Raw genomic sequence first — 72,089 nt, forward strand, 5'->3', positions numbered from 1 at the left:
TTAGTAGTCTGGAGAGTCACACCATGTGAGATATGGCTCACCGGGCAAACCAAAGGTCACAGAACATCAGAAAGAGAATTAGACAGAGCAGAAAATGAACAAGAAAAAAATCCAAACCCCCATGAGAAATTTGGCCCTATGTGACTCCATCTGAGGTAGTAGGCTCAGCGAAAGCTTCATTTGGTCCATGGACAAGAGAATTCCACGGTACAAGTCAAAGGAGACGCCGCTCGTAATAGAACCCAAGAGGGAGGAATTTTCATTAACATTCCAGCTGGGGCAAAGCAAGGTAACAGGATTCGCAGATTCAGTAGGAGACTCCCTGGTAACCAACCAAGTCTCTCTCATTTCTCTGAGCATACCTTCCATCATTTCTTGTTGCCTCCTTATAAGCATGTACTTCTATCGGGATAGAAACAAAGCTATCTTCCAACTCAGCAATAATTGGGGGTTCCAGATGAGGAGCAATCTTGGTTTTTCCCTTAGCAAAATCAACTTTAGAAGTCCCGTTAATTTTCTTAGCAGGGGCAGCGGTACTTGGTTCAAATATTGAAATACCTTTGTGTATCTACGGAGCTAAGGGGAAGGTCATCGCCATCATCATCCGCCTCATCAGAGTCATCAGCACCTATCAACTTTCTCTACGCCTCGTACAGACGCCAACAGTGGAAGAACTTCCTCTCCCACCTCTAGGAATGGACTCGGTATGGGCTACGACAATAGTTGAAAGCATTGGGGGCATAGAAAAGGAGTCAGACAAAACAACAATATCATCAGAACCATTCAAACCACGAGGGGCACCCTCGAAAAAAAGGGCACCCCTGTAGAAACAGGGACTGCAGCAATAGGGCATGAAGGAGTAGGAAACTGAGAAGAGGAAGATGCTTGCAAGTGACGGCGAGCACTATTCCAAAGGGCATGAGAAGCCATTACAATGTTTTCTGAGATAAGCAAGTTGAAGGTCAGTAAAGAAAATAAAAAACGAGACAACTTAATGGAAATAGAGGAAGAGGTATACCAAGATATGAGGCATCCAAGCCAAAGGAGGCTAAAGCAGGCCAACTATGGAAAAAAAAACTTGCTCGGTCATAATAACTTTATAATCATATTCGTACTTAAGAATCTCCTCCCTTAGGAAGGTATCATCCCATGAGATAGGACCCACGGGTTCTAAAGGAGTTTTAGTTAAACGCTACTTGTTAGAGTTAACCCAAAGTTTATCAAGTGGGGGACGGACATAGAACAAACAACTCTTCAAGTTTGTATACGATCTCTTATTCACTAGCTTCAGCCCACTTTTGTTGTTCAAGTAGAAAAAACCCTTCTCACCTATACTGAGATTCACATAGTGAAGAGCACAGAAGTTATCAATCGAGTGATCAATACCTAAATGAGCCATCAAAATTACGAAGGCAGAGATGGTTCCAAAAGAACTTAGGATAAGTTGGGTTTTGAATAGATGCGACCTCAAGTATCCCCTTAATCAAAGGATGTAAGGGTAAACGAAGTCTAGTTTCAAAGTTGGGAACAAAAAAGGTTCGACACTCAAAAGGAGGAAGATGTAGACAATCATCAGGTGAGGGCCTAACAATAATATAATCATTAGGCACATGGAACTTGGAATGTAGAAGATCAACGTTTGTGTGGGTTAAAGAAGATGATGAAGAGAGGAAAGGCCAATCAGAAGCCTCGAATTCCACAAGAAATAAGTCCCCATTCTCATGGTTTATAACAAGAATGAAGTACATGGCATCCCTAATTGGATTAGGACCAAACAAAACCACAGGAATAGTACTGACCATCCTATCACTCGAAGAACCAGACTGCGAAATAGCTAAAGGATTATCTAAAAACTCAGAAAGAAAGGGTGAAAGGATACTAACCTGATTAGAAAAAAGGGAAAGATGTGGCTTCATTAAATTACCAAATCTCAAAATTTCTCACAAGCAAAGTAGTTCAGAAACGAAGGGTTTCTTAACAAAGAAGAGTCAGCATTTAAAGAGAATGAAGCGGCACGAACACCCTCAATGATTCCGATTGGACACAACCCTACAAAAAAGCAACTCATTACAGTAGCACATGTTGATGAATAACTGGCTGGCAGACACAGGCACATAATAGATGATGAAGCTGCCAGGAAATATTTTCAGCCAAAAAGCTTGATATGACAAGTGACACGAAGAGACGCGACTACGAAAGTAATGGAGTTCGATGGTCTTTTGTTCCACTTATCCAACTGTAGTATAGACAAACTTTGTAAGTAGGGGAACTTCTAATGTGGGGATATTTCCTACATCCCTTTTGAGACCTTCACCATCCAAGAAGAGACCTATAAAGGTCAAGGTAATCACCAGCATGGAAAGTCTACGTAATAAAAGGCAGGACCTTAGAGGACCTATATAATGGAAGTATGTGAAGGTCATTGGAGCCCTTTGAAGACAAAGGACAAAATGTTAGAAAAGCACAGCCAGAATTGCCTGCACTACATTACCCGCACAGTGTTGGTCCCCTGGACCACCTCCTATCTTTATCAGCGGTCTTGGTACGATCCATGGTGATCCATTATATTAAAACACGATCCAATGGATCATATTACATCGTAAAAATATACCCTTACATATGAATATGGCTCTCCACCCCCTTAACCAGGTTCGAACACTTTATCCAACTCATATACTTTCTATACATTCTTAGGGATTCTTATTGACTTTCCCGTCGGAGAGCCATAGTCGGAATTCTTCCCGCCTGGCTCTAACGTGTGTTTGTCTTGCAAATTCTCAATGACAACCCCATATCTTGCAAATAGTTAACCCGGAGACCTTGAGAGTCCTTTCACTTACCTGTAGATACATTCGTATTTCCAAAATATAATAATACTGAAAATTAAGAACATTTCTTCAATAGTTGCAAATTTTTGAGCCCCTAAATAATAGTATTTTCACCAATTTAGAAAACACCAACCTTACGTTATCATTTCATGTATATACGATAACTCATTCAAATTATTACGTATACTACACAAACTCTGGGCATTCTGAAACGAACGTAACAATAAGACATACACGAATAGTAAATCAAATTTTCATAACTCTCTTTAAATCATTAAGGCCATCTTTATTTTGGATAACTAGTCATGCTATCATAGCTAATCATCTCTTATTTCATGTTTACTTGGGTGTGGGTCAAACCATGATTTTGCTTTCAAGACCGGAACAAATGTCTAGATCACAATACAATCAACAATGTTATTATCACAATTTTAATCACAACTTAATACATCCCACTCTAATCATATCACCCAAAGTAAAGGTGGCATAATAGTCTTAATCGTCTCTTCCGAAAAGAAGTTAAACATAAACCTGAAAGACCAATCAATATTAAATGGTGTCCACCACCCAAAACTTAAGTTAAACATTGACGGAGCTTCCAGAGAAAATCAGGTTTAGGGAAAAAATTTCTTGTTCGGACAAGATTTGGCCGAATTAAACAAATCACATAGCAAATGCATCATATTTACTATGTGATTGGTCACTTTTGCTAAATAGTACATCAATCACACTTACTATGTGATTGGTTCAGATGCAGCCGAGCAGGTCCAAACTAGAATTTTTCCAAGCTCAGAAGGATCAAGCAGAGTAATTCGGGATTCAGAAGGACACTTCATTTCAAGATTTGCTTATTTCATTGGAACAACCACAAACAACATTGCATAAATGTGGGCATTGTGGTTTGGACTCCAATTTGTAGAAGACATGGAAATAAGAGATTTGAGTATTGAGTCTGATTTTATGTTTGTTGTTAACATTATGATCAGTCACCACCAGCCACACAACCCGAAAGTGTGGGGAATTGTCTTCGGGCATGCTGGAGAAGCTTCGGGCAAATTGTTGGTTACTATGCTGGCTAATGAATTATTTTTATTTTTCAGGAATGCTCCCCCAAAGGGGAAGAGGAAGGAATTCCTCCTCTAATAAGAGAGGAGGTAGGTTTCGATAAAAGAGGAGATAGATTTCGAGCAGGGGATATTGTTAGACATGGCAATAGGGCATTAGTTAGGGAAAATATTTCCAGAATTGGAAAATATAATAATATCTCTGAAGAAGAAAATGAACTCTTCAAATAGTTTCTTGAATTCAAAAAGGAATACAAAAAATTAACAACTGATGAATCATCATCCTCAGCATCTTATGCAAAAATATTGCAAGAGGATGAAGATAAATTAATTAATTATAATTCAGTGAACATAATGAGATAATTATACTTCTTGAAAATGATGATTTAACATGGGAAAATGATCCATGGTATTTAATAAAGAGATACCTTAATGTTGTATCTTTTACCGCAGGTCATATAAACCAAGGGAACATTATGAATGTATCCTTAAGGCCTCCCAAAGTGTGAAATTAATCACACATTCTCCAGTAATTGGAAAGAAATTTAATTTTTTGATAATAAAAAAATTCATCACTGTTGTAGAATGGGGAATTAATCTATTAGGAGAAAAAGAATGTCTTCACCCAGAATAAAAAAAATACTATAAAATTCAATTATTGAGACTATGTTGAAGCATTTAATAAAGTTTTTCTTTATGAAAATTATAAGAGAAAACATACATAATTTTTTAAAATTTGCCCACTGGTCTTCCAGCAAGAAATACCGAATTGGGTGTTTCAATGGTGGATGAGTTTTGGTTCATTGATCTCTATCCTTCCTGAAATTTTTCAGGAATACTATACGGAATGGCTAAATTATTCGCCAAAACATCAAGAAGATGGATTGAAGGAATGACTTCCATTTATTTTTTTATGGAATTCTCTATTCCATGGATCTGGAAATGGCTACCAAAAGTAGGAATTGCCTTACAAAAAATTCCATGCATTGAAAGGAGATATTGCTCAAAAATTTGGTGCAAGTTGGTGCAAATTAATCCTGTACCAAAAAATATTATGGTCAAGGAATCATCAATGAGATGGAGGAAAAATTACAAGAATATAAAGTTCTTGCTGATAAAGAAGAGAATCAGGCACAATCCTTTTGAACATATTTCCCAAAGGATCCTAAATAAGAAAGGAGTGATCACGAAAGATTAAATGATTGAGAAATATCTCAAGCAAATTCAAAATGATCTTAAAAAGAATCTTTTGGGAATTGCATCTCCTATGGAGACTTCATCCAAAAATAGAGAAAATAAATTTTCTTTTCTCACTAGAGAGTCTCAGAATCCCTTGGAGGAATTTACTCAAGAAGAATTTCTAGATAATTTATTCAAAGGAATCAGATAAACATTAAAAGAAAAATCAAGAATGGAAATTTCAGAATCCTCTGAAGACAAAGAAGACCACAAGTAATCAGGATCAAAATCAAAAGAGAACAGCTTCTCCAAGATGATGAAAAAATGAGGTGACCAATGACAACAGAGGAAGTAAAAAACTTTGACTAAATGACACGTGTCAACAATGAAGAGACACTTGGCAAATAAAGGCCATGTGGACGTAAAAAAATTGTTTCAAGTCCGAACCTTTGGTTATAAATATAATCTCTACCCCCTTTTGTTCATAAGCCCTCAGCAGTCTTCATGTATTAAACCGGAGGCATTTGTAATTTGTTTTTTTCCTTCAGTTATATAAAAGTTTTATTCGGCATAAGAAGGAGTACAAACTACTTGTAAGTTTTCTTATTTATTTTTCTGCACTTGTTACCTTTATTCTTGCTTCTATCATCTTTAGCCTAATGCAAGGCTAAATTACTTCTGCTGAATTATTTATAACAACGGAGATAGCAAAGCTCAAAAAAGAAAAAAAGAGTATTTTTTATTACTGATGAATATAAGGAGAAATTGAATAAACATAAGGAAAAGACACTCTGGGTCGTTGATTTAAATTATGGGTATGAACAAGGTCGGATTTGCCATCATTGCCCGATTTTGCTGCTCTTTGGCGTTGTTTTTGGGCTTTAGTATGGTATGTTTTGACCAAAATTCATACCTATTAGTTTAACTCAATGTAAAAGGCTCCTGATTTAGTCTTCTCTTATGTTATTTAATTCTCTTTATAGATATCATAATAAAAAATATTCTTTTGTTGCATTCCGCCTGCATGATGGATTTTCCCTACCGCCTACATGGATGGATTTATTTTTATTTATTCTTATGCATTCTGCCTACATGGTCGGTTCTTCATACCACCTTATGGTCAGATTTAATTTTTTTTTGAGTTTTTCAATCCTCCATGACCAGGTAAATTAATTTAATTCATATATATAAGTTATTGTGTAATAATTTGGTCCTTAATGTTTATAGAGGCACAAGAAAACATAATTTACACATCCTTTTAAGTTGAGAGAAGAAAAAGATTTTTTCCAATTAAAATATATAGTAAGAATAATTTATAATTGTTATTTTATTCCATTTAATAATATAAGAATTCAATTTCAAAGGCAATTATTTGCATTTAGTTGAGATAAAGTGAGAATATAATTTTTTTGAGGCCACAATGTCTTGGATTAATTATCAAGTAATTATTTACCTTAACTAAAGTTAGTCAAAAATAACCAGCAAACAAGAAGGTAAGTTATATTTTTGGTTTCTATATAGCTATTTATTCACTTTTGGTCCCTAATGTTCATGTAACACGATTTTGGCTCTTAATGTTTACAAATTTGGTTCCTAATTTGACATAAGACCAAATTTGTAAATATTATAGACCAAAATCGTGGCTACATGGATGCTAATATATATAGGGGGGAAAATGTGTGTGATGCTTTTATAATATACGAAAAATTATATTTAAATCATTAATTATAAGTTGCACTTATTAGTATTATTTCACCATTCATTCTTGAAAGTATTAAAACAAAATAAATTAGTTAGAAGTATAATTTTTAATTTTTCTTCAATGACACATGTACAAAATTAACTGATAATAGGAGTCCTAGAAAAATATTATTTATGATTTGTCATATATCATAAATATTTTCATATTGTTATTATGTATGTTATACGGTTAATAATATTATAACTACTTATTCATTTTTGGTCCTTGTGTAATAATTTTAATCACTAATGTTTATGAATTTTTGTAGGTTTGATACAAAATTTGACTGTCAAAAATTTTATTATGAATCATAATCATAGCACATGAACAATAAAATACGAATAAGTGTCTATAGATAGACAACAAAATTTACCCCTTCTTCAGAAGAAAAGAAGTATCGCAAGAATAGATTTTACAATTTTTATTCATTTTTAAAAATAATTGTGACGCCCCAAAGATTATAATATATAATTGTGGGATTAATTGGTAAATTTTTATGAAATTTAGTTAATTGGTAAATAAATTATAGATCATAATTGGAATAGAATAAAACTTGAATGGATTAAATTGGATTTCGTTATAATATTTGGGGCAACATATATTAATTAAGGAAATTTAGGAGGGACGTAATGAGTATTTGAGAAAAGTCTAATTAAATAAATAAAGTAATAATAATATTATATATATAATATATATTACTAAATAATATATATATATATATATGTAAATGATATATACATATTAGTAAATAATATATCTACACACATATATATGAAAGAAAGAGAAAAGAAAAAAAACAAAAGAAAAAGAAAGGGTAAAGGATTTGGGGGTGGGCCATCACCCACCGCCCCACCTATACATATATATATATGTGTGCTTACTCACAATCACAAATATACAAACTTACCAAAATTAGAATTTTCATTTTCATTTTCTGTTTCAGCAGTTCGCAGCGGAGGGGTAAGATTTCTAGTTTAATTTTTATTAATTTATATAATTATATTATTTAATTAGTCCATTTATTAAATATTATTTATATTGAGCGATTTACTATTTAATCAGAATATTTTGTGAGTTTGGCTATTTAAAATAATATCGAATTAAATATCAAATCGGATATAAATATGATATCGTTGGTCAATTAGATTATTAAATTTATTAGATTTGAATATTACTATAGCTAATTTATACAATTTCATCGGAATTGTTAACTAAATATACAATCCTATGTATTATTGTTCAATTAAATTGTATAATAGCGAGAAATTGATAGAAAATTTATAGAAATATTCCAAAAATTATATTTAATAAATGGTATGTTAATAAAGAGGAAAAATGAAGATTTGTATTTCAAAAGAAATGGAATATTAAAGAATTATTAGAAATTGTACGAATAATATTTAATATTATATTTAAAGAAATTACAATATTCTCGATATATTAACTGTATGTGGTATAACTCATTATAGGATACAGGGGTAGAGTGAAAAGACCGAACCACTACCTATTGGATAGATAAAAGCGTTGTAAGGTCGAGGTAAGTAAATAATTAGTATTATCTATATATGTCCCCTTTATTTGTGGTATTATTGTTATATGAATTTGTGGTTAATGCTGACATTGATTTATCTGAAAATATATGAGTGGTGAATAATTTAATTTGATTGACGATATTGAGTACGTGGAGTGAGAAAATACGTTGAAATATTATGTTTGTTGTTTGATGTGTTGTGGATGTTTGAAAATGAGAATATGTTGATATATTGTTTTATGTTACTAGTTGCTTATAAGAATGGTGATATGTGGAAATGAGGGAGTGGTGGAAATTGAATGTAATTGTGGTGTGAATACCCCTTGATGTGTTGAAAAGCCTATAAGGCAAAATGATATGAAAAGAGCGATGTTGCGATATGAAAGAAATATGATATGAAAATAGCGATGCTGCGATATGAAAAAAAATATATGATATGAAAAGAGCGATGCTGCGATATGAAAAAAAATGTGATATGAAAAGAGCGATGCTGTGAAACGAGATTGATAAGCCGACTGTCAAGGGGATTCACTTAAATATATATAACGGTGAGATTGAATTGACGGGAAAAACACGATATCACTTTCTGGTAAGCAAACTAGGAAAAGGAAGTTTAATTGATTATTTTACTGTGAGATGGCTATGTGATGTACTACAACTGATTATGTTTGAATCAAATTGACTGTATTCCATGCATATTCCCTACTTATCCTGTTTGGGTTGTGTTTGATATACATATATAGATAGGGTTGGTGATTTACTTATTGAGTGGCAGGTTCATTCCTCTGCTGACATTTTCTTTCAGGAGTAGACTTTGAGGTGTCTGACTGTTGAAAAATAGTTTTACGTGCTATACTCAGACAGGTCGAGCCATTAGGCTGTTTTCTCCTCTTTGTCAGTTAGAGTACAAATCACATTTTGTTGTATAGAGAGAATGTAAGCATAGAGATTACTTATGATGGACTACTTGTGGTGTTTGATGTGCATATATGATGTTGTAAGTTGATTACGCTTGTTATGACGTTGGGGTTACGTATACATATGGATTAAATTATTATGTGCATTTATATTTATAAACACAGGGATTACTATAAGTATGACGTTTAGGATAAATATAGCCCTTGTAGCGAAGGGGATGCTACAGTAATTGCTTGAATTTAATTGACATAACTTGAAATTTCATAAATCATATTTTTAATTACTATGTATAGCCTTTTATAGCTTTTGGTTTCTAATGTTATCCTGTAACGAATAAATATATTTTTATAAGGAATAATTTCAATTTGATTCCTTAAGTTAGATATTAAATCATTTTAGTTCTCATATTTGGACCTCATCTAGTTTGGTCCCCAAACATTATTGAAATCAGTTATCTCCAATGGTTGTCCATCTAACTAACAATGGGTAACTAGCAATGAGGAGTATTGAAATATGGCCCATGACCTATGGTAGGCCCAAGCTCTTTTAAGCCCTTCTCTCATTCTCACCTGGATGGCTCAGGCCCACTCTTGATATCGGCCTACCTTGGCTAGCCCAACCAACTCTTGCCAACCTATTGCCCCGACGTGTTTTGGCCAAGCTGAGAGTATACTTAATCCCTAAAACCCTAACCTTATTTTCATTCTTCTACCTCCTCATTTTACTTTCGCTTTCTCTCTGGTTTTTCTCTCTTTCTTCTCTGTGTCTCTGATTCTTATGGCCTTGAAAATAATCTTCCACCACCTCTTTTCACCATCCTCCTCAATGCAAAACTACTATAAATCACCTTGTTGTTTCTGGTTGTATAACATACGAACAACTGTGATCTCTCCTCTTCTCCTTTTTCTATCCCGATTCAAAGTTCTTTGTGAAACCCTAAGTTTGTGGATAACCTTTGTTGTTTTACAAAAGTGTCTGTGTGGCCGATTTCACGTTTGAGTTTTGAGTAACCGTGAGTTTGATTGCTGATCTTAGTGACTATGGGTTGTCCCTCAACGGATCTGGCTCTCTGGGCATTATCTGTTCTTTCTTACTGTTTTTTTAACACTGTCGTTATTAGATGTGTAATTTATTCTTAATATTGTTTTAGATCTATCTGTTTATTTCTCTGTAATTTTTAGGGTTTTGATAACGGACAAGGAGGGAGAAAACATAATTATCAAATAAAAGTCTAAAATTTGTTGCTCTATTTGTAAGGGAGTAGTACTCCTTGTTTATAGCTTTACTAGAAATTCTAGGGAGGTAGCCCTCCCCGTTGTAACTATTTTGGGCGTTTTAATATAGAAGGACTGGGGACTCCGAAAAGCTCCCCCACCTCTAGGTGGTTTTGGTTAAAAAAAAAAAAAAAAAGTCTAAAATTGACAATTTCAATAGGTACAACTTTGCTACCAGTTTTTCACTCCAAAAGCAATCTTTCCATTGGATGATTTTAAGTAAATTTTTTAGATCAAAATTCACATGAGTACCATAATTATTTAGCATCTAATTTATTAAACCGAAACTTTTATGTGCATAAGGGATTCACTGAATAATTATACCAACTTAATAAAAAATAGTTCTTGTATGTTCAATATCTATTTTTGTTCTTAATATTTACAAACTTATTCTTTGTTATAAATCTATTTTTAAGAAAATGTATTTCTAATTTGTTTATTTATTTATCTATTTTTCTAATTCTGTCTTGAACATAATTAACTAATTTCAAAATATGGACATCTTGTAGAAAAATGAATATGATTAAAGATATTTTTTTCACTTAACAAAAAATTGGCTAACAAACCATAACAAAATCAAGTCCGTACTTTATTATATTTATTTAATCCCTAAATCCACTTAAGGTCAGTTCACTAATCAAACTTCCTATACCACTGGACATATTATTGATGCCCGCTGCTGCAGAGCAACAAAGGTTATTCCCTTCTCTTAATTTCTGGAGATGTGTAAGCCGTTGGATGTGCATATGATGATATCATAGATGAATTGTGAAGGGATTTTTTTTCTTTTCATTATGTTATGCTATAAATTCTTTGTTGGTTTTTGGGTTAATTCATTATTATGTTGTAAAGAATTTTGTGTTGGTTTATGGGTTATATCCAATGCTGAGCTTAAGAGGCCAAACCCCTTTATATAGGAACTAGTATGTATGATTTGGATTGATATGCGATATTCATCCAAATTTGATGTTGGAACTTTGCATTTCTTTCAACTTCTGCATGGGATGATCATATGTGTGCATGTTATCATTTGCTATCGATTGTTGACTGCTGACAACTTGAATTGCCTCGAGTCTTAGTATTTAGGGCTAGTTTATTCATATGTTGTCTCAATTATAAATTATTTTTGTTACCTTATATTATTCCCACTTTTTAAATGCCTTTTTAATGAATTCTAAAAAACTCGCCTATGACTGTTTTCATTATATGTAAGTTGCTCATTTCTATTTGTTGCTCTACAAAAGCCCCTACGTACTTTGAAATTTGGCGCCATTTTAGTTTTTAAAGTGTAGAGTCCAAACTTATTAGTTATCATTCTTTTAATGCTTTTTTTGGGGTAAAAATTTATAATCAATGGAGTGAACATGATACGATACGGACATAGTGACACGTAAAACTTTAAAAAATTAGGACACGACATACTACTGACACGGTATATATGAATATATTTTATATTATATATATTTTTAATTTATCGTAAAATTAAAATATGTAATATGAAAAATATGAAGATAAAACATAACATAAGTATGTTTTACATCTAAGTTCTTAACTAAATGTGATTTAAAAAATATACATAGTTGTTTTGCATTAAAAAGTATGTAATGAAAAACTTTTAATAATCCGAATTAATTAAATCATTATGATCACTACTTGAATTTTTAGAAATTTATTAAAAAAGATTTAATTTTGAGATGCGTTGAATTATTTTTTTCCTTTTTTTATGAAGCTTATAACTCATTTTTTTTTAAAGTAGGATTAAAAACCAAAAAACATGTAGCTTTTATTAAAATGTAATTTTTTTTATAGAAATCAATTTTGAAAGTGTTATTGTAGAAACAATCACATTTCCACCAAAAAAGAGATTTCATCTATTTAACCACATAATCAAAACAAACGAGCATTTAAAATCAATGTATTTAAAATCGCACTGAAGATTGGACTAAATAATTTAATGGGTTAATTGTGTAATTGGTTAGATCCGATTAGAAAAATTAATTGACCCGAACTATACTCTATATATATAACAAGTTAATACATTTTATATATAATTAATTAACTTTTAATACATTTTATATTTAATTTAATTAACTTTGTTAAAAGAAATAATAATTAAAAATTAAAGACCAATTACTAAATTAATAACAAAGATGTGTTGATTCATTTCACATTTCATATTTATATTGAGAGAGAGAGAGCTATATACAAAAAAAATAATAATTAAAAAAAATACAAAAATATTTCGACAAATTTGTCGGTCAAAACCCCCCAATCCACCGGTAAATCGAACAAAAGAAGAAATCCACCCCTCCTGAAAAACAAATCCACCGGTAAAAACCCTGAAAAAATCACCTCCTAATCCCACCATTTTATCGTCTCCTCGCCCCTCCATCCACCCATTCTCAGCCTTTCACTCTCATTTTCGCTTCTCACCCAAAAATACAGAGGAGTGAAAAACCCTCAAACCACCGCTAGAGAGAGGAAAGAGCAGCAGAGAAGGTCTTGGAATTTGGGATTTTTTCTCCGAGTGATTAACGCTTTGGAAGGCGTTTTGCAATTTGGGGTTTTTTCTCTGAGCGATTAACGTTTTGGAGGGGGTTTGGAATTTGGGGTTTTTTCTCTGAGTGATTAACGCTTTGAAGGGGGTTTTGCAACTTTCTGTGAGATGCAGCGGCAGAGGTAGCAGGTGGCGGACACAACACAGAGAAATCCAACAAAGAAAAATCCCACTGGTAAACCAAATTCTTGTCTAAATAGTGCTGATTTCATGATTCTGTGTTAAAGATGCATATATGGGTTTCTAGTACACAACAATTCAAGCACCTTTTGTATGGTGATTTAGTTCTTGACTTCTTATAGTTAAAGACGTATTTATCTTGATTACACAAAGGAAGAAATGGTACAACTCTTAGAGGTGTAAAGGTTATTTCTGTTCTTGTCTAAGATTCTTGAAACATTCTCTCTAATTTTCTGTAAATTGAGAGAGGTAAGAGTTTAGTAAACTTTATTTTCAATGAGTTCTTTTCCTTTCTCAGGTTGATGGTGTTACTCATATGTTTGGCCATTTTGTCAATGTTATGCACATATCTTTATGTGGTTACTTTATGACACATGTGATTAGTTGCTGCACTAATTAAGTTTTGTTAATGGCAAATGTCTGGTCCATCTTAGTCGAATGCCTAAGTATTGTACATGCAGTTGTTAAAATAAATAAATCACATATCAGCTTGGCCAAACATCCTCTATTTAGTGCCTCATCTTCTCAGTAGGACATGAAGAGTACATTTAGTGCATTGATTATTAGTGCCTCATCTTCTCAGTAGGACATGAAGAGTACATTTAGTGCATTGATTATAATAAGATTAATTAGCCGTTTAACTTTTCTCATGCAATGCTCCCATTATGGTTCTAAGCCTCTATATACTTGTGATCATAAAAGAAATATGGTTAAACTGAAATAGACCATCTTCTGGAATTTGTTGACTTGCAGTCTTTTTCCTGTAATAAATCTGTACCTGAAATTTTCTATGCGGTGCATCAGATTATCCATGCTTGTTTTTAGAAATCAAGTATTGGGATGGATAGAGTAAAAATAATTGCATGCAAATAGTCATAGTTTTTTAATGAGCACCCTTTGTATGCTTTCCATAGCTTACTGTTTCTCTAAGTTACTCTTTTTTTCTTGATTGCTGCCATCATAACTTACGTTCTCATGAAGTGATCTTAACTATGCTTTCTTGACTTACTTTTAACTTTTACAGCTTGTATCTAAAGACGATTGCTTATAACAAATTTTCATTTGCAAAGATTTGGCCGATGGCTGTCCAGTTTAAATACGGCAGTTAAATATTGACCGGCAAGGCGAATTTTGGAGTCGGCAATTTGCATGGCTCCCAAAGATAAGGTGTGACATAAGATGATGTATAGCAACTTTATTCCTCATTTGATATTTGTTTGGTGGTTTTTTCTTGAACTGTGTTCTACATTTATTATATTACAAACAAATATTTAAGAAGTACGTCGAGATAGAGCTGCAACTTGGTAATATATAACGATGCAGGAAGCTGTATGAAAAATACTTGGAGTGCTCACCAGAGAACTGCTATGCATGGAGCAAGTTTGCTGAGTTGGAGAGATCCTTCGCGGAAATTGAACGAGCCAAAGCTCTTTTTGAGCTTGCAATTGATCAACCTGCGCTAAACATGCCTAAGCTGTTGTGTAAGGTATTTGATCATTGCGTCGCCCAAACTTGAAGGGTGTTTTCTGCTCTCTCACTCACACTATGTTTACACTTCGGTTCGATGCTAGCTTCCATCAAAATGGATCAGTGGGTGGCAATAATTTATTTTACCAGTTCATTATATACGGGTTTATTTTATGTAACTCAAGCACTTACTTCAAACTTTGTCCCGATATATATTAGAAAAAAACATGGTTCTATTTTCTCTCTGCATCTACTGTGCTCATATAGCCAAGTCTCCTGCATATAATGCCATGTCACTAAGTACCAACATCGAACTGGTCCTTCGAATCTTTTTGTGTGTTTGCATCTTCTAGTTTTTTCTTTGTCAATTACGATTTTGTTATTTTGTAAGTACCGAATCTTGCCTCTTTTTAAATATAGCTATATAGCTCTACAACCTCTACTGTAGATTTAATGAATCAAATCAATGTGTATTGATTTTCTATTTATTCGGTGACAGGCATATATTGACTTTGAAACATCTGATGTTGAATATGAAAGACGAGAGGCTTTTGAACCGCACAAAACATTTGAAGGTGTGGATTAGTTATGCCAAGTTCAAAGCATCTGCTATGGATGAGGGCTTGCAGGAGTCAGACTTGCGTGGAAGTGATTATGAACAAAAGAGAAAATGCCTTCAGCGCCAGATGTAAGAATGAAATCCTGCAGATTTGTTATTTTCGTTATTGTAATCCTTGTGCCAGTTGTTCTCATTCTTAGTTTACTTCATGGTAGTGAACTAGGCGGTATATACCTGCTTTTCCTTGAAAGCCAATTGTTGATGTGCTATTGTTCTTCTGAGTGGAAAGTCCCAACTACAGTGAGCACGTTTGGCTGCTCTATTAATTGAATTGGGTGCCTGTAAAAAGGAAAAAAACACAAAATTCCTATTTAGAGATTTGATCTATATGAAGCGCATACCAGAGGGGTCATATTAATAGAGTTCAAAAAAGATGTCAAGATATTGATTCACTGTTCCACATTATTAAATACACAACAGTTCATGTACTTTGATACTAGGAATTGGACAATGTTTCTTTGTTACTGGACAAATCGAATTCTTATCTGGAACTCATTGTTTTGTAGATGGAGCCAAGCAAAACTTATTTGCTGCCCTTCTTTAGTCAGAATTAGAATGCTTATTCATGTTCATTTTCTTTTGAATCACATTGATATTCTTCTAGCAGCTGTTATATTGCTGTTTGTATGGGTTTTGCCAGTACCTTGTAGGCTCTCGTACTTCATTTCAATCTTGGAGATATGGTCTTTATTTGGTCCTTCAGCATGTTGCCTGCATCTTGTGATGACTGCTTGCCAAAGAATATTTTGTATTTGATATCCAGAAAACCTAGCCATTATGTTGTTGTATAGCTTTTATCTTTAAGAATGGGAGGAATAGTAACTTAAGTATGTACAATCCATGTGAATTATATGGGATGAATGTTGCCAGTTATCAGATCCGCAGTAGAGAAATGCAGTTCCTGCAATGCAGAAATGCTGCTGATGGTTTTTCCATCCTAGAATTTTAGCAGGCAGAGATATGCGCAGCAGCATGAATTGAGAGATTTGATGCACTGACTAGGATTCCGGAAATGCAGAAATAAATACTTTTGCATTAGTATGGGAGAAGTTTATACTGTAAATTTCACAGCATGTCTATACAACAATCATTTATTATACCTTCCGTAGGTTGTCTTACTACAACACAACTTTTGAAATGACTAATCAGCTTGTGAAATGGGTAGGCGTACATTTCTGTATGATAATTCCACATTATATAAATTTTCAATTTTGTTCGACTCCAACAAAGTAACCCATCCCATTATTGCAGAGTGTTGTTCTAGGAGCAAAGGATTTGCTTAAGTGATCACATGGCATCGATTATTTGCACAGCTGAAGCAAGAAAGGCAGGATAGAGCAAGGTTTCAAGGCAAAAGTTATGCTGAGGTGATCCCGTCACTTATATGCAGTATGTGTTATGGTTTTAGTTTGTGATCTTCTTGAAGGTAAGTTTCGCAGTTCTCATATGTAGAAAAATTTTCTATGCTTAAATACATCTATTCTTTTAGTTTCTTTAGCTCATCATTTCTAATTAATACATGCTGACAATAGAATAAGATTAGAAAGAGGTGCAAAGCTCTACAAAAAATAGTTACTTGTTTCAGAAAAATAAATGAAGATTTGAGTGACTTGTGCTCTATACAGGTTATGAGATATTATTCCTATTGCATTAGATTGACTTGAATGACAATCTTTCTTGTAATAAAGTAACAAGAAATTAGAGCCTATTATTCATTGTGACAATAGAATTAGATCAGCCAGGGAATTGCTCTGTTGGAATGTGGATATGTGGGGATTCAAAACTTTTATTTGGGGGTTGACATTTTTTATTAAACACCGATCTTGTGAAGGAAGTTGGTGTGTCTTGAGAAAAAATATGCGAATTATCTTGTGGTAGCACTTGAATTTTCTGAATGTTATCTTGTTATATCCCTTAGATTAATAGGATATTTTGGTATAAGTCGTGATAAGTAGGAGAAACAAGCACTAGTGGCATATAAAAAAAATAAGTTGTGTGAACTGTGTTCCATTGACTGCATCAAATAAACAATGTTCAAGTATCAACACAAAAGCCCTTTGTGTGAGCTTTTGTACCTAAGCACTTCCATTTAAATAGTGCTGCTAAGTCTCTTTTGATTGAGGGCATCAAACATCGTGTGTCCATTCTAGAACTTGCTTGTGTAATGCATTTTGAGTCCACATTCTTGTAAGATTGGTGTATTAAAGTGATAAGGGCACTTAGGAAAACCCAATTAACCTGAAAATAGCCTACCTTGCAATCACGCTTAGAAAACTCATTTGAGCCTTGGCTTATCTTTTCTTGGTTAAACCACATAATAAGCCAAATTATCCCCTACTTTGTTATTTCCTCAAGTAACTTTTGAACCCATTCAAGGGATGTTGTCGGCTTGGTTGCTTGTGAAATGATTCAAGTAGTATACAAAGGTCGCGTTCCTAGCCCCAAGGAAAAGAAAGAAAGATATGGAAAGGAAATGATGAAGCAAAAAAGAAAAGAAAAGAAAGAAGAAGAAAAAAGAAAAGAAAAAAAAAGAAGAAAAAAGAAAGAAAAGAAAGAAGAAGAAAAAAGAAAAGAAAGAGGAAAAGATTCAGAAAAAGAAAGAAATGGAAAGGAAGAAATGAAAAAAAATGATCAAACACAAAGAGAGAAAGAAGGAAGGAAAAAAAGGGGGAAAAAAAAGAAAGAGGAAAAGGTTCTGAAAAAGGAAGAGAAACAGAAACAGATAATGAAAATGAAAAGTTTCAGTAGTTTGATTGTTCATATCACTTGACTCGATTTGAAGGGAAATGAGCTTGGAAGGATGAGCAACTAGGTCGGCTTCACTCCTTTGAATCAATAAGCCACATTCGACCTTTGTTTTTCCACACCTTGTCCTAAACCCCATTACAACCATGGAAAGACCCTCTGATTCATGCATTGATTTGAATTTCATTGGTGGAGGAGATTTGATTCACAAGCAAGCCTATGGTAATGACATGCTATGTATTGATTTGAGTGGAACCCAAATTCTCAAACACTTTTGAGTGATGAGAGTGATATCCTTGTGAGAGTGTTGAGACTTGTTTCATTGATTTTGATAAAGTCAATGGGATACTTGTGTGTTGAATGTTGTGCTACAAGTGCTTGTTCTCAATATTGCTATCTCTTCTTAAACTATTAAGTCATGTTAGTCTAGGGGATATACTTGACTGACAGAAAGGAAATTTGAGACTTGCTACTACGATAATTCGTGAATTTTTATTGAGACATGCTTGAGGGTAAGCATGGTTTCAGTGTGGGGAATCTGATAAAATATATTTCAACACTCCTACGGGTGCTTATTTCGAGTAATTGGAGGGGATTTTATTGTGTATGTCAGTGTTGTTGAGTTACCCAATTTCCTAGAAGATGGTAGTGTAACGTAGGTGATAATGTTTTACATATCACAATTTGAAGGTGTAAAAGCCAGATTAAATTCTTGTGTTATTGGACTAGGTGGATTTTTGTCTAAAGTTTAAAGCTAGCATGTCTCATAATTAATATGCTGTTGTCGTTTTCAGCCCCTGTATTTGTGTTCCTTATAATTAGTTCACTAATGGGATCAAGAGAAGCATTTAGGTAAATACTACTTTCCTATTCCTTTTGTCAATCTAGGAGTCCATTTTTTTTTCCACCCAAAATACTGAGGTGGAGTTAATCTTAATTGGTTAAATCGCTGCACAAAGAGAATTGCATGAAATTAGAACAAAATGTAGAAACCGTTATGGTCCTCTTGGATGATATGTTAAAATTGATTGTACTATTTCTGATAGTGCATATGCTAAAATCTTTCAATATACAACCTCGAGAGTTCATGGCCTCTGCCATTTTGGGCGGTCTGTGTTGGCTTCTTCAAAAACAGGCTTCTGGAATTCATAATTGGAATGGCATGTGGTGACGTCTTTGAGAACTTTGCAGTCTCTTTTTTCAAGCATAAAGACAAAAGGTAAATTATCTTTTTTCCTTCATTTTTATAAAAATAATTTCTCTTTTCTGTCTTTTTACATTATGATTTTCCATTATTTCGTTTTATTAGATGCATTATTAATTAAAATTATATGTAAACTTAGCAATCTTATTTTATTGAATGAATCTGCTCATGTGGTAAACACTGTACTCTTCCGTGCTTGGACTCGAGTCGAAGTTTGTCGCTTTTACCATCCTCTGACAACAACATTGCATCCACTCGGTAGGACTTGGCAGGGAATGAAAACACTTGCTGAACTAAGGATGAAGAAAACCTTCCAAACAAGGATTCACTTTACACGGTGAGAACATAACTCCTTTCTTTCCTACTCCAACCTTAAGAAAGAAATAGAAATGGATCAATATACAAATTGAGGGGTACTTCTACTACAGGTAGATTGTATTTTAAATTGGTGATTTTAAAAAATTTATTCTGTAATATGTTTTGTTATTAATTAAAGTTTTAGCTTTAGTATTTTACATTTATGCTCCATGCACAACTTTATAATTAAATGTTATCATATGTAGACTAATAAGATAATTTTTTTTATTAAATGCTATTTACTATTATTCACCTCGTTAATAAGTTTTAATTGACTTAAAAAATTAGAACTACTAATAGACGTCTTTTCAGTTAAAAGCTACTAAAATTATATTTAGGTGGTAGTAGTACTATCGTTGTATAACTAATTCTCATTTATTAATAAATATAGTCCTTAAGGTTATAAATGTCTTCTCACACTTTTATCCATGTAGTGTAAAGGAATCTATGGTTATTAGATAGCTTATTTTTCTATTAAAACTTTGTCTCTTGACAAATTTTTATTTCTTATTAAAAAGAGGATTAATTTATCATTCATAGTTTTTATGTACAATTGAGACATAGATTACTTGATTTTATTTGATCACAATATTGTTCATTACTGTGTGTGTTTGATCACAATATATTATAAAAAAATGGAGGTAATCCTTTTATCTTTTGATGGCTCCTTGATGCATTTGTTATTAAGGTCAGTATGTTTCTTCATTGTTCTAAAAACAACCTCTTGTTTGCAGTTCTGATTTATTGTCTTTGCTTTGCGGGTGTTAGCTGATACATAATTAAACATGTGTACAAGTTTCTGAATAATTGTGCCTTCAACATGTTTATGAAACGTGACATTTCCTTTGATGATTTTGCTTGTTTGCAGCTTCTGATTTATTACCTTTGCTTTCCTGGTGTTAACTGATACATAATTGAACATGTGTACATGATTCTGCGTTATGGAGTAGGTGGATAATATATTTTTCACAAATGTAATCAATAACTAAACATACTTATATTTCCTTTTGAATATGTCAGATGATACAAAACCATAACAAAGTAACTGTTACTGATGTTAAGAGACCCTAATTTGAAGGTATGTGGTAGTTTTTGATACATTACAGTTGGAAGTTATAGGAGTCAGATTCAACTATTTTGTGTTTGGCTGGTTTTTTGCCTAGATTGTTATGGTACTCATTTTCACCAGAACTGGGATTGATGTGTTTGAATCCTTATATAGATGTTAAAAAGATTGTGCTACTTCTGGAGAGTTCATGGCCTCTACCACTCTGGGGCATGTGAGTCGGCTCCTTCATAAACAGGCTTTTGTCACTCATAATTGGAATGACATGTGAGAGGTTTTGGATAATTTTGCAGTCTGTTTTACCAGCATAAAGACAAAAGGTAACGTGCCTTGTGGCATTGATGGTCTATTTCTGCATTTTGGTATGTGAAACTGTTTGTGTTCAACACCTTGCTGCCAGACTTTCTGAATTTGTTCAGGTGTTGAAACTCTATTGTTGCTCTCCATTCTTCAGCTTTTTGGTGCTTAGGTTACACATTAAACTAAAATACAACCTTGTAAGAGTCCTAGGTTGTTCCAAAAAGAGTCCTAGAATGTAAGATGATGATTGCTAGGTTGCTAAAAAAAAAACTCACGTTTTCCTCCTTTTCCCCCATACATTGTAAAGCTATTAAATTTATTACTCTATTCTATCTTTTTAGATTATGATTTTTCAATATTTTCATTCTGTTAGATGCATTATTAATTAAATTACATGTTACTTGGCAATCTTATTTTATAGAACGAATCTGCTCGTGTGGTAGACCCTGTGCTCTTGCGTGCTTGGACTCAGGTCGAGTTTGTTGTTTTTTACCATCCTGTGGCAACAACATTGCAACCACTAGATAGGACTTGGCAGCAATGAAAACACTTGCTGATATAAGGATGGAAAAAACCTTCCAATGCCAGTCAATAAGGATTCAGTTTACTTATAACTCCTTTTCTTTCCTACTCCAACCTTAAGAAAGAAATGGAAATGGATTAATAAACAAATTGAGGGGTACTTCTAAATTCTAATAAAGGAAGATTGATAACTTTTTATGGGTGATTTTATAATATTTTTTGTTATTTATTGAAGTTTTAACTTTACTATTTTATGTTTGTGATAAATGTGATAAATGTAGACTAATAGGATAAAAAGATATTTAGTATTAATCACCTCTTTAATAAGTTTTAATCTGTCTTTTCGTTAAAAACTACTAGAATTATATTTAGGTACTACTATCCTTTATAATTAATTCTCATTTATTAATAAAAATAGTCCTTAATGGTATATATCTTCTCACACTTTTATCTATATAGTTTAAATCAGGTAGTTTCTTTTCCTTTTTTTTTAAATCAGGTCTTATTTATTATTAAAAAAGTTATTAAGTTATCATTAACAGCTTTTGTGTATAATATAGACATAGATAACATGATTTTTTTCATCAAAATATTGTTCATTACTCTGCTTTGGATCCAATATCAGAATGGAGGTAATCCTTTTATCTTTTGGTGACTTTTTTATTCATTTTGTTATTAAGGTGAGTATGTTTCTTCTTCGCTCTACGCAAAACTCTTGTTTGCACTTTCTTATTTGTTGTCTTTGCTTTTTGGGTGATAGCTAACATAATTGATTATGTGTACAAGTTTCTGAATGTTTGTGCCTTTAGCGTGTTTATGAAGCACGGCATTTCCTTTGATGTTAAGTTAAGGTATGTGATACTTCTTGACACATTACAGTTGGAAGTTATAGGAGTCGGATTCAACTCATATGTTATTGTGTCTGGTGGATTTTTGTGTAAGCTTTATGGTAACTCTTTTTCGCCAGAACTGGGATTTTTGTATCCTTGTATAGATGTTAAAAAAGATTGTGCTACTTTTGAGAGTGCATACGCTAAAATCTTTCAATTGGTAGCCTAGAGAGTTCATGGCCTCTACCGTTCTGAGCAGTTTGAGTTGGCTCCTTCATGAATAGGTTTCTGTAATTCGTAATTGGATTGGCATATGGAGAGGTTTTGGATAACTTTGTAGTCTCTTTTACCAGCATTGCCTTGTGGCATTGATGGTCTATTTCTGCGTTGTGGCATGTGAATTGTTTGTGTTCAACACCTTGCTGCCCAACTTTTTGAATTTGTTCAAGTGTTGAAACTCTATTGTTGCTCTCCATTCTTCAGCTTTTTGGTGCATGAGTTACACATTTAACCAAATATAACCTTGTAAGAATCCTAGGTTGTTCCAAAAAGAGTCCTAGGATGCAAGATGATGAATGCTAGGTTGTTCCAGAAAGTGTTATGTTTTTACAATATGATCTTCCAATATTTTCATTCTGATAGATACATTATTAATTAAAATTACATATATATTTTTACCAATCTGATTTTATAGAATAAATCTACTCGTGTGGTAGACATTGTGCTCTTGTGTGCTTATTAATGGTCAAAGTTCCTCATTTTACCACCTTGAGACAACAGCATTGCAAACCCCTCGATAGTGCAGGGACTGAAAACAATTGTTCAAAGAAGGAGGGGAACAAAACCTTCCAGTCAACAAAGATCACGTTACACGGTGAGAACATCCTGTTGTCACTCTTTTTATTCCTTCTCCAACCTTAAGAAAGAGACATAATTTGGTTAATATACAAATGGATTTTTTTTTTTATTAGAAATAGTCCTTAAGTTTGTAAATGAATTTTTAACACTTGTATTTATATCTTTAACAAAAAAACTCTATTTAGTGTTATCTGTATAATTTAAATCTTTATTATTAATCAAATGCAAGAGACGAATGGGTCATTTTTCCATTTGTATTTTGCCCCCGATTTTTTTATAAACGAATTAGTCAAAACTCATTTCTATTTAGTGTTATCTATATAATTTAAAATTTTTATTATTAATTAAATGCAAGAGACAAATGGGATCATTTGTATTTTGCTCCCAATCTTTATAAAAAGGAATAATTTCAAGTTGGCTCACCATATCCCATATTTGAACCTCATCAATGTATTATATATTTATTTTACAAAGAGATAATTTATATTTTTGTTTAATAAGTCAGGGACTTTTGGTCCTCATGTTTATAATTAAAAATCTCTTTATTTTTTATGTGCAATATCTAATAATAAAAGATTTTTAATGCTTATTTATTTTTGTTAATCTTAATTGAAATTTTGTCTTAGGAAATATGTTTCTTATGCCAATTTATTTATCACTTTTATATTTATATCTTTAACAAAAACACATTTCTATTTAATGATATCTGTATAATAAAACATTTTTATGCCAATTTTTATGTGCAAAAACACTTTTATAGTTATAACTCCATTCCTTTCCTAAAGAAATAAAAATGGATTAGTAAACAAATTGAGGGGTACGTGATAAATTTTTACGTGATTTTATAATATTTATTCTTTAATATGTTTTGTTATTTATTAAAGTTTTAGCTTCAATATTTTATGTTTGTGCTCCATGGATAACTTTATAGTAAAATAAAACTATTTTAGTATATTTAGGTAGTACTATCCTTTTATAAAAACTAATTCTCATTTATTACTAAAAATAGTCCTCAAGGATATAAATGTCTTCTCACACTTTTTATCTATATAGTTTAAAGGAATTTAGGGTTATTTTAATTGAAACTTTGTCTCTTAACAAATTATTATTTATTAATAAAAAGTGTATCATAATTTATACTTATTTATTTTTGTTGACCTTAATTTATTCTTTTATATCATAAAAAAATATATTTTTGTGTATTTATTTATCAATGTTTTATTTATATTTAATATTATTTTCATAATATAAATTTTAATTTATCATCAATTAATGCAAGAGATGTATGGACCATTTGCTTTTTATAATGGAATATTTTCAATTTGGCCCAGTAGAACTTTTATTGTCATGTTTGGACCTCATTAATGTATTACATATTTATTTTATGTTATTATAAAGAGATTATTTATGTTTTGGTTTCGTAAGGTTAATCAAATTATCAAATAATATTTCGAGAAGAAAATTGATGAGGCTAAGTTTATTAAATCGAAATTAAAATTATCTTTTTATTTTTTATATGTATAAAATATTTACTGAAATATTAAATATTTATAATATTAATTTATTTCTTTATAAATTTAGTATTGAGAAAAATACATTCGCATCTGATGCAAATAGTGCTTAACTTATTAAAAAGGTTGGGGACAAAATGCAAACGATCCAATGCATCTGATGCATTTAATTAGTAATAAAATAGATTAAATTATGAAAAAAATGCTAAGTAGAAATGACTTTTTTTTTTGTTAAAAATATAAATAAAAAATTGATAAAAGGTCATGAGAACCAAAAGTCCTTAAATCAAAATATAAATTTATATCTGAAGTAAATAATGATTTAGCGGCCAAATTAAAATTATCTTCTTATAAAAAAATTAATGGCAAGGTGCAAATAATTCCGTAATTCTTTTCATTTAATTAATAATAAATTAAATTATGCAAATAACATTAAATAGAAATGAGATTTTTTGTTAAAATTATAAATAGAAAATTAATACAGAAATATGCAAAAAATATATATAAAAAGGTAATTTTAGTTAAGATAATTTTAGTTAAAAACACAAAATAAATGTATAATATATTGGTGAGGTCCAAACATGGGAACAAATGACACAGTGGCCAAATTGAAATAATTCCTTTATAAAAAGGTAGGGGACCAAGCCCAATTTCTCTTGCATTAGAGTTTAAATTATGATTAAATAGAAACGAATTTTTGATTGTAAAAAATAAATAAATATGCCAAGAAATATATATTTTTCTTAAAATTAAATGTATAATACAAAAGTAAATATAAGTATATTATTTAGTTTTGGTTTTGGTTTAATAATTTAAGCACTTTGGGTCTCATGTTCGACCCTCATCAATTTAATCTCCAATTTTTTTGTAATAGATATAAATAGAAAAGTGATAAATAAATACACAAAAAAAAAATCGATCGAAATTGTAAATTTTAGACTTTTATTTGATTAATTATGTTTTTGTCCCTCCCTGACCAATGGAGATGATTGATTTCAAGAATGTTTTGGGACCAAAAGAGGTCCAGATATGAGAATTAAGTGTCTTAACTTAAATAATTAAATAAAAATTATTCCTTATATAATATATTTATTCAGGAAAACTATAAAACGCAATGAAAAAATATGATTGGTGATATTTTAAGTTATGTGAAAAAAATGAATAACAGTTGTAAAATCATAATGTTTTTTATGATTTTTGGCTTAAATGCATAAAATTTCTCGATGTTTTAAAAAATCCGTTACAAACTCTTCTTTGCTTTAAAAATAGGCGAAAAATTTTCCTATATTTTATTAATGTATTACTTGGTCCTTTCTGTTAAATTGACTCAACGACGTTAATGTTTTCTTTTTATATGACTCCGATGTTTTTTTATTATGTATTATTTCTTATCTTAATGACCGTTGAATTTATTAAATAATAATAGCCATATCTGATCAATTGATTTCAATTGTTAGATTTTAAACATAAAAGATCTAAATTAAACAAAAAAATTTAAAATATAATTATATATAAAAAAAGGTAAAAGAAAAAAACCCCCCCCCCACCCCCACCCCTCCACAACCACCACCACCCCAATCCCGTCGCTTGGCCCCTCCCTCCACCCCCTACCCTGATGCCACCTCCTAGATGGGGGTGATGGAGCGGGGGCACATTACCCCATCATCGGCCCTAAATTTGATGACATCACTGCCGTAAAAGAAAGTATAGTGACGACAACTGAACTCGCCGACTTCAATTAATTAAATATATATTTTAGTTGATTAAGATAATTTTAAATAATTATAAGAATTATTGTATTTAAATTAATTTAAATATATATTTTATACAATTATGAATAATAATTATACAATTATTATATAAAATAATTTGTAACTTACAATTATTATAATTGCTGAATATTTATCTAAATTTCAAAACAAAATTAAGTATATTAGACTTTGTAATGTAATTTTTTTATACTTAATATAAATATATTTAAGAATAAAAGAATTTATATTTTTAGAAGAGAGAAAATACAAAAAATATAAAAATAAAAAAAGTCAAATATAGTAATTTTAGATATAGTATAAGGGTGTTTTAGTCAATTACAAACGACAAAAATTAAAACACACAAATAATCAAATTCAGACGCACTTCAGGTGCGTGCACCTTCCTTTAGTTTCTGTCCAAAAGTTTTCTTTTTTGTTTTTCTTTTTTAAATTGGGGTGTTTTTAGCTATTTCTCTCGTCGAGACGATTTCAACAAAATCAATCTTGCCCATTTTCATGACCATCGGCAACTCGTCGGCGTCGGAGAAGAATAAAAATTAATTAAAATTGTTTCATTTACAAAATTTAAAACTAATAAAAAATATTAAATGTTTAATTTAAAAATAATATTTTATGTAAGTTTAAAAATAGATATAATTTTTAAGTATTTTTATATTTATTTAGTATATTTTTATAAATAAATATTAAAATATATTTAAATTTAGTAAAGCATTTAATTTAACAAAATTTAAAAATAATAAAAAATATTAAATATTTAATTTAAATATAATTTAATAGTTTTAATATAACATTTTATATAAGTTAAAAACATTGATACAAATTTTAGGTATTTTTGTATTTATTTAGTATATTTTATAAATAAATATTAAAATAAATTTAAATTAAATAATAATTTAATTTAGTTAATAATATATAAATTGCATATGTAGTGGAGGAGAAGGGTATTTTGGGCCATTGCACTACTAAAAAAATTGAAATAGGGTAAAACAAGACCCCTACTCTCATTTTCGCCACGTGTACAGCACCTTCTGTCAGTTTTGGAGGAAGGAGGTCTGTTTTGCAGGGTTTCAAAATCTATAGGGTCTTTTATGACTATTTATTTAACACATATCAATTTTGTATAGTCTTAACATAACACAGGGGTATTACGTAATTTTCCCTAAATATACACATTAAAGACCAAATCGTTGCGCAATAATAATATGATTATGTATATGATATGCAATTAAAAATAATTGTTCGATAATATTAATTGAAACATATAGATCTATTCTTTCTATATTTTTAATTGAAACAAATAAAATTAATTTTTTTTTATTTAATTGAAAAGAATGGGTGAATTGTCACCAATTTTTAATCCTAATATTTACAAATTTTTATAGAATTGGTCCTACAATCAAATCTTGGACCAAATTAATAAATAAAGCTACTTGTTTTGCCTCTATATTCATTTTTTTGTCTCCTAATTTTCACGTTCATGCTTTTAATACCTAATACTTATAATTCATACCAACTTACCAAATTTGTTTTAAACAAATATGCGTCAAAATCGTTACACGATAAAATTTGACTATTTGCAAAATGCTTTAGAAAGCTTTTCAGCTTCTGACTCTTCAAAGTACTTTTTGAGTGCCAACTTTTGCTTTTGAAATAACTAAAAAAAATATTTATTAAACGTATTTTTTATTTTTTAAAAACATAAATATGAAATATTAATCGAAATAAAATTTATAATGACAAACAACAAGTGAAATAATAGTAAAAGAAATAATATTTTTTAACGCTGGAACACAATAATCTTTCACCAATTAAGTATATTTGCTCCAAACACCCAATTTAGTTTTTATCTACTTTTAACTTATAAAATCTATTCACTTTTGATTCTGCTAAGTAGAAATTTTATATACAAAGTATATAAAAAATTAGTTAATTTATTTTTCTTAATTAAATAAACTTGAATAAATATAACTTAAAATTAATCTTTTGTTAACTAGTTATTTATTAACTTAGAAAAATATCTTTAAACAAATTTACTTTTTTAAAACATGTGAAATGAGTTAATATTCAAGATAGATGGGCCAAATTTAAATTACTTCTCTATGAAAAGATTGAGGGCAAAGTGCAAATGATTCTGGACGTCCTTGCATTTAACTAATAATAAAAAACTAAATTATGTACCCTCTCAGTTAATCAATCAAAATTGATGAGGTCCAAACATGAGAATCAAAGTAACCAAAATATAAATCATCTCTTTTTAAAAATAATACAGCGGGCTAAATTGAAATTATTCCTTGAGGCCCAAGTGCAAATGAACCCATACTTTGCATTAAAATTTAAATTATGCAGATAAAATTAAATATAAATGGAGTATAAATAAAATAATAATAAATAAATATGAAAAAAATATATTTTTCTTAAAACCAAATTTTTTGCAATTCATCTAGTTATAGATATAAATAGAAAAGTGATAAATAAATACACAAAAAAATACATTTTCTTAAGATTAAATTTAAATTAAAAATCTTTTATTTTTTGATATTTCCGATCAATCATTGTAAGATAACAAGATAATTTAAGCATTTTCCCATGTCCGGTCCTCACCGCCCAAACTTTTTGTAACGAGTCCTCTTAGTTAATTGAAGACCAAAACTCCCAAGTTATTCAATCAAAACATAAATTAGATCTAAACATGGGAATCCCAAATTGAAATTATTCCATTAGAGACAAAATGCAAATAATTCCTTACGTCTCTAGCGTTTAATTAATCATAAAAATTTAAATTATACAGATAACATTAAATAGAAATGTGTTCTTGTTAAAGATATAAATAGAAAAGTGATAAATAAATTGGCATAAGATATATATTTCCTAAGACAATTTCAATTAAGATTAACAAAAATAAATAAGCATTAAAAATCTTTTATTATTAGATATTGCACATAAAAAATAAAGAGATTTTTAATTATAAACATGAGGACCAAAAGTCCCTGACTTATTAAACCAAAATATAAATTATCTCTTTGTAAAATAAATATATAATACATTGATGAGGTTCAAATATGGGATATGGTGAGCCAACTTGAAATTATTCCTTTTTATAAAGATTGGGAGCAAAATACAAATGATTCCATTTGTCTCTTGCATTTAATTAATAATAAAAATTTTAAATTATATAGATAACACTAAATAGAAATGAGTTTTGACTAATTCGTTTATAAAAAAATCGGGGGCAAAATACAAATGGAAAAATGACCCATTCGTCTCTTGCATTTGATTAATAATAAAGATTTAAATTATACAGATAACACTAAATCGAGTCTTTAAGGACTATTTCTAATAAATGAAAAAATCCAATTGTATATTAACCAAATTATGTCTCTTTCTTAAGGTTGGAGAAGGAATAAAAAGAGTGACAACAGGATGTTATCACCGTGTAACGTGATCTTTGTTGACTGGAAGGTTTTGTTCCCCTCCTCCTTTGAATAATTGTTTTCAGTCCCTGCACTATCGAGGGGTTTGCAATGCTGTTGTCTCAAGGTGGTAAAATGAGGAACTTTGACCATGAATAAGCACGCAAGAGCACAATGTCTACCACACGACTAGATTTATTCTATAAAATCAGATTGGTAAAAATATATATGTAATTTTAATTAATAATGCATCTATCAGAATGAAAATATTGGAAGATCATATTGTAAAAACATAACACTTTCTGGAACAACCTAGCATTCATCATCTTGCATCCTAGGACTCTTTTTGGAACAACCTAGGATTCTTACAAGGTTATATTTGGTTAAATGTGTAATTCATGCACCAAAAAGCTGAAGAATGGAGAGCAACAATAGAGTTTCAACACTTGAACAAATTCAAAAAGTTGGGCAGCAAGGTGTTGAACACAAACAATTCACATGCCACAACGCAGAAATAGACCATCAATGCCACAAGGCAATGCTGGTAAAAGAGACTACAAAGTTATCCAAAACCTCTCCACATGCCAATCCAATTACGAATTACAGAAACCTATTCATGAAGGAGCCAACTCAGACTGCTCAGAACGGTAGAGGCCATGAACTCTCTAGGCTACCAATTGAAAGATTTTAGCATATGCACTCTCAAAAGTAGCACAATCTTTTTTAACATCTATACAAGGATACAAAAATTCCAATTCTGGCAAAAAAGAGTTACCATAAAGCTTACACAAAAATCCACCAAACACAATAACAGGAGTTGAATCCGACTCCTATAACTTCCAACTGTAATGTGTCAAAAAGTATCACATACCTTAACATCAAAGGAAATGCCGTACTTCATAAACACGCTAAAGGCACAAACATTCAGAAACTTGTACACATAATCAATTGTGTTAGCTATCACCCGAAAAGCAAAGACAACAAATAAGAAAGTGCAAACAAGAGTTTTGTGTAGAGCGAAGAAGAAACATACTCACCTTAATAACAAAATCAATAAAAAAGTCACCAAAAGATAAAAGGATTACCTCCATTCTGATATTGGATCCAAAGCAGAGTAATGAACAATATTATGATGAAAAAAATCATGTTATCTATGTCTATATTATACACAAAACCTGTTAATGATAACTTAATAATTTTTTTAATAATAAATAAGACCTGATTTAAAAAAAAAAAGGAAAAGAAACTACCTGATTTAAACTATATAGATAAAAGTGTGAGAAGATATATACCATTAAGGACTATTTTTATTAATAAATGAGAATTAATTATAAAAGGATAGTAGTACCTAAATATAATTCTAGTAGTTTTTAACGAAAAGACGGATTAGAAACTTATTAAAGAGGTGATTAATACTAAATATCTTTTTATCCTATTAGTCTACATTTATCACATTTATCACAAACATAAAATAGTAAAGTTAAAACTTCAATAAATAACAAAAAATATTATAAAATCACCCATAAAAAGTTATCAATCTTCCTTTATTAGAATTTAGAAGTACCCCTCAATTTGTTTATTAATCCATTTCCATTTCTTTCTTAAGGTTGGAGTAGGAAAGAAAAGGAGTTATAAGTAAACTGAATCCTTATTGACTGGCACTGGAAGGTTTTTTCAATCCTTATATCAGCAAGTGTTTTCATTGCTGCCAAGTCCTATCTAGTGGTTGCAATGTCGTTGCCACAGGATGGTAAAAAGCAACAAACTCGACCTGAGTCCAAGCACGCAAGAGCACAGTGTCTACCACACGAGCAGATTCGTTCTATAAAATAAGATTGCCAAGTAACATGTAATTTAATTAATAATGCATCTAACAGAATGAAAATATTGAAAAATCATAATCTAAAAAGATAGAATAGAGTAATAAATTTAATAGCTTAACAATGTATGGGGGAAAAGGAGGAAAACGTGAGTCATTTTTTTTTGAGCAACCTAGCAATCATCATCTTACATTCTAGGACTCTTTTTGGAACAACCTAGGACTCTTACAGGGTTGTATTTTAGTTGAATGTGTAACCTAAGCACCAAAAAGCTGAAGAATGGAGAGCAACAATAGAGTTTCAACACCTGAACAAATTCAGAAAGTCTGGCAGCAAGGTGTTGTACACAAATAGTTTCACATACCACAATGCAGAAATAGACCATCAATGCCACAAGGCACGTTACCTTTTGTCTTTATGCTGGTAAAACAGACTGCAAAATTATCCAAAACCTCTCTACATGTCATTCCAATTATGAGTTACAAAAGCAGCCGACTCACATGCCCCAGAGTGGTAGAGGCCATGAACTCTCCAGAAGTGGCACAATCTTTTTAACATCTATACAAGGATTCAAACATATCAATCCCAGTTCTGGTGAAAATGAGTACCATAACAATCTAGGCAAAAAACCGACCAAACACAAAATAGTTAAATCTGACTCCTATAACTTCCAACTGTAATATATCAAAAACTACTACATACCTTCAAATTAGGGTCTCTTAACATCAGTAACAGTTACTTTGTTATGGTTTTGTATCATCTGATATATTCAAAAGGAAATATAAGTATGTTTAGTTATTGATTACATTTGTGAAAAATATATTATCCACCTACTCCATAATGTAGAATCATGTACACATGTTCAATTATGTATCAGTTAACACCAGGAAAGCAAAGGTAATAAATCAGAAGCTGCAAACAAGCAAAATCATCAAGGAAATGTCATGTTTCATAAACATGCTGAAGGCACAAATATTCAGAAACTTGTACACATGTTCAATTATGTATCAGCTAGCACCCGCAAAGCAAAGACAATAAATCAGAACTGCAAACAAGAGTTTGTTTTTAGAACAATGAAGAAACATACTGACCTTAATAACTAATGCATAAAGGAGCCATCAAAAGATAAAAGGATTACCTCCATTTTTTTATAATATATTGTGATCAAACACACACAGTAATGAACAATATTATGATAAAATAAAATCAAGTAATCTATGTCTCAATTGTACATAAAAACTATGAATGATAACTTAATCTTCTTTTTAATAACAAATAAAAATTTGTCAAGAGACAAAGTTTTAATAGAAAAATAAACTATCTAATAACCATAGATTCCTTTACACTACATAGATAAAAGTGTGAGAAGACATTTATAACCTTAAGGACTATATTTATTAATAAATGAGAATTAGTTATACAACGATAGTACTACTACCACCTAAATATAATTTTAGTAGCTTTTAACTGAAAAGACGTCTATTAGAAGTTCTAATTTTTTAAGTCAATTAAAACTTATTAACGAGGTGAATAATACTAAATAGCATTTAATAAAAACAATTATCTTATTAGTCTACATACGATAACATTTAATTATAAAGTTGTGCATGGAGCATAAATGTAAAATACTAAAGCTAAAACTTTAATAAATAACAAAACATATTAAAGAATAATTTTTTTAAAATCACCAATTTAAAATACAATCTACCTGTAGTAGAAGTACCCCTCAATTTGTGTATTGATCCATTTCTATTTCTTTCTTAAGGTTGGAGTAGGAAAGAAAGGAGTTATGTTCTCACCGTGTAAAGTGAATCCTTGTTTGGAAGGTTTTCTTCATCCTTAGTTCAGCAAGTGTTTTCATTCCTTGCCAAGTCCTATCGAGTGGATGCAATGTTGTTGTCAGAGGATGGTAAAAGCGACAAACTTCGACCTGAGTCCAAGCACGGAAGAGCACAGTGTCTACCACACGAGCAGATTCATTCTATAAAATAAGATTGCTAAGTTTACATGTAATTTTAATTAATAATGCATCTAATAGAACGAAATAATGGAAAATCATAATGTAAAAAGATAGAAAAGAGAAATTATTTTTATAAAAATTAAGAAAAAAAGACAATTTACCTTTTGTCTTTATGCTTGAAAAAAGAGACTGCAAAGTTCTCAAAGACGTCACCACATGCCATTCCAATTATGAATTCCAGAAGCCTGTTTTTGAAGAAGTCAACACAGACCGCCCAAAATGGCAAAGGCCATGAACTCTCTCTACCACACGAGCAGATTCATTCTATAAAATAAGATTGCTAAGTTTACATGTAATTTTAATTAATAATGCATCTAATAGAACGAAATAATGGAAAATCATAATGTAAAAAGATAGAAAAGAGAAATTATTTTTATAAAAATTAAGAAAAAAAGACAATTTACCTTTTGTCTTTATGCTTGAAAAAAGAGACTGCAAAGTTCTCAAAGACGTCACCACATGCCATTCCAATTATGAATTCCAGAAGCCTATTTTTGAAGAAGCCAACACAGACCGCCCAAAATGGCAGAGGCCATGAACTCTCGAGGTTGTATATTGAAAGATTTTAGCATATGCACTATCAGAAATAGTACAATCAATTTTAACATATCATCCAAAAGGACCATAATGGTTTCTACATTTTATTGTAATCTCATGCAATTCTCTTAGTGCAGCGGTTTAACCAATTAAGATTAACTCTCAGTGTTTTGGGTGAAAAAAAAAAAAATGGACTCCTAGATTGACAAAAGGAATAGGAAAGTAGTATTTACGTAAATGCTTCTCTTGATCCCATTAGTGAACTAATTATAAGGAACACAAATACAGGGGCTGAAAACGACAACACAATATTAATTATGAGACATGCTAGCTTTGAACTTTAGACAAAAATCCACCTAGCCCAATAACACAAGAATTTAATCTGGCTCTTATAACTTCAAATTGTTATGTGTAAAACATTATCACCTACCTTACACTCTCATCTTCTAGGAAATTGGGGTAACTCAACAACACTGACATACACAATAAAATCCCCTCCAATTACTCGAAATAAGCACCCATAGGAGCGTTGAAATATATTTTATCAGATTCCCCACACTGAAACCATGCTTACCCTCAAGCATGTCTCAATCAAAATTCACGAATTATCCAAGTAGCTAGTCTCAAATTTCCTTTCCTGTCAGTCAAGTATATCCCCTAGACTAACATGACTTAATAGTTTAAGAAGAGATAGCAATATTGAGAACAAGCACTTGTAGCACAACATTCAACACACACAAGTATCCCATTGACTTTATCAAAATGAAATGAAACAAGTCTCAACACTCTCACAAAGGATATCACTCTAATCACTCAAAGTGTTTGAGAATTTGGGTTCCACTCAAATCAATACATAGCATGTCATTACCATAGGCTTGCTTGTGAATCAAATCTCCTCCACCAATGAAATTCAAATCAATGCATGAATCAAAGGGTCTTTCCATGGTTGTAACCGGGTTTAGGACAAGGTGTGGAAAAATAAAGGTCGAATGTGGCTTATTAATTCAAAGGAGTGAAGCCGACCTAGTTGCTCATCCTTCCAAGCTCATTTCCCTTCAAATCAATTCAAGTGATATGAACAATCAAACTACTCAAACTTTTCATTTTCTGTTTCTGTCTCTCTTCCTTTTTCAGAACCTTTTCCTCTTTCTTTTTTTTTTCCCTTCTTTTCCTTCCTTCTTTCTCTCTTTGTGTTTGATCATTTTTTTTCCATTTCCTCCTTTCCATTTCTTTCTTTCATCTTTCTCTTTCTTTCTTTTTCTGAATCTTTTCCTCTTTCTTTCTTTTTTCTGAATCTTTCTTTTCTTTCTTTTTTCTTCTTTTTTTTATTTTCTTTTTTCTTCTTCTTTCTTTTCTTTTCTTTTTTGTTTCATCATTTCTTTCTTTCTTCTCCTTGGGGCTAGGAACGCGACCCTTGTATACTACTTGAATCATTTCACAAGCAACCAAGCCGACAACATCCCTTGAATGGGTTCAAAAGTCACTTGAGGAAAATAACAAAGAAGGGGATAATTTGGCTTATTATGTGGTTTAACCAAGAAAAGAAAAGCCAAGGCTCAAATGAGTTTTCTAAGCGTGAAGTCAAGGTAGGCTATTTTCAGGTTAATGGGGTTTTCCTAAGTGCCCTTATCACTTTCATGCACCAATCTTACAAGAATGTGGACTCAAAATGTATTACACAAGCAAGTTCTAGAATGTACACACTATGTTTGATGCCCTCAATCAAAGGAGATGTAGCAGCACTATTTAAATGAAAGTGCTTAGGTACAAAAGCTCACACAAAGGGTTTTTGTGTTGATACTTTAACATTGTTTATTTGATGCAGTCAATGGAACACACTTCACACAACTTATTTTTTTTATATGGCACTAGTGCTCGTTTCTCCTACTTATCACGACTTATACCAAAATATCCTGTTAATCTAAGAGATATAACAAGACAACATTCAGAAAATTCAAGTGCTACCACAAGATAATTCGCATATTTTTGCTCAAGACACACCAACTTCCTTCACAAGATCGGTGTTTAATAAAAAATGTCAACCCCCAAATAAAAATTTTGAATCCCCAGATATCTACAATCCAACAGAGCAATTCCCTAGCTGATCTAATTCTATTATCACAATGAATAATAGGCTCTAATTTCTTGTTAATTTATTACAAGAAAGATTGTCATTCAAGTCAATCTAATGCAATAGGAATAATATCTCATAACCTGTACAGAGCACAAGTCACTCATATCTTCATTTATATTTCTGAAACAAGTAACTATTTTTTGTAGAGCTTTCCACCTCTTTCTAATCTTATTCTATTGTTAGCATGTATTAATTAAAAATGATGAGCTAAAGAAACTAAAAGAATAGATGAATTTAAGCATAGAAAATTTTTCTACATATAGAACTGCGAAACTTACCTTCAAGAAGATCACAAACAAAAACTACAACACATACTGCATATAAGTTACGGGATCACCTCAGCATAACTCTTGACTTGAAACCTTGCTCTATCCTGCCTTTCGTGCTTCAGCTGTGTAAATAATCAATGCTATTTGATCGCTTAAGCAAATCCTTTGCTCCTAGAACAACACTCTGCAGTAATGGGACGGGTTACTTTGTTGGAGTCAAACAAAATTGAAAATTTATATAATGTGGAAATATCATACAGAAATGTACACCTACCCATTTCACAAGCGGATTAGTCATTTCAAATGTTGTGTTGTAGTATGACTACCTACGAAAGGTATAATAAATGATTGTTGTATAGACATGCTATGAAATTTACAGTATAAACTTCTTCCATACTATTGCAAAAGTATTTATTTCAGCATTTCGGAATCCTAGTCAGTGCATCAAATCTCTCAATTCATGCTGATGAGCATATCTCTGCCTGCTAAAATTCTAGGATGGAAAAACCATCAGCAGCATTTCTGCATTGCAGGAACTGCATTTCTCAACTGCGGATCTGATAACTGGCAACATTAATTCACATGGATTATACATACTTAAGTTACTATTCCTCCCATTCATAAAGATAAAAGTTATACAACAACATAATGGCTAGGTTTTCTGGATATCAAATACAAAATATTCTTTAGCAAGCAGTCATCACAAGATGAAGGCAACATGCTGAAGGACCAAATAAAGACCATATCTCCAAGATTGAAATGAAGTACGAGAGCCTACAGGGTACTGGCAAGACCCATATTTTACGACAAAGTACATTATAACAGCTGCCAGAAGAATATCAATGTGATTCAAAAGAAAATGAACATGAATAAGCATTCTAATACTGGCTAAAGAAGGGCAGCAAATAAGTTTTGGATTGGCTCCATCTACAAAACAATGAGTTCCAGATAGAATTCCATTTGTCCTGTAACAAAGAAACATTGTCCGATTCCTAGTATCAAAGTACATGAACTGTTATATATTTAATAATGTGGAAAGTGAATCAATATCTTGACATCTTTTTTGAACTCTATTAATATGACCCCTCTGGTATGCGCTTCATATAGATCAAGAAAAAACCACAAAAAAACATCAAATGAGGAATAAAGTTGTTATATATCATCTTATGCCACACCTTATCTTTGGAAGCCATGCCAATTGCCGACTCCAAAATTCGCCTTGTCAATCAATATTTAACTGCCGTATTTAAACTGGACAGCCATCGGCCAAATCTTTGCAAATGAAAATTTGTTATAAGCAATCGTCTTTAGATACAAGTTGTAAAAGTTCAAAGTAAGTCAAGAAAGCATAGTTAAGATCACTTCATGAGAAGGTAAGTCATGATGGCAGCAATCAAGAAAAAAAGAGTAACTTAGAGAAACAGTAAGCTATGGAAAGCATACAAAGGGTGCTCATTAAAAAACTATGATTATTTGCATGCAATTATTTTTACTCTATCCATCCCAATACTTGATTTCTAAAAACAAGCATGGATAATCTGACGCACCGCATAGAAAATTTCAGGTACAGATTTATTACAGGAAAAAGACTGCAAGTCAACAAATTCCAGAAGATAGTCTATTTCAGTTAAACCATATTTCTTTTATGATCAGAAGTATATCCAGGGTTCGAACCATAATGGGAGCATTGCATGAGAAAAGTTAAACGACACATTAATCTTATTATAATCAATGCACAATGTACTCTTCATGTTTTACTGGGAAGATGAGGCACTAAATAGAGGATGTTTGGCCGAGCTGATATGTGATTTATTTATTTTAACAACTGCATGTACAATACTTCGGCATTCGACTAAGATGGATCAGACATTTGCCATTAACGAAACTTAATTAGTGCAACAACTAATCACATGTGTCATAAAATAACCACATAAAGATATGTGCATAACATTGAAAAAATGGCCAAACATATGAGTAGCACCATCAACCCGAGAAAGGAAAAGAACTCATTGAAAATAAAGTTTACTAAACTCTTACCTCTTTAAATTTACAGAAAATTAGAGATAATGTTTCAAGAATCTTAGACAAGAACAAAAATAACCTTTAGACCTCTAAAAGTTGTACCATTTCTTCCTTTGTGTAATCAAGATAAATACGTCTTTAACTATAAGAAGTCAAGAATTAAATAACCATACAAAAGGTGCTCGAATTGTTATGTACAAGAAACACAGAATCATGAAATTAGCACTATTTAGACAAGAATTTGGTTTACCAGCGGGATTTTTCTTTCTTGGATTTCTCTGTGTTGTGTCCGCCACCTACTACCTCTGTCGTTGCATCTCACAGAAAGTTGCAAAACCCCCTCCAAAGCGTTAATCACTCGGAGAAAAAACCCCAAATTGCAAAACCCCCTCCAAAGCGTAAATCACTCAGAGAAAAAAACCTCAAATTGCAAAACCCCCTTCAAAGCGTTAATCACTCGGAGCAAAATCCCCAAATTCCAAGATCCTCTCTGCTAATCGTTCCTCTCTCTAGCGGTTGTTTGAGGGTTTTTCACTCCTCTGTATTTTTGGGTGAGAAGTGAAAATGAGAGTGAAAGGCTGAGAATGGGTGGATGGAGGGGCGAGGAGACGATAAAATGGTGGGATTAGGAGGTGATTTTTTCAGGGTTTTTACCGGTGGATTTGTTTTTCAGGAGATGAGGAGGTGATTTTTTTTAGGGTTTTTACCGGTGGATTGGGGGGTTTTTACCGGCAAATTTGTAAAAATATTCTTGTATTTTCTTCAATTATTATATTTTTTGTATATAGCTCTCTCTTTCAATATAAATATGAAATTTGAAATGGATTTGTTCGAGACGTGTGAATCAACACATCTTTGTTATTAATTTAGTAATTGGTCTTTAATTTTTAATTATTATTTCTTTTAACAAAGTTAATTAATTATATATAAAATGTATTAACTTGGTATATATATATAAAATATAGTTCGGGTCAATTAATTTTTCTAATCGGATCTAACCAATTACACAATTAACCCATTAAATTATTCAGCCCAATTTTCAGTGTAATTTTAAATACATTGATTTTAAATGCTTGTTTGTTTTGATTATGTGGTTAAATAAATTAAATTTGTTTTTTGGTGGAAATGTGATTGTTTCTACAATAACACTTTCAAAATTGATTTCTATAAAAAAAATTATATTTTAATAAAAGCTACATGTTTTTTGGTTTTTAATCCTACTTTTAAAAAAAAAAAAGAGTTATAAGCTTCATAAAAAAAGGAAAAAAATAATTCAACGCATCTCAAAATTAAATCTTTTTTAATAAATTTCTAAAACTTCAAGAAATGATCATAATGGTTTAATTAATATTGATTATTAAAAGTTTTTCATTACATACTTTTTAATTGCAAAACAACTATGTATATTTTTTAAATCACATTTAGTTAAGAACTTAGATATAAAACATACTTATGTTATGTTTTACCTTGATATTTTTCATATTACATATTTTAAATTTTACGATAAATTAAAAATACATAAAATAAAAAATATATTCATATATACCGTGTCAGTATGTGTCGTGCCCTAATTTTTAAAATTTTTACGTGTCACTATGTCCGTATCGTATCATGTTCATATCCATGGATTATAATTTTTTACTCCAAAAAAAGCATTAAAAGAATGATAATTAACAAGTTTGGACTCTACACTTTAAAAACTAAAATGGCACCAAATTTCAAAGTACGTAGGGGCTTTTGTAGAGCAACAAATAGAAATGAGCAACTTACATGTAATGAAAAAAGTCATAGGCGAGTTTTTTAGAATTCATTAAAAAGGCATTTAAAAAGTGGGAATAATGTAAGGTAACAAAAATAATTTATAATTGAGACAACATATGAATAAACTAGCCATAAATACTAAGACTCAAGGCAATTCAAGTTGTCAACAGTCAACAATCGATAGCAAATGATAACATGCAGACGGCACATATGATCATCCCATGCAGAAGTTGAAAGAAATGCAAAGTTCCAACATCAAATTTGGATGAATATCGCATATCAATCCGAATCATACATACTAGTTCCTGTATACAGGGTTTGGCCTCTTAAGCTCAGCATTGGATATAATCCATAAATAAACAGAAAATTCTTTGCAACATAATAATGAATTAACCCAAAAACCAACAAAGAACTTATAGCGTAACATAATGAAAAGGAAAAAAATCCCTTGATAATTCATCTATGATATCATCATATACACATCTCCAAAAATTAACAGAAGGGAATAACCTTTGCTGGTCTACAGTCGCAAACATCAAACTATTGGGTTGTTCCACTGGCAGATTCGCTATGACCAGCCTACAAAAAACCCATTAACCCTTAAGGCCCCTTGACCAAGAAAGAAACAATGGCAATAAATAATCCCCATGAATAATAATAATCCTGTCACATCCTCACAAGCAGCTTAAACGTGAATCCATGAAATGCAACAGATTCCGCTAAAAAAGCAAACAAAACACTACAAGCTGCTTAAAGTACACTGTAAAAGTAAAACTCATACAGTCCATACCTCTATTATGCTAATTCTATGGCTGCGAAAAAAAGAAAAGAATCAAAACAAAAGAAAAGTGGAGTGTGTGATGCAAATACAACCAAATTGCTCTCCTGCACTTTGAGAAACTTGTATAACAGAAGGCAACAGACACATACATACAAGACCAGAAGGGTACAGGATGTGAAACTCAGAAAGGAAACAATGACATTATCACCAAACAATATCAACAAAGTCCGATCAACGCCGACTCATGTTACCTAAGCAATCATCATCAGAAGCAATCTTTTGCTTCTTCCACTTATATGTTGCTTCCAAAATGTTAAGATTTGTTGTCTGCGTTTCTTCAGGGAAAGATGGTCGATATACTCCTCATTCCTGCAGGTTATTGAAATATCAGAATTGGTTGCCGCCGCCAACAGTTTAGTTTCAATGAGCTTCAATAGATATACAATCCCAGTTCTAATATATATAGCACATATACTATAATAGGACAAAAATAGACACAACGTGTATCTTAAGGCAAACTCATGAAAGTAACTCTATTTCGCATAACTCTGACAACTCATGGCCAAATAAGTTCAAATTCAAAAGTTGCGGAGGGATCACCACAAATCAACCAAGAGAGATTTTTTCAAGTATAGAATTTATGCCTAAGTCTATATAAGTCCACAGAAAAAACACAACACCTAAAAAACAAAAAAGAAGAAAGAAAGAAAACCATGGCCCATTAACTTTATTTGCCTATAAGAACAAAAAATTTCTTTTATTAATTACAAGGGACAAAAGCCAAAAGAATATAGGCTGAAACAACTGTTGGCGGGGAGGGTGGGGGGATGAAGGTCAAATGCATACCCGGTTGGACCATCCTCAGTTTCTATTTGCCTTCTCTCTTTGAGTTTCTTTGGCAGCTTAGCACGGACCAAATCAACGTCACCAACTTTGCCAAAGTTGCTTTCCATGTTCAACCATTCTTCCAAAAGCATTGGCATTTCCTCTTTCGATTCAGAGGCAGAAGTTCTGAAGTAGCTAAGGGGTCTTTCAAAAACAGATCATGAGCACATAAAATTTGTGAGGTCTAGTTCACTACCATGAAGTAAACAAAGAATGAGAACAATTGGTATAAGGACTACAATAACGAAATAACACGTGCAGGATTTCATTTCTTACCTCTAGCTCGCTGAAGGCATTTTCTCTTTTGCTCATAATCACTTTCTCGCGAGTCTGACTCCTACAAGCCCTCATCCATAGCAGATGCGTCAAACTTGGCATAACTAATCCACACCTTCAAATGTTTTGTGCGCTTCAAAAGCCTCTCATAAAGTGCTCTAGTTCTTTCATATTCAGCCTCAGATATCTCAAAGTCAATGTATGCCTGTCATCGAATAAATAGAAGATCAATACACATTGATTCTATTATCAAATTTACAGTAGAGCTATATAGCTATATTTGAAAAGAGGCCATATTAGATTCTTACACCAATAACAAAATCCTAATTGACAAAGAAAAATCGAAGTTGCATACACACAAAAAGATTTGAAGCACCAGTCCGATGTTGGTACTTAGTGACATGGCATTATGTGCATGAGGCTTGGCTACATGAGCGCAGTATCAGAAATGCTAAACTATTAATTGTACTTAAATAAAATAAATAATGTTCACCTTTGAAGATTGTTGAGTGCTTTGAACTGATTCTTGAGTTCATGAGGGGCCACCAGTATTGCTGACTGTTTCTACACTTGTAGACCGAGGACAAACAAAAAAAAGTAAGTCAGACATGATACAATTCATATAAAAAAAAGATAAGTAAGACATGGATACATTTCATACAAAATCCAATGTATTACCATAGATAATTGCAGACCAATAATACAGACAGATCTAAATCAACATAAAGAATAAAGTACAGATCTAACAATAACAATATTAAATAAACAGTAAGAAAGAACAAATAAAGCTCAGAGAGCCAGATCTAATGAGGACAACCCACGATCACTAAGACCGGCCGTCAAACTCAAGGTTGCTCAAACCCAATCGTTAAACGGGCTACACAGACCCTCTTGTAAAATTATAAAGGTTTTCTCACACACTTAGGGTTCACAAAAAACTTTTAATCGGAGCAGAAGAAGGAGAAAGGAGGAGATGACAATTATTATTCTTCTTAACAACAAGAAACCACACAGGGATTTATAGTGGTTTTGCATTGAAGAGGATGGTGAAAAGAGGTGGTGGAAAATTATTTTCAATGCCATAAGAATCAAAGATAGAATGAAGAAGGAGAGAAATCAAAGAGAAGGGAGGAAGATAAAACAAGAAGGCAAAAGATGAGAATAGAGTTAGGGTTTTAGGGATTAAGTACATTTTCAGTCGGGTCAAAAGGAGTTGGGGCAATAGGCTGACAAGAGTGGGCCGAGCTAGTCATAGTGGGCCATTGACAAGAGTGGGCCTGAGCCATCTAAGTGACAATGAGAGAAGAACTTAATGGGCTTGGGCCTACCAAGGGTCATGGGCCATATTTCAACAAGTCTAGAAAGCTTTTCCCACATATTTTACTGTCTAGAGAGGTAAATTACTTCATTTTAAAAAGTATAGGGAAGTAAATTGTTATATGCTTTTTATAGGAGAATAATTTGCTCATTTTCAATATCATAGGTGGTAAATTTCTATTCACCCTGATAATTAATGAAACCACTCTCTTCAACTAACGCCAAGATGAGAACACGACTTAGTCCACAATGAGGTGCTAATTACAGTTTATGCTGCAAGCCATCGTTGCAAACCGAAAAATATCCATCTGCATTGTTAGATCAGTTCATAGTAATCGACTTTTGTTCAACTATATTGGGGTAAAGTCGTCGAAAATCCCGACATATTACATGAAAAGTAGGATATAAATCCACAGAAGAATCTTGTATTTTGTAGTATAACTTGCAGCTCTACTTCTTGCATTTCCTATCACTCAGCCAACGCAATTAACAAATTACCTTCCTTCTTATCATTTCAAGCTTCAAAATCACTGCCATGGGTGCCATCACTTACAATATTAAGATTTCTTCCTCTATCCCAGCCACCAAGATGTTTAAGTCCGTTGTTCTCGACACAGACACCCTTATTCCTAAAATCATGCCTCAGGCTATCAAAAGTGTCGAAATTTCGGAAGGAGATGGTGGTGCTGAAACCGTCAAGATCAATCATCCATTTTGGGAGGGCGGCCAGTATAAGAGCAAACACCGTATTGATGCTCTTGGAACGGAGAATTTGACCCACGACTACAGCATTGTTGAGGGTGATGCCCTGGCGGGCGTTCTTGAATCCATCACTTATCATGTCACGATTGTCCCAACTGAAGATGGGGGATACATCTGCAAGAACAGGAACATTTACCACACCGAGGGCGATGTTGAGATTAATGGAGAGAGATCAAGAAAGGAAAGGAGAAGGCAATATAGTTCAAGGCTGTTGAAGCTTACCTCCAAGCCAATGTCTAAGAGTCAAACACCTTATTTAGGTGAGCTACAATTCACTCAACTCTCACATTGCAACAGAGAGTTAAGTGATTTTGTAGAGAAGAAGAAGTGAGAGTTGAGTGATCTTGTAGAGAAGAATAAAAAATTTGAGCAGTGAGATTTTGTAGAGAAGAAGAAAAAATTTGAGCTTTCCTAAATTTTTATTTTTGGAGTGATTATGGTGAACTTTGGTCCTATTGATACAAGTATGTTGTACGCGCAATTAAATCATCGGTTTGAAGATGTGTCTGGAGCTCTGGATACAACTTTATCCATACGACGTGGCGATATATCTTTTTTCTACGTCCTTTAAATAGTCCCACGTCACATTCGTGTTTTATAAGTGCTCCAGAATATAGAGTTTTTAGGTGTTTTACAGTGTGGTCATATTGAAATTGACACACACCTGATAACTGCATTAGTTGAGACATGGCACCCCGAGATGCATACTTTTTATTTCTCGGTTGGTGAGGCAACTGTATCACTACAGGACATCGCTATCATCTGGGCACTTCCAGTGGAAGGTAATCTTATTATCGGAGTATATACAAGGTATAGTACTCAGTAGTGGCAAAATTATTGCCATCAATGGTTGGATTTTATTAGATGAAAATGCTTTTAGATGGTCTAGAATAAAACTGAAAGTGTTACATGAATATTTTCTTGTAATACGTATGATGATGATAGCCCGTTCGAGGTTGTATTACAAGAGGCACATATATGTGCCATGTGCATCATTGGTAGGGTATTGTGTCCTGATGCTATAGGGAACACCGTGTCACTATTGTATCTACAACATATGGATAACATACATGAGGAATGTACCTCAAATTAGGATTCAACAGTCTTGGCGTATCTATATCGGGAGCTATGTACGACATCACAGTAAGGGAAAACTAATATTGGCGATGCCATGCAGTTATTACAAAATATGTGCATGGTCCCGCATCATAACACTTGCACCAATTCCCTCGAATGATACTGCAGATCTAGTGGCAACAATAATGGACCCTGAAAACATCCTACCTATCCCTCCATATGCTGCACGGTATGAATATTTTTATTTATTTATATAGTTATAAAGAATTTTGATTTCAATTGTTTATCTAAAATTTTGCTTCTAGGTGGTCGTTAAGAAATGATTTGATTGTATGCAATAAAATAAGGTACACCGCTGCGATTGTTTTTTTACGTATAGTGTATTTTTATGGGATTTTCTAAAAAAATATTGATTGCATTGTATGATACTAAAGTTTATTTGGACTCCGTATGATGGTGATGCACCCGATGTGGGTTCATTGCTGCTTTATGCAACTTGCACACCATGGAATATACGCGGCCCATTGATTCATTATTCGTTGGTGGAGATGCATCACCCGGAGCGGGTTCTTATTAATTTGGCTATGTGCAGGACATCCCCCCAAACCAATTGGTAAGTGAATGTTGTCTGCACATAATAGACAGGCGGGGACTTCAAGACTTAAATTGGGAAGCATTTCACTCGGACTATGTTGCACAATGATGTGTAATCACTGGTGGTGGCGGGACCTATTATTATAGGCGGTTGTGATATCGTTCCTGACTATATGTGGTGGCGGGTTATTATAGGCGGTTGTGATATCGTTCCTGACTATATGAACTAGTAGCGCCAAATCACTCGAGTCCAAATTTCACATTATATAGTGCGAACAAACACGCCAGGATATCGACCAACTGAGCCCCGCGACTGGGAATATGTGGTAAGAACTTTGTATTTTTTACTGTTCAATTATTTTAAAAAACTGCTATGTTTAATCGAATACAATTTTTTTTACCAGTATAAGAGAATAGAGCAGCTAGTCATAGACTGTGATAGTTTTGGAGATGATCAACAATTATTGAGAGAAACTCGGATGCTAGCTCGTACGATTAGACATGAACTTATGAACTTTTCCAGTACATGGTATCCGAGTGTTCGGGTTGGACCGGCTGACATAGCTCGTGTCAGCGCATTCACAGAGGCTGGTCGATCAAGTGTTTGTGCAGAGGCTGGGCCATCTAATATTTACATAGAGGCTGGTCCATCAAGTATTTACCCAAAAGCAGGTCCATCTGGTTTTTACACTCCCTATGCTCCATTTGTCGGAGACGAATATACACATAATGTTAACCCAGAAGTACGAAGATACTATAGGACATCACCAATGCCATTCGAAGGCACCGAGTTGAACACGCCTAGTGACTAAAGTGAGGATAATCCGCCTCGACGAAACAAAAGATGTCCATGTTGTGGCACTGGGGGGCATTACTAGAGTTGTGTAATACATACGGTGATAAAAATTGCATATTGTTGTAAAAATATTTCATACACATGGTCTGTAATACATAATATTATTTTATTGATAAACACTATTACACAAACAAATTTTTTAAATTATTCCCGAGATTGACTAATTGTTGGCGAGCACGTACTTGTGGTCTATCCATTTCGTTCGGTATCCGAGTGGAAATTTGTCTACCCGGACCTCGACAAGCTCGTAGTATGGGATTGTGTACAAGTTGAAAATCAACGGGATCCCAATATTCTTCACCATATATAGGCTCAAACCTCCCTTGATATGTCTTCTTATATGCACGAATACTGTAATATTGAGGAATAAAATTTAACGCATTAATCCCAAAATGCCGACATATCTGAATGGCATGTGAACATGGAATTTGATGTGTACCCCGACTTGCCATAAGAACACATGTGTTGCTTCAATTTTACTACATAACTATGGGAGCCCCTGCCCGGTCAAGCTCAATGTTAGCACCAAGGCATATTATTGGTTATAGTCGAACTTCTGAACAATATAATATACTGCCTCAGCCTGTCGAGTTTTACTTAAGAAAAAGATGAAATAGTGATAATTAAATGTAGTGAGTAGGGTGTGCTACAGGGAAGAAAGAAGATAATAATTGTGATGTAACAGATTTGCCAAAAAATGTACATAAAAAATAAGTCCAAAAATTCTGAAAATATAAAAATATATGCCAAAAGATAGAGTGAAAAAACCTTGCCAAAAATCTATGAAAAAAATTGAGTACAAAAACCGGTAAAGAATAATTGAGCACAAAAATATGTGTAAGAACCCTCTACCAAAAAACCTGTAAAGAAAAATTGAGCACCGTTACTTGCACAGGCGCGCGCACCCACTCCAGCGCTAGCTGCAGTAGTTCCTACAATTGACCATAATTATGAAAGAATAAAGAAAATGGGAGCTACAGAATTTGAGGGTATCCTAGACCCAGAGATTGCTGAGAGATGGTGGGAAAAAGTCTAAGATGTGATGAACTTAGTGAATTGCACTCCAGAGAATCGACTTAAGTATTTTGTTTTTTCTTTTTGTGGGGAATCCCTTTATTTAGTGGAGGTTTGTAAAGAGGGGATATGAGATAAGAGAAATAACATGAGCTAAGTTTCAGAAAGAGTTTAATGATAAATATGGACCCAAGATTTAGCGAGATAAGAAGAGGATGGAGTTTTTAAATTTAAAGCAAAGGGGATGATTAGACGGTGGCTGAATATGAACTCCGTTTTGCTGCCTAGCCAAGTATGCACATGAAGCAATAGCGACGCAGGAGGATCATTGTTACCATTTTAAGCACGGGCTACGAGCGAAGATCAAAAAAGGCTTTGTAGTCAGAATTACGAATTTTAAAACTCTTGTTGAATCAGCAGTCTGGATGGAAGAAGGGGGAAGAGACAGAAAATCAATGTACACAATAGGGAATCGAGTAGGTTGACTAAGAGGGGAACCAACTATTCATTTTCTGCTAGAAGTAGGAACTTTACACGTGGAGGTCCTGTTTTTGAGGAAGTAGTGGATCGAGGTTTGGTGGATCCACGGGCTTTAATAGAGGTTTGTTCGAACTCAACTCATTTGGTACGCCTTCTATTGGATCGGGTAGGGGAGCTGGATAGAGTTATGGACGAGGACAAATTATCACTCCGAGTTGTTCTACATGTGGAAGATAATATCTAGGACCATGTTGGAGACGGAATGATATAGCCAGAACCCATTATCACTGTAGAGGTAGGGGATATATAGCTAGAAATTATCCCAGTCAGATTATAGGTGTGGTTAGAAGTGTCGCTAGTGGGACCCAGAGCCAAAGAAGTGTTGGAAGTAGTGGTAAGGTAGCTGAGAGAGACAGAGACAGAGGTAGAGGTAGTGGCTACAGAGATAGTGACCACGTTACTTGTAGCAGTATGAGGGGGCTTGGATCACAAGGTACTCAGGGGCAGACCTAAGCAAGGATATATAACATGACTAGGGAGGAAGCTCCAACATCAAATGACCTGATATAAGGTACGATTTTGTTATTTGATGTTCAGGTTTATGTGTTGATTGATCCTGGCTCTACGCATTCATATATATCATAGAACTTACTTCGAAAATACTGGGTGAGAATAGCCCTTTGGGATATAATTTGATGGTTAATTTTCTCGTGGGAGGGGGTGTGGTAGTGAACAGTGTTAGGAGAGGGAGTTTAGTGAGAATTGGAGATGTAAATTTACCGGTGGACCTTGTAGTGCTGGATTTGAAAGAGTTTGATGTGATTTTGGGGATGGATTGGTTGGCACAACATAAAGCAATAGTTGATTGTTATAAAAAGGAAGTGATGATTTAACTTTCCAGCGAACCGAAAGTACTATTTGCGGGGATTGTCAAGTAGTATCAGTTTATGTAATATCAGCCATAGAGGCAAGACGATTGATGTTAGAAGGATGTGAAGTTTAGGTAGCCCCTATGGTAGATACCGAGAGGGTTAATCCCACATTGGAGGAAATCCCGGTAGTAAGAGACTTCTCTGAAGTATCCTGAATGACTTACCAGGTTTGCCACTAGAGAAGTGGAATTTGCATTAAAAACTCTTCTAGGAGTTGCCCCAATCTCTATTGTGCTATACAGAATGGCCCCAGTGGAATTACAAAAGCTCAAAAATCAAATCAAAGAATTGTTCGGGAAAGGGTTTATCAGGCCGAGTACTTCACCGTGGGGAGCACCAGTGCTATTTGTGAAGAAGAAAGATGGGAGGATGAGGTTATGTGTCGATTACCACCAATTAAATAGGGTAACAATGAAGAATAAATATCCGTTGCCGAGGATTGATGACCTGCTAGACCAGCTAAATGGAGCTACAATATTTTCAAAGATCAATTTAAGGTCGGGGTATTGGCAGTTGAGGATCGCAGAGAAAGACATATCAAAAACAGCTTTCCGTACTCGTTATGGTCATTATGAGTTTTGGTGATGCCATTTGGTTTAACAAATTCACTAGCGGCGTTTATGGCTTTGATGAACCGTACATTTTAGGAATATTTGGATCACTTTGTTATTATTTTTATAGATGACATCTTGGTGTACTCAAAGAATAGGGAGGAGCATGAGCAATATCTGAGGATAATGTTACAAATTTTGAAAGAGAAGGAGTTGTATGCTAAATTTAGCAAATATGAACTTTGGGTAAATTAGGTGGTTTTCCTTAGGCATATGATATCTGGTGATGGGGTTATGCCTGACCCTTCAAAAGTGAAAGCTATTATGGAATGGAGAGTACCAAAAAATGCAACTGAAGTCCGAAGTTTTTTAGGGTTGGTTGGATATTACAGGAGATTTATTGAGGGTTTCTCTATAATTGTCGGTCCTCTGACCAAGTTGCTGAGAAAGGGGGTAGCATTTTAGTGGACGGAACAGTGCTAATAAAGTTTTGATGAGTTGAAAAAGAGATTGACCTCCATTCAAATTTTGATTTTGCCGTCTGGTAGCGGTGGATATATAATGTATACTGATGCTTCTAAATATAGTTTGGGATGTGTGTTAATGCAAAATGGAAAGGTAATTACTTATGCATCTCGCCAGTTGGGGAACTATGAATTAAATTATCCTACGCCTGACTTAGAGTTAACCGCAATTGTACATGCACAGAAAATTTGGAGACATTATTTGTACGGAGAAAAATTTATAGCCTTATTGACCATAAGAGTCTAAAATATATCTTGACGCAGAAGGAATTGAATTTGGGACAAAGAAGATGGATAGAACTGCTGAAGGTTTATGATTGCATTATTGACTTTCATCCAGGGAAGGCAAATGTGGTAGCAGATGCTTTGAGTAGAAACAGTTCAAGTACATTAGCCAATTTGGGGAGTCACGATCAGATATTGCTATTGGAGATGAGATCTATGAATGCGGGACTAGAGGTTGATCGGATATCAGATTTGTTGGCAGCCTTGCAACTTAAGCCAAACTTTTTGGATCAAATCAAAGAAGCGCAGACTCGAGATCCTTTCTTATTATGGATGCTGGAAAGGATAAAACAGGATAAGAAATAAAATTTCTTGATAATAGTTGATGGAGTGATAGTGAATAGGGAACGAGTTTGTGTGCCTGACATAGGTGGGTTATGAGAAGAAATTTTGCGAGAAGCTCATAATGCACCATAGGTGATGCATCCTAGTGCTATAAAATGTATCAAAATTTAAGACCTTACTACTGGTGGCAGACAACGAAGAAGGACGTGGCTGAATTTGTGGCTAAATGTATGATATATCAGTAAGTAAAAGCAGAACATCAGGCACCAGCAGATAAACTTTGACCTCTATTAATACCATAATGGAAGTGGGACAAAATCACTATGGATTTTGTCATGGTGTTGTCACGTACATTCAAGAAGCATGAGGCTATTTGGGTAATTGTAGATAGACTGACGAAAGCTGCTCATTTCTTGCCGATATGAATAAGTAATTCTTTGGATAAGTTAGCTGGGTTATATATTTTCAAGATAGTGAGATTACATGGAGTGCTTGTATTGATTATGTCAAATAGAGATCCTCGACTAACCTCACGCTTTCGGGGAACTTTACAAAGGGCGTTAGGCACAAAAATACATTTCAATATCGCGTTTCATCCTCAAATAGATGGGTAGTCAGAAAGAACGATTCAAACCCTAGAAGATATGATGAGAGCTTGTACAATGGAGTTTAAGGGCAACTAGGATGATCATCTACCTCTAACGGAGTTTGCATATAATAACAGTTTTCACTCTAATACCGATATGGCCCCATATGAAACACTATAAAGAACAAGGTGTCGCAGTCCAATCTGTTGGGATATAGAGGGATTAAGACAACTGGAAGGTCCTGAATTGGTGCAGGAAACAATGGAGAAGATACAAGTGGTTAAAAAGTGTTTGAAGGTAGCACAAGATTGACAGAAAAGTTACGTTGATAAATAGCGAAGGTAGATGGAGTATGAAGTAGGTGATAAAGTTTTCCTGAAGGTATCTCCTTGGAGGGGAAATTACTGCAATGGCCCCCCAAAACCAGGCCAAACCCAGCCAAAAAGAATTCCAAGCTATACTGCAAATTGCACAAAGACAAGGGCACTGAAGGTTAATTTCAGTTGAAAGATGAAATCGGAGATTGATTAAGCAAGGTACCTTAAGGAGTTCATAGCAAAAAAAGAGGACAAAAAGCATGGAGAACGTAGTCCTCTGTAAAGGAGCAGTAGGTCTTGAAGACGTGAACATAGACATGATAGTCCAAGGAGAAAGGATGACCTTAGTGATGATAACCAGCCCGCAATGGGGTAATCTATATAATTTCAGGAGGACCCTCCTGTGGAGACTCCTCGAGCCATAGGAGAAGGTATGCGTGATCATAAAAAAATCAAAAAGGGTGTTCAAAGCCCTCAGTGTTATCAATTTCCATAGATGCCAATGGCATAACCTTTTATGATCGAGACCTTGCAGACATACTCTACCCGCATAATGATCCTATGGTTATCACAATAACTATGACCAACTTTGTTGTGCATAAGGTATTAAAGGATAGTGGCAGCTCGACTGATATCATTTTAAAAAATGTGGTAGACAGTATATTCTTACCAATGATAAATTTAAAACCTATTAACACCCCGCTCATGGGGTTCGGAGGAGGGAGCATAGTCCCTGCCGGAATCGTAAGCGTGCCAACATCCATGTCAAAAGACCATGACGGGCAGGTATTTAGTTGTTGACATACTTTTTGTATATAATATTATATCGGGAAGACCTTCCTTGAATCAATTTCAGGTGGTGGTATCAACTTACCACCTAAAAATTAAATTTCCGATGAGCAATGAAATTTGATTGGTGAAGGGGAACCAAGAACAAGCAAGAAAATGCTATTTCATAGCAACAATAAGGAGCTCTAGCCTACCAAAAAATTCTGGAGCCAAAGAGAAAAAGTAGGTCTCGGACTTTGACATCAAACTTGAAACAAAGAAAAAAAAGGTGGAAAGGATTGAACCTGCTGAGCACAAGATAATTGATCTAGTTCCTGGTGACAAAGAACGAACAACTCAGATAGGAAACAAACTTCCTTAGGACATAGAATTGCTCTTGATTGAGTTCTTGAGAAAGAATGTAGACATGTTTGCTTGGTCAGCTTCTGACTTTCAAGGTATCAGCTCAAAAATCATTGAACATCGTTCGAATTTGGATCCAAATACGAAACCAGAAAGGCAGAAAAGAATAAATTTTAGGCCAGAAAGGAACCTGATTATTAAAATTGAAGTAAACAAATTGCTAGCAACAAGATATATTCAGGAGGTTTAATACACCGAATGCTTGGCAAATGTGGTGATTGTCCCCAAGCCTAGGGAAAATGAAGAATGTGTATTATTTCACAGACCTTAACAAAGCTTGCCCAAGGAATCCCTATCCCCTGCCTTGCATCGACCAGCTAGTGGATTCGACTATAGGCTATGCACTCTTAAGCATGATGGACGCTTTTTAGGAATACCATCAGATACTTTTGGCAAAAGAAGATCGGGTCATTCGTTACAGAAAATGGCATTTACTACAAGGTTATGCCCTTCGGTCTAAAGAATGCTGGAGCAATTTATCAAAGGTTGGTAAATCGGATGTTCAAAGAATTACTTGAAAAAACCATGGGGGCATATGTTGATGACATGTTGGTCAAGAGCATGGAACAAATACGACACTTAAAGCATTTTGAGGAATCCTTTGAAATTATGAGAAAGTATGGAATGAAACTGAATCAAGCAAAGTGCACCTTCAGGGTCAGAGGAGGAAAATTTGCAGGATAAGAGAGGAATAGACGCCAATCTAGAAAAGATTAAAACAATTTTCTAGATGCCAACCCCCAAATTTGTGAAAGATAACCAGAAGCTAGTGGCATAATGGCATCCCTCTGCAGATTCATTTCGGAAGCTGCAAACAAAGGTTTACCATTCTTTAAAATTTTTAGAAATGTGAAAAACTTTGCCAGTGTGATAAGGCTTTTAAAGATCTGAAAGAGTATCTATCTTCCCCTTTCCTATTAGCAAAACCTATAGAAGCAGATTTATTATACTTGTACTTGGACGTGACTGTACATGTTGTAAAATCTGTTTCAATAAAACTCCTAAATCATGATCACTGACCAGTTTATTACATGAGTTGCATGCTCTAAAGAGCAGAGAAAAATTACTTATTGATTGAAAAAATATGCATTGTACTAATAGTTACTGCCAGAAAGTTGAGAACTTACTTCCAGTCCCATCCTATAATTGTGTTAATAGATCATCCCCTTAAACAAGTGTTAACAAAACCTGATGCCTCAGTGAGATTAGTTAAATGGGCACTTGAGTTTGGAGAATTTCATATTGAGTTCCACTCGCAAACAACTATAAAAGGCCCAACTGTTAGCAGACTTCCTGGTCGAAATGAATAGCTTGGAGGGAGGGAAAGATCAAGGGAAATGAACAACTCAGGAAGGAACAGGGATAGTCCTCAGAGATCCTGACGGTATTGAGTTCGACGTAGGAATAAAGCTAAGTTTTGCTGTAACAAATAGCGAGGCCGAGTATGAGGCACTAATAGCAGGGATGAAATTGGCAATGCAATTGGGAGCTATGGAGGTAATCATCTACACGGACTCTCAGCTAGTCGCACAATAGTTTGGGAAGACTTATGAAACTAAGGAAGCAAGCATGATGAGATACCTTCAAAAGGTAAGTAACATCAAACAATCTTTCGAAACGTTTGAATTGCATCAAGTTCCAAGAGAGGAGAGCAAGAGGGTAGATGCCCTATGAAAATTTCCGAGCTAGTTTCGAGGGTAAAATCCAGGAAAATCACCTTATTAGTATCAGAACATATAGAAACCAGAGACCTCCCTAATGACATATTTACCTAACACCAAGAGGATTTATATTTCCTATTGATCAAGTTCAAGCTACTAATTATGATTGGAAAGGTTTGGTCATAAGATTTCTCCAAAGGGAAAGATCCACAAATGAAGCCCAGAACCGTCGAATGAGAATTCAATCAACTAGATTCATATTGTATGAAGGGGACCTATACAAAAGAACGCCACAAGTGTACTGTTGAAATGTGTGGATAAAAAACGAGACTGATTACATACTTAGAGAAGTGCATGAAGGAAGCTGTACAAATCACTCTGCAGGAAGAGCACTAGTTTAGAAGATCCTAAGATGGGGATACTTCTAGCCTACATTAAGATGCACTAGAGTTCTTGAAGAAGTGCAAAAGTTGCCAATACCATTCCAACATACCTCACACACCTCCAACCAACCTGGTGGGTATCCCAGCAACATATTCTTTTGATCAATGGCGAATTTATATCTTAGGACCCACTCCCCCAGCTCTGGACAGTGAAAATTTATTATTGTGGCTATAGAACGCTTCACTAAATGGGTAGAAGCAGAGGTTGCAGCCAAGATAAATGAAAATGAAGTAATGAAGTTCCTTTGAAAAAATATACTGTGTAGGTTTGGGATTCCAAGAATACTGGTATCAGATAACGATACTTAGCTCTAAGGAAAAAAAGTGCAACAATGGTGTCAAAAAATGAAGATACAATAGAACTTCACCTCAGCTAATGTAAGCATATTACGACACTTAGAAACCCGCTTGGAATGTCTCAAATGAAATTGGATAGAAGAACTACCAGGCGTACTATGGGCATATCGTACTACTATTAGAAACGCCACAGGAGAAACTCCTTTCTGCTGGGTATATGGCTCAGAAGTAGTGATCCTAGTAGAAATTGGAGCAAAATCCGCACGAGTAAAGATGAATGATCAAGTGAAAAATGCCGAACTACGTGGATAGATTTGATACTCCTACTAGAGAAAAGAGAGTTGACGTATGCGAAGATATAAAAGTACAAAAGGCAAGTAGAGAAGATGTATAAAAAGAGGATGAAGCCAAGAACCTTCCAAGTGGGGAACATGGTCTTCAAGAAGCGCGAAACCTCCAAACATGTTGGAAAACTGCACCCGAACTGGAAAGGTCCTTTCAAAATCATAAAATTAGCCAAGAATGGAGCGTAATGCCTCCAAGAATTGTCAGGAAAATATCTCCCGTGACCATGAAATGCACAAAATCTCAGAAAGTTCCACGCGTAGTCTTTTCCTGGTCCCGCGACCACGCTTAGTCTAAATAAAGAGACTTTGATTATGTTTCATGAAATTCTACCTCAAAGTCTTAAAGGCTAATCATGTTCGAAGAGGACCTTTATTTCTAAGTCCGGAAAGGTCTTAGGTCGGTATAAACATTTTCATTCTAAGTCCGAAAGGGCTTACATCTAAATAGACCATTTGCTACTAAGTCCGAAAGGGCTTATGTCCAAAAAGGACCTTCATTACTAAGTCCGAGAAAGCTTAGGTTTGAATAGACACTTTATTACTAAATCTGAAAAGGCTTGGGTATAGACACTCTATTTCAAAGTTTGAAAAGGCTCAGGGCTAGAGGAATATTTAACTCCAAAGCCAAAAAGCATAAGTCTAGAAAGACCCCTACTTACAAAGTCTAAGACTATATTGAACAATAATGTTTAGGCAAAGCCCTAGGAGACTTTACCATTCAGATAATTGAAATGACACCAGGAACATGTAAATCATGAAACTCAAAGCAACAAGGTAACCCCATTTACTGGATGCAACTTATATTGAGTAATTAGTCATCTACTACATGCATTTACATATAAAACGTCATACGCAAAAAGAATCCATAACATCCAAAGCCATTTAACAAACATGGGCATTAAATAGCTCAGAATGTATCCAGCACCACCAGAAAATGTCCAAAAACAAACCAAAACATCCAAACATCTAAGACCACAATTCGCTTGATACCAAGCAACACAAATGTTTCAAGAAGGCTCCTCAGCTTCATAGCATCTTCAAAAGCAGGTTTAGTAGTCGCAACATTTGGATGGGAAGGATCAAGGCTTGACTGGCACTCACTTAGATATTTGGAATTGGAACTTGAGCAGGGAGTGTGGGTCATAATCCTCGGTAATCATAGGCTCCACAGAACAAGGCACAATTGGTGCACCTTCAGGAGTAACAACTTCAATGTTGATCCCTTCTTCCTTAGCCGCTTTAGCAGTCAGACGCTCCCTTGCTTCATCGTACAAGGCATCAAGTAAGATACGAGGTAACGAAGAGTAAAACTCATCAAACATAGGGACTTCTACCTCAGCAAGAACGTCTAGGTAATCCTTACCATTCTCATCCTTAGTAATGCTGATAAGGCTTGTATGGAAACCTTCCACGAAGCCCCAGGATATCTGATCTGGCTAATACACTTAGCCCAAGCAATCAATATCTCATCATATACTTTCATATCCATCAGCTTTTAATTTTAATAGATAAATCCTTGTATATCTAGAAAAATCATCAACGAAGGAGATATAATATTTTTTACCACCCTTGCTTAATATGTTTTTGAAATTAGCTAGATCCAAGTGAATTATTTCTAGAAATTCGGTACTTCTAGATGTAATGGGTTTAAAAGGTTTCTTTACGTATTTTGCCTCTACACAGATTCCACATTTAGAGTATCCATTTGTGTCAGAAATATTTATAAGATTAACAGTTTTCGACCTTTTAATAGAGGAATAGTTCACATGTCCTGATCTACCATGCCAAATATCAATGGATTCCATCAAATAAGTAGAACTGGAAGAAATTTTATTAATAGCAGCGAAATTAGTATTCAGGACAAATAAACCATCAGATAAGTATCCCTTTCCTACAAAGTCATTATTCCTAGTGATTATAGCCTTATCATATTCTAACACAATTTTCAGGTTAGCTTTATTCAATAAACTACCAAAAACTAGATTTCTACGTAAAGAAGGCATATATAAAACGTCATTCAAAGCAAGTGTTTTACCAGAAGTAAGTTTAAGAAAGACCTTTCCTTTACCCAAGACTTTGGTGGTTGTAGAGTTCCCCATGAAGATACACTCGCCGTCTGTTGCGTCACTAAGTTAATGGAATAGGGCTTTGTTTGAGCAAAATGCCTGGATGCGCCAGTGTCTAATATCCAGTCTTCTTTGTTCTCTATCAGGTTGGCTTCTACAACTACCGCAGCGATGATTTCGTCATTTTGAGCTAGGTTGACTTGTTGAGTAGATTTTGTGGTTGGTTTTTAGCTTGATTTCTGCTGATCCTTTCTTTGGTAGCACTGGTACGCTTTATGTCCTAATTTCCCACAACAGTCGCACGATATTTTGTTCTATTGGATATTGACATCAGGTTCTTTGAACGTCTTGTGTTGATTGTTCTTTTGAAAAGATTTTCCTTTATTCTGGTGAAACATGCTTTTAGATCCTGCAGACTCAACAAGGTTTGCTTTAACTAAAAGAGAAGAGAGAAATTTTCTTATCTTTTAGGTGATTTGCTTCTTCCGTTCTCATATGGCTGATTAATTCTTGGAGTGTTAGATTCCTTTTCTTGTGCTTCAAGTGGTTTCGATATTCACTCCAAGTAGGAGGAAATTTTTCCAATAGTACATTGGCTTGTAAAATCTCACACATTTTCATGTCCTTGCTCAATACTTCAGTCACTAGGTTCTCGTACTCATGGATTTGGTCCATTATAGGCTTCTCATCGACCATTTGAAATTCAAGCCATTTACCGATAATGTACTTTTTCTTTCCAGAGTCATCACCTCCATATCTTGCCTCCATTGTAGACCAGAGTTCTTTGGCACTCTTATAGTTGACAAATAAATCGAACAGAGAATTATTCATATGATTAAGCAGGTGACCTCTCACTCTTTTATTATCTCTGTCGTATTTCAGTTTTGCTTCATCCTCAGATTTTGTGGTTGTCCCTTCTGTGGGGATCGATGCTGCAGTAATGGCAAGAGTGGAGATTTCTGCAGGAGTTTTCGGTGAATTTTGGACAACACATAGTCCACGTGGAAAATCACTGCCTTGAAAGCGAAATTTCGGTACTACAATGGTGCAGATAGTATAAATCGATCGCTCTCCAAAGTTAATACAGCTAATACTTTCTTACACGCGCACTCGTGGAAGAAAGTTTGAAATAACGAACAAAAAGAACACTCTGAAGTAAAGAAGAGGAAGGAGCTAGAAGAGAAGAGGCTCTCGATTTTGGTGTGTATGAAATGCATAGGCTGAGGCTATTTATAATGTGTAGCTCGGTTGCTTGAGAAAGTTGGACTCTCTACCAACCATAAAAAATTGCCAACGGATATGTTTGTTAAAATTTGCACAAAATTTGGCTAAAAAGAGCAAGAGATTAGTCATTCCCAACAATAAGTTGACAAAAAAAAAAAAAAAATTTTCAATGGGCAAAGTGTAAAAATAATATAATTCGGGTGGCAAAATGTAATTTACCTTAAAAGTTATGTTTATTAAGAATTAGTCTAAAGAGCAACTCCATTTTATGAGATCGGTATTTACTTATTTTCCAACGATGAAAAATGGAAAATTTAAAAGGTAAGGAATAAAAATATTTGTGATATAAATAATTAAATACCGAAACAAAATATAATTTTGAAATATGTAGCTTATGTTAGAGAGACAAATGCTAAGGTAGTCTGAGGATTATATATCTATATCTATATCTATATCTATATATCTACAAAAGCATGAATGGGCCTTCCATTTTTTGATTTACCTAAAATAACCTTATAATAATACTATTCGAAAGGATAATTATGTTAAATAATTTACTTTGAACCCATACTAATTAATTTTTATATTTATTATTTACTCTCATTATCTATTTTTCACATTATTCATATTTATTCATTCTAATTACTTTTCATATTGTACTTATTTAGTCATATTAATTGTTTTCTATATTATATTCATAATATAATGCACCTAGATTTCATATACCCTTATGCTATAACATGGAATAACTTGAAAAAATCACAAAATTGAAAGAAATAATGCTTTGAGAAACTTACTAGCATACTATTATAAAAAGTGTGAGTCAAAGAGATATCTTCTAAAATTTTTGTATTACATATTATAGTTTCATTAACTTTTGTTACTAATTGACTTTGTGACTTTTTTTAGACGGCCGGCGATAAAGAAATTGGACAATATTTTGAAAGGCTTATAACATTAATAGTTTTAAATCTGTATCTTTTTGGAATGGTTTGTGGAACTTCTATAAAATGGTTTTTGACCTCGTATTATAACATATATTATAATATATATTGTAACGATTTCTTTGTCGCCTTTATGCATAATTCTTGTAATCATTTTACAATAGTCGCTGTAATTTATTTTGCAATGAATTTTGTTCCTCTTATTGGAAAGACTGTTGTAATGGTGGGTATGAGGATTTATATTTCTTTTTGTCTCAATTTTTGTAATGATTTTTTAATCGGCTTTGTAATTTGATTGGGATGATTTTTGTAATTATTTTCAGGTCATGTGTTGGTAATGCGTATTCCAATAACCGTTACAACAGCCTTTGAAAACGTAATATATTTTTTAAATATTTATAAATATTTACAATATTATAATAATATTTATTATTATAATATTCTCATTGAATTTTAAGTTATAAATGTTTTGTTGAATTTCTTAAACGTGGAATATTTTAAATAAATTGTCTAGGAAATAAACATTAATAATATAATTAAAAAAATGAAAATAGTTTAAAAATCATATTTATATACAATTTGTTTTTTTTTTTAAAAACAACGGCAGTAATCTAGATCGACCTCCCTGTCAACTGCGTCCATACCGTCTTGTGCATCATCGTCTGGGGTCTTGGGATCAATTGGAGGTTGGGACGATTGGGGCAATGGAGGGGTGAGTGAGGTGGTATGGTTCGGGAACGCGATGGAAGCGTTAAATAGAAAAAAATAAAACGGTTCAAAGGGGTGTTTCTTTTGAAATTTTTGAGCGTTTGGTATTTATTAAAAGCATAATAACAACTATATAAGCATGCTAGATCTAAAGTATGAAACAAAAAGGCATAGAAATATAACATGAAGCTTTACCTTTTATTGCTTTAAATGAGCAACAACGTTCTTTGTTTCCCTTTGCGCTCCTCTTTTGTTCACATTAGGATCCAAATTAGAACCTTCCACATCATACTATGGAATCGATATAGTTCTTTTTCTATTGCTAGATAGAGCAAAGAACAAGAAGAAAAAACAACTCCAAGCAAACACTATTGTTTAGTGCTTTCAGATTATTTTATGTTCTAACTTGAATCAAATTCAATATATAACAAAAAAAGAGAATCGTTTCATATAGAAAATAAGAGCAAATTTCATGGCTTATATGTTAGGTTAGATAGGATATTTGTGTAGTTTTGTATATTACATACAATTGAATCAAAATTCAATAACTACTAAGTTTGCCTCCAAAGCAACCTATACACACACATGCATATAACCTCCAACCATGATGAAATAACCACTCCATTATGTACATCATGGTGAGGAGTTTCAACTCCTTTTTAACTTGTTCCAATCTCCCTCAAATGGACTCGGACTTCAAGTATGCACCGGGCTCGATTTAATAAAATTAAGTTAAGTCTAACCAAGGTCCATTGGACAATAATTAATTAAATTAATTTTAGCCCAACAAAGTCCAAAGATTCATTTAATCCAATTAAATAAATTTAAGCCCAAACACTAATTAATTGATCCAATCAATTAATTAAGCCAAACCTAATAAATTAATTCAATTAATTTAAACATGTTAAAGCCAAAATTATTAATCCAATCAATTAATTCTTGAGCCATCCATCAAATGAATTGTTAAATAAGTGATCCAATCATTTATATATTCTCCTTGAAATAATTTAATCCAATTAAATTAATTCATTTCTTCTGGAATTAATTCTAAATTAATTCCACCAATTCCATAGTAATTTGCGAGTGACTCTTTAGGTTCACTCTCAGTTTGACTTGAGCATTGTGTTGAATAAAAATAATTAATTAAATCTAATTTAATTAATTATTTTTAATTAACCATTAATCAAAAACGTCCGTCACCATGTGTGGCGATCTAGCAACGATCCATGGCACTATAGACTAGGTAAATGTTGACGTGGACATTTAGGCTCTCAAGTTCCACACAAGTATGGTCCTTCGATTGACCATCTCCCAACCTTAGTTTGGGGCATAAAATTGAGCGTCGGTTCTCATTATAGACCCAGCAACTATGCTGAGTAGTTGATATGCATTTACTTTATTGATCGACAGAGAAAAAATCATTTCCTATTTGACCAATCACTATATCCATAGACTTAGAGAGTCTAAACCTTCTTAGAGAGCATAGGAGATATATCCATCATATACTGATAGGGGCCAGATTCTATCTTGAAATCCATCGTCCTCAATACATAATCCGACTACACTGGACAAGGCTTATAACGACCATATCGCAGACACAATCATCTCTAGCCAGATCCAAGATATAGCCATCATATGCATGCGACTGCCATGATTTCTCAAGTCCAAAAACTAATCCTATTCCATCAGAGCCAGGAATTCAAGTTATACCGACCAAGCCTCCAAGGCTTCTATATGGAGATTCTCACGAGTCAGTTCAATCAGTTAACAACTTTATCAACTAATCCACTAAAATTGCATAGACATCTCATGTTGTCGCCGATGAAATACGAAACTCATCTAATGAATGCAATACTTAGTGCAAGTTTCTATAGGGCTCTCGATACCCAATCTCGAGGTTCTCGACTTGGAATGTTTCACACCAACTCTTAGAAGTTGGTTTCATAGTTGTCATCCAATACACAACGCAACTACATGGGTTATTCAATTATTCTATGGGCATTTGTTGTGGCGTTAAAACACTATTCAACGTAAATAGTAAGCAAAACAAACACATAGCGCCATAGATGAATGCTTACTACATTCATCAAGATAATATCACATTCATAAAGATCGCTAAATGATTTCAGAAACTGCTAATTCAATTAGCTTTCTGGTCACCAATTCTAACAAGCTCCCACTTGGCCTGAAGCCAATTGCACATATCCCTTTAACCTATTTGAGTGAGCAATCTGTGATACCTGCTCGATTTCACGGGTCTACCATATTTTCTGCTAAAATAACACGGTCCAACCGCACGTCACCTCTTCCTATCATCGTTCCAAACTGATGGAGTGTCTAATATTCCTTGGATCGTTGATCAAAGACCGTTTTGATTGTGCCATTGCCTAGTCGTTATCCTCCAAGTAACTACTGGCTTGGCCATGCTATGCTCTACATTCAACTATTGGATGTGGTTTTTCTTCCAAAAAACTTCCTGTGCAACAATTAAAGTCAGTATATATTTGACTTTCATGGTGAAAACCATTGTGGCATCCCGCTTGAAACCATTCCAAGCTACCATATCAACATTAAGTCTGAATATACATTCAAATTGAGACTAGCCACCATTCACATGTAACTGGAATCAACTCCCCATTGACTTGCATCAAGAACACTTCTTTAGTCCTTATTCAGGTACTAAAGAGTAATCTTGACTGATATGCCTTCTCGATTTACTCCCGATATCTATTGTTAAAGCACAGACAACATTCGGCCTAGTGCATCGGACCACATACCCATGTTGTCAACAGTAAAAGGCTTATGTGACGTCAAACATCTTTCTAAGCTCCTCATCAGTCCACAAAGCTTGAGTCTTGAACAACTTAATCATATGATAAGGGAAAGAATCCAATTCCTTCATGGTAAATTGCGTCAATAATGTTTGTACTTCAGTGTTTCCCAACATCTTCACATCATCAATTAAGTAAGACGTTTACACTTAAAACACTAGGAATACAACTGAGCTCCCACTAACCTTCCTACTCATTCTCGACCTGAGTCTCGACCTCAAGAGGCTGGAATATAGCGAGTTAGTGGGAGAATTCGATTACAAATGATGTTTGATACATTTAACTGAGGTATCTCTCCACTTGATTCCTCAAGGAGAGCTCCTCACGTCGATTATCCAATGAAATTCAATTTCCCTTAGGATAACAAATGAGCCTGTATAAACCTAGTTTGTCTCCCACTAGTCTCTTAATGTATGCAGGACCATCCCATATACAAAAGTACATTGTGGAAATAGGTTTGCCATGCCATATGGCCCAAAGTAGTTCAATGAAAGAACAATTGGACAAAGTCCAACAAGGTTCGATCCCTCATTTACCAGAGACACAGTTCAATTGTAGCACTCCAAATAAGAACTCCAGTGAGTGAGAATTTCATTCTCGTCAGATACTTTAAGAACCCCAACTAAATACACTCTAACTCTGTCCAATCAAAGGATTTAATTTTGCAATCAGTTTGATTGTCCACTTCAAGTCTAATTCTCCGAACCTTCCAAAGGTCTTTAGACTTGTGAACCCCCTTCTGGCTCTGTGTATTCAATGATTATAGATGTCTAATCCAATAGACGATTGGCAAACACATTTCATCCTATAAAGTGCTTCTTGGTAGTCATCTTGATCAGGAAGGACTTGCAAGCTTGTAGACTCAATTTGTCTATTTCTACACTCGCTGAATTCACCATCTTCCTTATCTTAACAAGAGAAATGTGACCTACCTTCGCATGCCAGGTCTTTGAGTTTATCTTGATTATCCATTTTTACCATTTGTTTTGAGCAATTATAATCCAATTATGAGATAGTATTGAAATAATTACGTAAATAACCGAGCAGACAAGAATAACCGTTCTTTATAAAATGAATAACCATCATTTATCAAAATCATGTAATCTAAATTGTCCAATAATAGAAATATATAATTTGATCATGCTAAGTTACAGAATTATATCCTATCAACTTTATCCTAACATGATCACTAATAGCTAAGCCTACCTAGTCCTTTAATCACAATAGCAACAACCCTGCTATTGTTAAGTTTTAGGACTTTTTGTCTCAGCCTTCTACTCCTTTCCACCATTTGCAGATTTGAGCTTTACAGTTGGTATCCAATACTCAAGAAGTATAGTAGTAGTCATGTTAAGGGTCAATTACAAATTATTCCTTGATTATAGAGGACTTTGGGACACTCCCTCTTCTATTGCCCGTTTTCATGGAAATTAATTCAAACATCTTTTGGAATCCATGACTGTCGAACCACCTTCCTCTTCCCTTTGCCCATGCCCAGCTAGGCAACAGGAGAGCTCTGAGCACTTGCAGTAGCTGATTCTGTCTTACCCTCTTTCTCCTTTAGCGTCCGGCCCCTTTGCCTTTCGCTTCTGAGGTCGAAGCCTCCCTTACCCAATGCCAACGATGCAGACTTTTCAATTGTTGCCTTATACTGGACCAACATGTTTATCAACTCATGAAAATCTTTATGTAGCCCATTCAAGTTATAGTTCATAATAATGAGTCAAAAGGGGGAGGAAAAGACTAAAGGATGACATCAATGTACGTCACTTTTTCAAGATCAGCCTTGAGGTCCTTGAGCTTCTCCAAAAGGGCTAGCATCTTAACCCCATGCTCCTGTACAAAAGACCCTTCAATCATCTTGGCACCAAAAAATGCTTTTGTCACAGCATGTCTAATTTGTCGGTCCAGAACCACATAAAGCTGGCTCATGCAGAGCATATTGATTGGACATCATCATATCTATTGTACTGCTTCTAGATGTCATTGGTCATTAATGCCAGCACGATACTTCTCGTACATCAAATGTTATTCTATTGTGGACTTCCGACAAGGCCCGATGAAGAGACCTATCCAGAACATAAGTCTGATTCACAACCAATTATTTTAGTTTGTTCCGTGAAATTTATTAGTCTCAAGAATTGCAGTGGGTGGATTCTTAGACAGATACATCAAATGTAAATAGAAATTTAGTATATTATTGTAATATTAGATATCTTAAGTTTAAGACTAGGTCTCAGTCATTAACCCGTCTCACTATTTGTCTAAAAGCCCGCCACTCTCAAGTGGAGTTTTCGGGAAACCATTTCCTATTGGGCTTGGAGTCCACAAATGCAATTCTCCAGCCCCGCTTTTACGATTCATATGGAAAAAGGCTGTATGAGAGGTAACCTATATCATTCTCATCAAATGAGATCCCCAACTTATTTTGTCGTGCCTCTTCACGTGATCCGAGGACTCCAAGTGAATTACGCTACTCAGCTTTAGGTCGGACCCATCAACCAAATGAATATCTCAACTGTCGGCCCCCACGACTTGTGAGACAGGAAAACAGGAGTATATTCCATTCGTTCACAACAATAGTGTAGCTTTTTTCCATTGAAAACGTGCCACGACTCGTGAGACCACGAACAGGTGAAAGTGGCATCCATACCACATTGTTGTGGATGGAAGGCTTGGATTTAATTAAACCATTTGAATTTTAATCCATTCTAGGCCTAATATCTAACTTGGACCATCCACGTGGGAGTTAAGTTTGTTGTAACTAAGACCTCATCTTTATAAGATTTTTGCATGCATTAGTTTTAATCATTGAGTATAAACAGATGTATTCCAAACACATCATACTTCAAATATTAAAACATATACTACATGCAAAAATAACCCTAGCACGCCTTTATTGGATGATCACAAGTCCAATTCTAAGTGACCCACTCAGCCCGTAATGAGTATATGGTCAATCTAGGGTGTGGCCTAACTATTACAAAATTGTAACCATTATCATTGTAATGGGCCTTCCTCTTTGTTCCTCTTCCATCGTGAGCTCCGTCTAATGGGCATAGACCTTCTTCTTCTTGGAAGATTACATTTATTATAATAAATGAAACCTCACAATCCTAACTACACTCATTACAACTGAAATTGAAAATTCTAATCAAAAGTTTGGGGGAGTACAAAAGGAGGGAGAAAGCAAGCCTTATTATTTCAAGGCTAAATAAAAAAAAGAAGGAATTAAAACAAAGAGGCACGCAGGTCTCACCCAACATCAAATTAAACCATGCATTTGGTCAATGGGCTTAGTGATCCTCCCAATTGTTTATACAATAAACAATAATTGACACATTTGAATCAAATATAAACATCTTAAACAACTAAATGCAATCCATGTATTTAACAATAGATATTCAATATCAAACACCAAAAATATAATTAAATGCAGAAAATATGATACTAATAATGCAATTAAAAAGTGAATATCAACCATTCATTCAATGTACATTTTTTTTTGTATGTTTTGTTGGTTTGGATTTTCAAATTAATTTTACGGCACAACCTAATTATAGAAAAATCTAATTTAACTAAAATTAAAATTAGCAAAAATTAATAATTTCAGAAAAATTGCAGAAATCAGTAAAATCCAATTTTTCAGAAAAAAGGGCACAAAACGGTCCAACTATTCGGAACAACAGATGGCCGGTAGCGCGCGCGTAGGCGCTCCTACCTGCCACGCGTGCGTGGCACTCGCGTGTAGGCCGCCAGCGGGATCGCGGCCGGGCGCGCGCAGGCAGCTGTTGGCTAGTGACTAGCCGGTAAGACAACAACGGTCGTATTGCTTTGTTTTTGAATTTTGTTCTGAATTTCTGCAATTAAAAAACTGAAATAAAGCCATGCATTTATAGAAAATTCAATTTTCAAAAAATGCATAGATATCCATTATTTAAAAATAAAACTAATACATATTTTCTAAATATATAACCATGCTTCAAAGCGATAAAACATGTTTTACAAAAGCAAATTACACAAGTTGTTCATGCTCAAAGTCCTAAAGCCACAACACCGAACTTGGCTCTGATACCACTAAAAGAAATGGTATGGCCAGGAACACGGTGGAAGTGTGAAATAAAAAATTAAAATGCTCTTTGAAATTTTAGGGCGTTCAGTGTTTTCCAAAAGCATAATAATAAACATATAAACATGCTAGACAAGCGGCTAGAGGATGAAACAAAAAGCATAGAGACAAAACATGAAACTTTACCTTTTTGTTTCCGTAATTGAGCAGAAATGTGCATTTTCCCTCTATGTTCTCCCGTTCTGTTCATTTGAGAATTCAAACTAGAATTCCTCTAAGTTGTCCACACCACAAAATGGAGTAGATGTAGTTCTTTTTCTATTTCTAGATAAAACAAAGAACAAGAGCAACAACTCCAAACTAACACTATTGTTTACTACTTTTGGATTGTTTTATGTTGTAACTTGAATCAATTCAATACAGAACAAAAAGGAGAATATTTTTTAGAGATAGAAGGAGCAAATTTCGTGGCTCATGTTGTGGTTATGCATGATATGTGTATAGTTTTGTATATTACATACAATTGAATTCAAAATTCAATAAATACCAAGTTTGCCTCCAAGGCAACCTATACACACACATGCATATAATCCCCAACCATGATAAAATAGCCACTCCATCATATTCATCATGGTGAGGAGTTTCAACTCCTTCTTTACTTGGCCCAACCTCCCTCAAATGGGCATGGACTTCAAGTATGCACCTGGCTTAATTTAATCAAATTAAATCAAGCACAACCAAAATCTATTGGACAATAAGTAATTAAAATTAATTTTAGCCCAACAAAGTTTAAAAATTCATTTAATCCAATTAAATAAATCTAAGCCCAAACACCAATTAATTGATCCAATCAATTAGTTAAGCAAAACCTATCAAATTAATCTAATTAATTTAAAGGTATTAAACCCAAAATTAATTACTCTAATTAATTAATTCTTGAGCCATCCATCAAATGGATTATTAAATAAATGATCCCATCATTTGTATATTCTTCTTGAATTAATTTAATCTAATTAAATTATTTCGTTTCTTATTGAATTAATTCTAAATTAATTCCACCAATTCCATAGTGATTTGTGTGTAACTCTTTAGATTCACCCTCAATTAGACTTGGGCATCATGTCCAATACAAATATTTAATTAAATCTAATCTAATCAATTTTTCTAATTAACCATTAATCGGAAATGCTCATCACCATGGGTGATCATCTAGCAACGGTCCATGACACTAGAGACTAGGTGAATGTTGGCGTGAATATTTAGGCGCTCAAGTTCCATACATGTATGGTCCTTTCGTCAACCATGTCCCGGCCTTAGTCTAGGGTATGGAATTGGGCGTGGGTTCCTATCCTAGACCAGATAACTATGCTAAATACTTGAGATGCGTGTACTCTATTTATCGACAAAGAAAATCATTTCCTATTTGACCAATAGCTATGCCATAAACTTAGAGAGTCTAAACCATCTCAGAGCGCAAAGAAGATCTACTCATCGTATACTGATACGGGATGGACTCTATTTTGAAATTCACCGTCCTCAATACATAATACGACTACATTGGATAAGACTTATAAGAACCACATCGAAGACACATTCATCTCTCCCCAGATCCAAATTACAGTCATCAACGTGACTACGGTGATTCCTAAATTCTAAGTACTATTCCCGTACTATCTAAGACGGGGATTTGAGTCATACCAACCAAGCCTTCAAGGATTGCATATGACAATCTCCACAAGTCAGTTGAGTCAGTTGACCACCTTGTCAACTAACCTACTGAAATTTGCATAGACGTCCAACATCTATCGTCGATGAAACGCGGAACTCATCCAATGAACGCAATACTCAATGTAAGTCTTAGTAGGACTCTCGATGCTCAGTCTCGAGGTTCTCAACTTGGAATGTTTCGGATCAGCCCTCAGAAGTTGGTTTCATAGCCGCCATTCAATGCACAACACAACTACATGGGTTATTAAATGGTCTATGGACATCTGTTCTGACGTCAAAGCAGTGCTTAACGTAATTGGTAAGCATAATAGACACATGGACCAAAGATAAATACTTACCATATTTGTCGGGACAATATTACTTAAATAAAGATTGCTTGAACGATTTTCAAAACCGCCCATCCCAATTGACTTTTTAGTCATCAATCCCAACAATCTCCCACTTAGCCTTAAAGTCAATTACCCATATTTTTCAGACTAATCTTATTATGAGCAATGTGAGATACCGGCTAGGTTTTATGGGTCTACCGTAGTTTCTGTCGATGCTCTGGGGTCTAACCGCACATCTTCCTATCATCGCTCCAAGCAGATGATTGTGTCTAAGATTTTTTCTTGGACTTGTGATGAGATCTCGGGCCTTTTACCTTGTGCCATGGCCTAATTGTCATCCTCCAAGGTGACCCCTAGTATGACTATGCGAGGTAGCACACCCAACAATTAGGTGTAACTTTTTAGTCCTAGCCACTTTCCGATACAACTTTTAAAGTTGCCATACATTCAATTTTCATGATGAAGTTCCTTGTGGTATTCCACTTGGAATCTTTCCAAATTACCACATCATCATTAAAGCTTAAATGTATGCTTGTTTTGAGATTTAAACATTATTCATATGATGTTGGAAGCTACTATTGCTATAGCTTTTCAGAATCAACTCTCCATTAATACACGTCAAGAGCTCTTCTTTAATCCTTATTCAGGTATTAAAGATATCCCTTCAACAGTTGTCTGTAGTCTTGTCGGTGAACACTCGATATCCATTGTTATGCTTAAAAAGCATAAGCAACATCGTGTTTGGTGCACCGAACAACATTCCCCATGCTGCTTACAACAAAGACGTAGTAGATGTGAAACATCTAAACTCCTAATTAGCCCACCACGACTGAATCTTGGACAGCTTATCCCTAGATGGAAATTCAATTCCTAAATGGAGAATTTATATATGAACAATATTCGTATTTTAGTGTTCTACAACATCTTTCTGTTATTCCAAATGATGAAGATATTTTAACACCTAAAACACCAGGACTATAATTAAACTCCCAGTGACCTTCCACCTTATTCTTGACCAAGTCATGTACCTTATGATCTTATCAAAACAAGTTTTCTAGATGTAGGACATTTAAACCTAATTTGAGCTCCACGACAGATATTATAGCTCCAAGCCATTTATCAAGATCGACCCCTTTCTCCTTATTCAGTTATTCTTAGAAATTCGTACCTTTCAAGTAACTAGAGCTTTCTGATCATCTTTTGGAGAACTTAAATCAGTGAAGTTTTGATTACAAATGATGTTTGCATTATTTAATAATGAATCTTGTATAAATCAGACTTTGTGTCTAATTTGCCTTCCATTAGTCCCTTAACGTATGCAAGACCATTCTTGATACTTAAGACCTTTTGTAGGATACAAGCTTGCCAATCCATATAAAAATGGCATCTGGATCATGACTTTAAGAAAGTGTCGTGTTTTTCAACTTGACGATTTTCGGAAGGCCACATTCAGATGGGCCAAGTAATTCAGTGAAATATCGATCGAACCATATCCAATCAAGGTTCGATTTCTTCCTCACCAGAGACAGTTCAACATCGTTTCTATAGGAAGAATTTCACTGAATGAGAATCTCATTCTCATTTGGATATTTCAAGAACTCCCACTAAATACACACCACCTCAATCCGATCGAGGGTTTTGACTCCGCGACAAGTTTAGTTCTCCACCTCAACTCCAATTCTCGAATTTTCAGGAGTCCTAAGACTTATGAACCCTCTACTGGACTTTGTGTATTAAGTGACCTACAGATGTCTATTTGGATCCAATCCAACAAATCGTTTGACAAGCATTTCTTTATTACACAACGGTTTTCTTCCTTCTCAGGAATGATTCATAAGTTAGTAAATTCAAATTATCTATTGCTAGATTCTTTAAATCTACTAGCCTACTTATCCTAACTAGAGGGATATGGCCTAGCTTATGCATGCTACTCTTCGTAAGTTTTTTTTTTGTTTTTTTTTTGTTCTTGACTATCCATTTAGTCATTTGTTTTGAGCGTACATAATCCAATTATGGAGTATGACAATATATACATCAGCAGACTCATTGTTGTAGCACTCTCTACTCGCTACATCTAATTATTACTATATTATCCTTTCTTTAATCAGAACTCATTCTATAAGTAATTCTCTTTCAACTCGTAAAATAAATTCTAATTTATCAGCAATATATATATCACAAAAGGTATTAGATATCACCGAAAGTTCATATTTACCCCCACTAGATGTCCTC

At 33.7% G+C, this 72,089-nt stretch overlaps 2 long non-coding RNA genes and 1 pseudogene across 2 annotated transcripts; 2 read left to right on the forward strand and 1 right to left on the reverse strand.

Moving 5' to 3' along the window:
- The first annotated feature begins 12,738 nt into the window (after positions 1 to 12,738).
- Positions 12,739 to 23,306, forward strand: LOC105179335. The gene is made up of 9 exons (XR_849265.2): positions 12,739 to 13,267; positions 14,297 to 14,439; positions 14,596 to 14,758; positions 15,239 to 15,427; positions 16,610 to 16,784; positions 19,239 to 19,322; positions 19,570 to 19,644; positions 20,685 to 20,742; positions 20,887 to 23,306. It is a non-coding gene; the product is annotated as an uncharacterized LOC105179335 (long non-coding RNA).
- A 7,924-nt stretch (positions 23,307 to 31,230) lies between these two features.
- Positions 31,231 to 39,449, reverse strand: LOC105179337. The gene is made up of 6 exons (XR_849268.2): positions 38,986 to 39,449; positions 37,889 to 37,985; positions 36,782 to 36,897; positions 33,553 to 33,734; positions 32,456 to 32,513; positions 31,231 to 32,311 (listed from the first exon to the last, which is right to left on the reverse strand). It is a non-coding gene; the product is annotated as an uncharacterized LOC105179337 (long non-coding RNA).
- Positions 39,450 to 44,290: 4,841 nt separating this feature from the next.
- Positions 44,291 to 44,757, forward strand: LOC105179339 (annotated as a pseudogene).
- The last annotated feature ends 27,332 nt before the right edge of the window (positions 44,758 to 72,089 follow it).

This window comes from Sesamum indicum, unplaced genomic scaffold, assembly GCF_000512975.1.
Source record: "Sesamum indicum cultivar Zhongzhi No. 13 unplaced genomic scaffold, S_indicum_v1.0 scaffold00143, whole genome shotgun sequence".
In the NCBI taxonomy this organism is placed as follows: Eukaryota; Viridiplantae; Streptophyta; class Magnoliopsida; order Lamiales; family Pedaliaceae; genus Sesamum; species Sesamum indicum.